General features: G+C 61.9%; 1 protein-coding gene and 3 long non-coding RNA genes across 5 annotated transcripts; 2 read left to right on the top strand and 2 right to left on the bottom strand.

Annotated features, from left to right (window-relative positions):
* Positions 1–10,872: 10,872 nt before the first annotated feature.
* LOC123592913 lies at positions 10,873–12,083 on the top strand. Its single transcript, XR_006710001.1, has 2 exons — positions 10,873–12,000; positions 12,038–12,083. It is a non-coding gene; the product is annotated as an uncharacterized LOC123592913 (long non-coding RNA).
* A 4,080-nt stretch (positions 12,084–16,163) lies between these two features.
* LOC123592915 lies at positions 16,164–24,315 on the bottom strand. Its single transcript, XR_006710004.1, has 3 exons — positions 23,984–24,315; positions 17,031–17,149; positions 16,164–16,481 (listed from the first exon to the last, which is right to left on the bottom strand). It is a non-coding gene; the product is annotated as an uncharacterized LOC123592915 (long non-coding RNA).
* LOC123592914 lies at positions 24,204–35,411 on the top strand. Of its 2 annotated transcripts, none has more exons than XM_045468353.1 (2): positions 24,204–24,317; positions 34,248–35,411. In XM_045468353.1, exons 1-2 carry the CDS (start codon positions 24,236–24,238, stop codon positions 34,817–34,819), a joined length of 654 nt encoding a protein of 217 aa, XP_045324309.1. In that variant the 5' UTR covers positions 24,204–24,235; the 3' UTR covers positions 34,820–35,411. The 2 variants fall into 2 exon arrangements, 1 of the variants encoding a protein (XP_045324309.1); XR_006710003.1 differs by lacking the exon at positions 24,204–24,317 and adding an exon at positions 30,998–32,625.
* On the bottom strand, positions 27,099–29,662 carry LOC123592916. The gene is made up of 2 exons (XR_006710005.1): positions 27,885–29,662; positions 27,099–27,765 (listed from the first exon to the last, which is right to left on the bottom strand). It is a non-coding gene; the product is annotated as an uncharacterized LOC123592916 (long non-coding RNA).
* Positions 35,412–69,091: the final 33,680 nt, after the last annotated feature.

Here is a 69,091-nt window from a genome sequence, read left to right on the forward strand (position 1 = left end):
CCTGGGTGACCGGCTGACCACGGGCTGCTGACAGCTGACAGAAGGAAGATGGGGACCGCCGGGTCAAGGGCACAGGTGGCAAGGGGGCCACCCCGCCCTTTCCACCGGGGCACAGGCTGCTCTGGGGCTGAGGTCCAGGGCGTATGGGAGCCACCCCCCTGCGGGACAAGCCGAGGATGCCACTGCGGTCTGAGTCAGGCGTCGTGTAGGTGACTGCAGAGGGGTCCATCTGAACAGTCTTGAACCCAAGGGCTCCTGGACTGGGGAGGTGGGGGCAGGTCAGGGCTGGCCTCCCGTCCCAGGGTTGAACCCTGGAGGGCCGCTGGGTCCTGGCACCTGGCCTGAAGTCCTCCTGGCCAAAGCTGGCTGAAACTGAACAGAAAACCACTAAGTTCTTCATCGCCGGCGGGCCTGACCTGTGGGGGCTTCCAGATTTGAGGGGGTGGGCGGGCCCGAGACCCCCATCCACCTGCGGCTGCCTGAGAAGCCGCCTCTGTTACGGTCTCCAAGCAAAGAAAAGACGTCAGAGCCCCAAAAATGCGGCTGGGGGCCCTGCAACCAGCCCCCCTCCTGCGGAACAGGGAGGCGCCCCAGCGGCCGAAACACAATCATCGTGAGCACCAGACACCCCTCATCTTAATGGATGGGAGGCATTTTTGTAGCAATAAAAATAGATTTAATAACCCGACAGCGAAATTACTTTTTTTTTTTTTGGGAAAAAAAAAAGAAACCGAGGTAGTAAATATTCATTGATGCTCCCTGTGAGATGGCTGGGGTCGTGTTTTAGAACTAGATTAGAACACGCACGTGTGCGTGCATACATGCACATGGATGTGCACACACACACACACACGCACACCCCCTCAACAGATGTCCAGAGGCAAGATCGACCCTCCTTTGATGGGGAGCAGGAGGGGTGCTCGCTCTTCCTGACTCAAATTCCTTCTCACTAAATCACATCAGGGTAACAGTACGAGGCTCCTCCGCGGCCAACAGGAAGCCCGGGGCACCTCCAAGTGGCTTCATAAGCCCTTCCTGCCGGATTTCTCACCTCCCAGGAACCCAGTGGAGCCTCTGTAATTTGCATTTTCAGCCATTCAGCAGATCTGCTCAGAGCAGAGGCTGCGCTCCCTGGGTGCAGGGAGAGAAGGCTCCCACCCCGGCGGGGAGGGAGGGCCAGCAGCCCCCCACCCGGCTCCAGGGGACAGGACCTCGGGGGATGGGGTCCAGGCCGATCCACCGGTGGGAGGATACGGTGGGGGGGAGGGCCCCCCCCAGATCTGACCCCTAGGGGTCAGATCGCGGCCCCCGCCTAGATCTGACATCGCCGGCCTCAGGACGCGCTGTCACCTCCGGGAAAGGTGACCAGGTCCTCACTCGGCAGGTGGGTTCTCGTGGGGCCACCAGATCACGTGGCTGAAAAGCGTAACCCAGTCCCGCTGCACGACCTGCTCTTCCCAGCCACTCGGCTGTTTGATGGCCTGCTGTAAGGCCACGGAGAACGGCCCAGTGGCGTGGACTCTGCCACCAGCCTGCTCGGTGGCCGTGGACGAGCGCCCCTCCTGCCTGCCGCTGGTGCCCACCTGCCCGATGAGGCCGAGGCCAGCCTCCCTCTGGACGTGAGAGCAAAGCCCCAAGTGCCTTCATGTCCCCCAGGCCCACAGAGCGACGGTCTCGAGGGAGGTCAGGGGTGGCCCGTGAGTCCTCGAAGGAGCCCCTGCAGTCACGGATGTGATGGCAGCCACATTGTCACAGGAGGGCTCATTGTCGCTGCCGTGGAGAAGGGCAGTGAATGACACACGGGGGGCCCTGCAGGCATGACGGGCTGGGCGACCCTTCGGCCCGGGAGCTGTTGCGTGAGCAGCACGTAAGAAGGTCAAGTCCCTGACGCCCCCAGTGCCTCAAATCCCTGCAAGGTGCAATTCTCGTCCGACCGCCGGAGGCGGACAAACGGGGTCAGACAGGGCAGGTGGGGCCCTCAGTCCCGAGGAGGGGGGCACAGACTCAGGTCTGGGTCCTTCTGACCTCCCATGCCTCTGACTGCGGCTGAGCCCGGAGACCTGAGTGCCGGGTTTTTAAGTCACCCCGCTTTCGGTCTGGCCCTTCTCCCCAGGTCCCCTCAGTTAAACCAGGAGCAAAAAGAGAGTTGCTTACAAGGGTCCCCTCGCTGCCTGGTTTTTGTTCCTGTCCCCAAGTCCCTTCCCTGGAGAACCCGCAGGGAGCCTCCAGGGTGGTCCTCCTCGCAAGCCATTCGTGTCCCTGTGTTCCTGAGCTGTGTCCTGCCTGCAGGGCTCTGATGGGCCTGAGGACGGCCGAGCGGCGTAGTGCGTGGGAGAGATGTTGCTGGAACCCACCGGCAGGCAGCCCACTTCGACTTCGCTAATTCACGCACAGGCGTGTCTGCAGGTGTGGGGGCAGGCCAGGTGGCAGACCCACAGCCCCGGGCCCGCCTCCATCGGTGGCAAGGTCCAGGGCACCTCCTAGCGCGAGATGGAGACACCCTCTTGTCTCCCACACCTCAAGGCACTCTGGGGGACACGGCATCCAGAGTGAGCCCTTGTACAGATCATCTTGGACCTGCTCTAAGTTTCAGATGAAAATTCAGAAGTTTTCATCGAGATGATGGGCCAAAGCGGATGAATGTACCTCCGTTCCTTCCCAGATCCCTTTAGAGAGAAACTTCCAGCAGTAAATAAATAAACAAGAAATCCCAGCCTCCTTCCGCTCCGGCCACAATGTGTAACCGGGGACTGGATTCAGATCTTGCCTCGAGCTGCTGGAACAAGCAGGACAGACAGAGGAAGGGATGGTTTTCAGACAACGTCTGATGAGCAGCAGGAAACAGGGGCCCCAGAGAGAAGGAGAGCGAGAGCGGGAGCCCGGCACGTGCCCCCGGCCGGGCCCGGGAGGGACCCCACACTGCAGCCCCGACCTCCTGGCACACAGGGCGTGAGGGATGGGTCTGGCCTCGCGGTGGGGCAAAGGGTACCAGACGCCTTCACTGCTGAATTCTACTAAGGATGTGCAACAGAATCACCACCAGCTCCCACACTAACTCATCCAGAATGTTCAGGAGGAGGGAGAACTTCCCAACTCCTTCTGTGAAGCCGGCATGAGTCTGATTCCAGACAAAACCAGACAAAGACGTCGCGGGAAAAGAAACGGCAGGCCAGTCGCCCCGACAGCAGAGCCACAAAGATCCTCAACGAAGTATCAGCAAGCAGGAAGCCACAACACCTAGCAAGGACAAGAACACCGTAGCCATGTAGGTTTTACCCCAGGAATGCAGGGTTGGTACTCCACTGGCGAGTCAGTCAATTTGCTCCATTAATACGCTGAGTTACGGATACTGATAACGACTCACGAGCGTCTCAACAGATGCAGAAGAATCGTCGGGCAAAACCCAACAGCCATTCGTGATGTGAAATCTTGGGCTACTAGGAACAGAAGGGTGACGGGTGTGGACGCGGAACCTAGAGCTGTCACCAGCCTCGGTGCTGACGGACCGCGTGCGTGTGACCAGAGATGGGGAAGGAGGCACGGTGGCCCCTCGTCCCTTCTGCCTTGTCCTGGAGATCACGGTCAGTGCAACCAGGCAGGCAGATTAGAAAGAATTTCTGCAGCCAGAAACGCACCCGGATTAGCAAGGAGACAGCAAACGGTCCCTACTCGCCAACAACAAGGTCGTCTAGGGAGGAGATCCCAAGAAATACGCACAAAGCCACCAGATTTAACAAGTCGGTGTATAAATTCCACAGGACACAAGGGGATGCTGTTACCTTTATGTCTATACGCCAGCAACAAACAATCAGAAATTGACATTTCTTTTTAAACGCCAAGTAAAATGGCATGAATGGGGTACTTGGGAACAAATTTAACAGAGCGGGTTCTAGATCTGTATGCTGAAAATGACAAAATTTTGCTGAAAGACACTGCAGAGATCCTAAGCCAATGGAGGGAGACCGTGGTGATGAACCGGCAGAGTCAATATTGTTAAGGTATCCATTTTCCCCAAACTGACCTATAGAGTCACCACAATCCCAATCGAAATCCCAGAAATTGACAAGTCAAACAACTGGAATATTTCAGATAAAAAATTTCAGAAATTTCAGGTAAAAAAAAAAAAAGAGAGAGAGAGAGAGAGAAGATCAAAGATAGAGGACTTACATGACTTGGCTCAAGACTTAGTATTGGGTTATAAGTAGTTGAGACAAAGAGGTTTTAATGTACAGACAGATGTATAGATTAACGGGACAGAATAGAAATTCCAGACACAGACCCAAATATACATGGCATTGGTTTGAGGAAAGAATGCAGCAAACACAAGGGGAAGAATATTCTTTTCAACAAATGACATTGACACAATTAGCTACCCATCTGAAGAAAAAAAATTGGATCCCGAGCTCATACCCTTCACAAAAATTAAGAATAATTAACAATTTGGGGCGCCTGGGTGGCGCAATCGGTTAAGCGTCCGACTTCAGCCAGGTCACGATCTCGCGGTCCAGTGAGTTCGAGCCCCGCGTCGGGCTCTGGGCTGATGGCTCAGAGCCTGGAGCCTGTTTCCGATTCTGTGTCTCCCTCTCTCTCTGCCCCTCCCCTGTTCATGCTCTGTCTCTCTCGGTCTCAAAAATAAATAAAAACATTAAAAAAAATAAGATTCAGGGGCGCCTGGGTGGCGCAGTCGGTTAAGCGTCCGACTTCAGCCAGGTCACGATCTCGCGGTCCGTGAGTTCGAGCCCCGCGTCGGGCTCTGGGCTGATGGCTCAGAGCCTGGAGCCTGTTTCCGATTCTGTGTCTCCCTCTCTCTCTGCCCCTCCCCCGTTCATGCTCTGTCTCTCTCTGTCTCAAAAATGAATAAAACATTAAAAAAAAAAAAAAGAATAATTAACAATTTAAACACTTTAACAGACTATAAAAGTTTTAGAAAATACAGAGGAGTACGTTTTTCTATTCTTTGGGAAAGAAAAACGGTTGTAAAGGAAACAAAAAACCTGGAAGCCATAGGAAAATGATGTAAATATTTTACTTGTAAAACCTTTTTATATCTTCTACTTGACCAAAGATGCTGTTTTTAAAAAGTTCAAAAGACAAAAAAAAAAAAAAAAAAAAATTCAAAGACAAGTAACTGACTGCGAGAACATTTGCCACCTCTAAGATAAATAAAGGATTACTCTTTAGAAAATCTCAAGAGTCCTTACAAGTTAATAAGGATATCATGACAAACAAAGCGAAAGAAAAATTGTAAACAGGCGAGTTCCAGAGGGGGGAACAATGTGATTAGCATCATTCAAAGAAATTAAAATTAAACTTTAGTGAGATAACATTTGGTCTCTAAACTGACGAAAAGTTTAAAATAGTGAAAATATCCAAATCTGGTTCCCGCGTGACGAAGCAAACAGTCAGACCAGATGTGTAATTGCGTGCACATCTGTGAACTCTGTTTATCGGGCCATTTGGCAACGTTAAGAAAACTCGTAAGTGTGCATATCCTTTATACAAATTCATTTCTAGGAATCTAGCCTACAGAAATTCACACACGTCCCCAAAGACGGATGTATTGGTTTCCAGTTGCTTCTGTAACAAATTTCTACAAACCTGATAGCTTAAAAAAGAACGAATTTATTCTCTTACAGTATGAAGCTCAGCAGCCTACAATCAAGGTGTCGACAGGACTCTTGTGGGGACCCTCGTGACTACATTGGGCCCAGCAGATAATCCAGGGTAACCTCTTTGTCTCAAGATCCTTAATCTCATCACGTCTGCAAAATGCCTTTTGCCACGTAAGGTGACAATTCTCAGGTTTTGGAGATTAGGAGGTGGACATCTTTGGGGGGGGGGGGGCGGTAATCTGTCTACCACACAGGTCGTTCAAGGATGTAAATTGCAGCATTATTTGCAAAAGTAGAAAGCCAAACAACCCAATGTCCATCACTACGGGAATGGATCCATAAAAAGGCAAAAGCCAGGGCACCTGGCTGGCTCAGTCGGCTAAGCATCTGACTTTGGTTCAGGTCGTGATCTGGTGGTTCATGAGTTCGAGCCCCGCGTCGGGCTCTGTGCTGACGCCTCGGAGCCCGGAGCCTGCTTCCGATTCCGTGTCTCCCTCTCTCTCTGCCCCTCCCCTGCTCATGCTCTCTCTCTCTCTCAAAAATAAATAAACATTAAAAATTAAAAAAAAAAAAAGACAAAAGCTGCTCTAAGCCAATGACATGCTACTCAGCCATCAAGAATAAACTTGCCTCTTCATACTGTCAGAAAGACCTCATTTATAAATGCATAGAAACAGGACTGGAAGGAGAAACACCACCGAGTACGCAGTTAATGGTTTAGTTGGAGCGAGTGGCAGAAAAAGAAACGTCCAGCTACACGCATCTTTACTTGTATGATCCAAAATCAAATCGTGTTTACCATTTATGTAACAACAGCACTGACAGCAAGTAAAGAACACCGTTTGCCCGCTTCCCACGCATTTGCACGTCCACGGGGCTGGAATTCTCGTCCCCGCTTTACAGACGCAGGGCTCGAGGTCAGAGAGAAGTGACCCATGTCCCTGTGCGACCGGCAGCTGTGGGCTCTGCCCAGATCTCTCGTCTCCCGCGCCCTGTGTCTGTGAGCATCGGGCCTCACGACTGGTGACTCGCGACCTGGCTCACCTCCCCGGTCCGCTCACCACGACGGGCTGACGAGGGCTCCCTCCCTGACCCGATGTCCGACGGGCTGCTGAGCCCTCTGTTCGGCGGGGCTCACCCCGAGGCCTCTCTTTGTCTTCCAAAGCCCAGTTTCAGGAGGCATTCTGCTAAGTAGGGAGGTGAGAATCCTTCCCCCTGAGATCCACTGGGTCCCTCATCCCCCCGCCCTGCACAGCCGAGTCCTGGGTTGCCCTCGGGAAGAGCCCTGTGGGCCAGGTTAGCAGAACACCCACCCCGACGACACCTGAGCAGGGTCCCCTTAGGGATTTTTCCGCCCACTGACCCCCGCCCTCTGCACCTGGCTGTCCTCGGGGTTGAGGCCAACCCCCACCTACGGCGGCAGCCGTGACCGACCGTGGCAGGGCAGAGCAAAGGCCACCTTGCCGTCGCTAACAAGGGTCCGGATGTGCAGAGGCCACCGCAGGAAGGACCCAGGTGCCAGTCGGCTCTGAGCCCCACACCCCCAGCTGGTCACACCTTCACCGACCGCGTGAGCGCCTCGGGAGAGGGCTCCAACCCGGCAACGAGAACATTTCCGCAGAACCTTACACCGAAAGGTTAGCAGGTGGGGTAAGCAGCTGGTCCGGGCGTTCGCGAAAGCTAAAAATTGCCAGTGTTTTACATCGTAAACTGGTTTAGCAAGCCAGGTGCTCAGAGCTTTCGTATTCCACGTTCCCAAATAACTGGATGTGAATTCGTGAATTTTCACTCTGCTTGGAACATTTTTGTCCTAATGATCTGAAGCTTTTTATTGTCAGAGGAGGTGACAGGAGTGAAGGTGAAGGAAGCCGGGCGCACGTCGCCTTTCTCGGGCTGATCCCGTTGTCTCTGCACAGAGGCCCTGTCCTCTGTCCCGCCTGGAGCGGCGCATCTCAGACGCGAACGTGTACGTGATTACCTGCGGATCAGCTGGAGACGGGACGCTGGAGCGGGCCGGGCAGCAGGTCCCCGTCAGGTGCCCGGGCCTTGGCTGTGATGCTGCTGTGCACGGACCGACGGAGGGTCTAGGGCTCCCTGCTCCCCTCTCAGCTTCATGCCTCCGACTTTGCCTTCCCTCGATGGGCCCCTTGGCTTCCGTGGGGTTCTTTATCCTGCCAGCTTCTTCCTGCCTTGAACTGTCCCGTGTGCCTGGAACCTTCGTCCCAATTCATTGCCTAGAGAACTCCTATTCACCCACAGAGCCTCAGCTAAAACGCCCTTCTGGAGCCACCACAGAAAACTGGGATGCCCTGTCACGTGCCTTGTGGCACATGGTACTTTTCTTTCTTCGCATGTCACGATGAGAAGTGATTTAGGGGTGAGGCTGTCACTTTCAGCGGTCTCTCCCTCCGGACAGCAGCACCCTTCCAGGCGGGGACGTGCGGAGTCTGCCCGGAGCATCCCCGGCATCTGGCAGAGAGCCCGGCTCGGGGCAGAGCTCAGCGTCCGCTAAGTCGCAACTGCCTTTAGCCCCTACTGTTCCCGCAGGAGACACGGAGTCCGAGGAGGGGAATCTGCACCGTCGCCCCGGACAGGACTTGAGCGCCCCTCCCCGCCTAAAAGTCGGGACTTGAGGGCCTGATGGAAAGCGGCCTTGAGGTCAACGTCAGCCCTGACGGCTTTCTCTCTAACCCAGGGACAGAAAGCCATCCTTATCGGAGAGAGTGCCTGCCGGCACCGAGAGGCAGGTGCAGGAGGTATTTTGGGGCTTGGAAGGGGCCCCCGGAGCCTGTGAAATCACACTGAGGAGGCAGCAACCCACCCCACCTAAATATAAAGCCGGTCTCAGCTGCCGGAGCCGCCTCCCGGCCGACACCGCCCCCTCGCAATGTGGCTCCAGAAGGGGAGAGCCTTCCAAGCCACCCTTCTGCTGAAAGCCACTCCCCACTGCCCCGTCCTACTTTCCGACTGTCTCCAGGATCTGATCCTCGCGGGGGGGGGGAACTCGGCTATTTGGAGAACTGGCGGTGTCTTTGTGAGACACGTGAAGGAGCCACGCCTCTGACACCCATTTTAAAGGCTCCGGGGCCTTCCAGGTTCACTGGATCCTCCCCTTCCTTTCAAGGCCACCCCCCCGGCCCCCCAGGATGTTCAAGGTCATCTCTACCACAGCTCCGGCAGCCTATATTGGAAGGAGCACAGACATCAGGGCCGGGGCTCCAGGCTGGCCCTTCTTTTTCTAACGTGCGACCGCAGACCAGCGGCTTCATCTCGGTGTCCTTCCTGCCGAACCAGGGGCAGTCGCCCCCACGCCAAGGAGAGCCGTGTGCGGGAACACGGCCCGGCACGCGGGAGGCGCCCGTAAACCACCGCGGGAGAGCGCGGGACCCAGCAGGCTGTCACCCCAGCACAAATCGGTGTGGAGTCTCTGTTTCAGAGCCACCCAAAAGGGACGCTCCGGTCTCTAGGGAGCTCCGTCTAGGGACGCTCTGCGTGGACGTTTGAAGCTTGGCCCAAGGGAGCCACGCCGGCTGCGGGGTAGCACAGCCCACACCGCAGGCGGGAGGAAGGGGCCAGCAGGCTGGGAGAGGCGAGGGCGAGGCGGCCTCTGGGCCCCGGTGGGTTCTTCCCAAGTAGGACAGGGCTTCCCTCGGGGATCCGGAGACCCACCCAAACCAGAATGGGGCGGATAGGTCTGCCCCTACCAAAGCGGCCCCAGCCCCGGGCCCCCTGCGTGTTGATTCTCCGGGAAAGCCCTGTCTGGTGGCCAAGGTGCCCAGAGCGTGGCAGGGGCGCCGGCCACGGCCAGCGGCGGCTCCGCTCCTGATGTGGGAGCCGGCCGAGGGCCCGCCATCCCTGGGGATCTGGGCGGGAGGGTTCTCAAGGACAAATCTAATCTCGCTCTGCTTCCCATGGAGCAAACAGCCTGTCACCGTCTGCGGAAGGCGTGGCCGCTGTCCCCTGTGCCTTTACTGGACACACCGTGTACGTGGAGGGCTTCACGCCTGGCCTGCCTCTCCGCTTCTCCTGGGGCTCTGAGATGAGCCAACTGTGCACTTCACCTAGCACCCCCAAGCCGAGCATGTCTGGGACGGTTGCCCCGCATGGCTGCTCCCCGGGCGGGGTATGTCAGCCTGCGGGGGGTACAGGAGTGGCCACAATGGGGGCGGAGGGGAGAAGCCACCAGCACTCTTGGGCCTTGGCCAGGGAAGTTTGGTGCTTGAGGAAGAAATCTGGAGGTTTATGCGTGTTTGGGGGGCGGTCATTGTAAAACTCCTAGGAGGACAGGTAGCCCATGGTGTCTCTCTCCCGAGTGTGCGTCCTGGTCCCGATGCCCTGTAGGCGTCCTGGCCAATCTGCTTCCACTCTCGGCCGCCCCCATCCCCCCCCTTGAGCCCCCAGTTCTGTCCTCGTGCTGTCTCCCTGCCCCCACCAGCGGCTCAGACCCCAGCCCAGCTTCCTATGGTGGCCTTTCTTCCTCCTTCTCCTTGCGGTCCCACCCCTAGGCCACCCAGCCCGGCCTGGGAACTTGGCACTCTCTCCCAGTCCCCACCCCTCCTGCTGCCCCTCCTTGGACTTCCAGCACAAGGTCACCCTCCCTCCCTGCTCAGGGCACCTCCCCTTCCTCACCCCTCCCTGGGGGCGGCCAGACCCCACCTTTCACCTCCTGTGGACGGTTGGCTCTGGGTTCCTGGCCTGGACTTTCATATCCTCCTGAAATCAAGAGAACCGAGGCCCGAACCTAGGGGCTCATGATGAAGGTGGGGACACTCCAGCTGTTGTCAGGCAATGGCCTGCTCCCAGGGCTGTGCAGGGATGATGGGAGCCTGGGGCAGGGTTGGGGCGGGGGTGGGGGGGAGCGGCACTTCATTTGCAGATGCGGGCCTCCTGCATCAGGACAAGGGCGCCTCTAGAAGGGCCCCCAGGCCCGTATTTGCCACTGTCCTGCCAGAGGCCAATACCTTGACTTTCCCCAACGCGGTTCCTCTTCAGGGAAATCACGGAGTGAGACAAATGATCCCTGAGGTCCCTTGCAGCTCTCCTCTCCAACGACTCGTCCACAGTTCCTTCATGACTACCGTGCTCACCTGAATACCTCAAGTGACGGGGTGCTTACTCCTTACCAGGGCAGCGGGTGAATCTTGCCAGGTGACTTATTTCTAGCCAGCTCTACATCGTCTGTGGCCCATGTCTGGCAGGTGATGCCCCCTCCGCCCCGTGTACTCAGCACTGCGTTCCATGCCCACAAACTGTCCTCTCTGGGGTCCCAAATGCTGACCTTGACCTCAGTAGGACCCTGCCTGCCAGGACAGCTCGAAAACCTGAGAGCCCCGAACTCATGCATCCAGAGCCCATGGGCACGGCTTCCGGGGAGGCCCCTGTTCGCTCCCTTTGGCTCAGCGAAACCAGGCACGTCATTTCTCAGAGCCGAAGCCTGAAGAGGGACCCACACCCGCTACACCTGTGGGTCCCCCTTCATGTCACCTCCGTGGCTTGGCACGAGGGTAGCACGGTGAAGGACCTGTGGCAGGCAGCAGCCTGGCTCCACAGTGCCTCTCCAGATCGGCAGCAGCAGCTGGATGGAGCCCTCGGGCCCCCTCCCCAGCTTGGTCTTTGGGACTGACTCCAGGCCCGGTGACCTAGCCTACCCACTTCTTGCTTCGGCTGAAATGGACTCCAGGACAGCTGACGGCTGGCCACCCTCTGCCGGGTCCGGACCTCTGCCTTCGTGGCGGCTCTGCTCAGGACAGCCCCAGCGCGCAGCAGGCCCGGGGCGGGTGCGGGCTCACACTTCCCCAGCCAGGACTCCAGCAACGTTTCAGGCGGCACATGCTTTCCTTTCTGGGGATGGGGCTTTTTCCCCGTCTGTGATCTAGAAAGTTCCCATAATTCAGCTAGTGTGTCTCATGACGTCTCATGTGGGCTAAGGGGAGGCACTCTTCTGGTCTCAAAGAGTTATTAGCTTTTAGAAAACGATCTTCTCCTTCACTGCTTCACTCCAAAGAGAAGGCTCTTTTCACTCAGTTTCTTGACTTGAACCCTGTTTTGCCCTCTGGCCTCGTAGCCGGCAGGCGGCCGTCACACCAGGGCTCTGCAGGTCTCCCGCGCCGGTGATGGATGGTTCTCCTGCAGCTTTGGAGACATCCTCCACCCCAGACCCATCAGGCCAGGCGCCGCCGCTGTCCCTGCTCACCAACACGTTGCATGAAGGGCCCTCACGTCTCTGACGGAGCTGAAATGAAAAGTATCTGCAGAGCCCAAGAGTGCCAGGGAGCCGCAGTGGCAGTACCTTGGGGCGGGGTAGAGTCTAGGGAGCAGGAAGGTGTCTAGGGGGTGGGGCGGAGTCTAGGGGGCGGGGCGGAGTCTAGGGAGCTGGAAAAAGTCTAGGGTGTGGGGAGGACTCTAGGGCGTGGGGTGGAGTCTAGGGGCCAGGGCGGAGTCTAAGGAGTGGGGCGGAGTCTAGGGGGCAGGGAGGAGTCTAGAAGGTGGGGCAGAGTCTAGGGGATAGGAAGGAATCTAGGGAGGTGGAGCAGAGTCTAGGGGGTAGGAAGGAATCTAGGGGGGTGGGGCAGAGTCTAGGGGGCGGGGCAACTCTACTTGGGGGGGGAAGGGCGGAGTTTAGGGGACAGCTGCAGTTTCCAGGCCACACAGATCAGAGTGTGGAACCCAGCTCTGCCCACAGACCCGAGTGACGTAGGCAAACAGCCCGGCTTCCTGATCTGAGTAGCAGGGTGGCCCTCGGGGTGCTTCTGAGAATAACTTGAGCTGCAGCCCATTTGACATTATCAATATTAATGACTGGTATTAATATTAATGATCGCTAGACCGCAGCTGGCCATGCAGAACCGGCACTGAGCTACATTTGGGGGCATTTCTGGAAGGTAGCAATCGCTGGAACAGAGGCAGTCACCCGCCGCCAGGGAGGCCCGTTGCTTTAGTGACTTTGGCCGCCTTGGCTGCAGAACGCCCCCTCCGCACAGGCAGACCCCATGATGCCAACACCCAGCAGCCTTGCAGCCCAAGGGTGGTGCCCGGATCTGTCTTGGCCACAGTGATGCCAAGCACTCGGTGCGGGCTCGGGGCTGTGGGGGCACAGGAGGGCACCCCAGCAGGACTCGGGGAGGCACCATCTCCCCCACACCCCTCCCAGGTGCTCTCGCCTGCTCGCCACCCGCCAAGCCGCTCCACCCCACGCTGCCGTCTCCAAGCTCTGGTGCTCAGTGGTCACTCCGCTGTCTCATCCCTTGTCCCTTTTCTGCCTGGAGGACACCAGTGATGCCTGCCTCGTCACCATACCTCAGTCTTGCCCCACTCTGTCCCCACGGGGCAATCAAACACACTCCTAGGGGAGCCTCTCTTGTCTGCGGCCCCTCATCTGCTCAGGACTGAACGGGCCCCTGAGCTCCACCTCCAGGGACACCAGCCGCGTGGGGCTCACGGCCTGACGTCCCCTCCCTCCTGCTGCTGCACACACACCACCGCATGGCTCAGCGCATGTGCCTCTGGGTCTCTGCACGCCTCCTGCCCTCTACCACCCATCCCTCCCCCTCAGCCCACAAGGTCTGTCCCGGACACGAGGGTGGAGGCGACACCCCTCCCCCCACCACGTTCGGCCTTTCACGGGTCTGGATAGATGTCCCTTGGCCCAGGGCAGGGGCCGTGTCCCAGGATTCAGCACAAACCCATCAAGGGCCCCTACCAAGTGTTTGATGAAGGAGTGAATAAATGATCTGTGAGTCCTGGGGGTCTGCTGTCCCTTATTCACCTCACCCTGGCTGGCTGCCCTTTCCACTGGAGCCGTGGCCCTCCCATTTCTCCTGTCCTCACCCCTGTCTGGCACGGAGTCACTGCTCAGCGGACCCACAGACAGAGAAGGAAGGTGTTTGGACGCAGCCCGAGGCGAGCCCAGGCAGGAGGGCTCAAAGCCACTTGCCGGGAGGCGTGAATTAGCCGAGGACTGTCTCCCTGTCTCCTCGAAGGCCCTACACAGGCGCCAGGGCCAGAACAAGTGACCTTCCCCTTCAGGGGATGACGAAACACACTCATGGCGTGGGACTGAGCAGCTGTGACAAAGTGGCCTCCTCGAGGGAGCCTGTCCCGACACCCAGCGGGGGGCGGGCGCCTCCTGCTCACTGGCCATCTGCAGCGGGGCCCCTCTTTGCACAGGTGGGGGACACGGTGGCTCTCCCGGTGGCAGTCTTTCTGGGTTTCCCTTCGCACCCGTGATGGGGGGTGGCTCCCCCATTCTGGAGATCACGGTGTCCCCTCCGGAGGTTCCCGGGGAGGAGTCTTCCTGTCTCTTCCTGGGCCTGTGGCCGCCTGCCTTCCTTCTCTGCCTCTGTCATCACATGGCCTGTCGCTCTGTGTCTGCGTCCCCTACCTTCTCGTAAGGACACCAGTCTTCGGATGCAGGGCCTGCCCCGATCTGGGATGGATAAGGTCACTCTCTAGACTCCAGATGGACATGAATTTGGGGGGCACTATCAGCTGGCACAGGGCTCACACCCTGAACGCCTGAAGGGATGGGCACAGAGCCAGCTGCTGACCAAACTGCCAGAATCAGGATCGGGGGAGGAGGTCTGATGAGTTCAGTTAGCCCCACCCCCTCAGCTTACAGCAGGGGAAACCGAGGACCGACAGGGGGCGGGGCTTGCCCACATCCACAGCCAGGCGGGGCTTTGCTGGGTCTGTGGAGGAGGGACAGAGCATCTGTCCTCACGTTCTGTGGGCAGCCGCGAGGGGCCAAGAAGCCCCCGCCGCCGTTGTGTCTTCCCGGATAAATAAATAAGCAGATAAGTAAACACGCCTTGGGTGAGATCATCGCAGCGGTGACAACAGCAGACGGGGCTGGGATGTATGTTTCAAAAGCTGTGCTTTGGGGACGACAGACCCAGGGGACCATCTGGAGGCGAGGGCGCAGCAGGGGCGGTTGGTGATGGGGGGGAGAGCCGCAGGTGGTGGGAGGCTGGGGGTGAGGGGCACAGGGACAGGCTGGGGCTGGGTCCTCTCCATGTGGGTGGGCACAGGGTGGCCCCCCAGTGGCTCGGCCCAGCGGTGTGTGGACGGCATCTTTTGCAGGTGCGGAGCTGGGTTGCTTAGATCTTGGGGGGCACCTCTAGAGAGACCGGGTGGGGGCGGGCTGGCCTGGCTGCAAGCCTCCCCCTCTCTCTCCTCCCTTCTGCTCATCCTCCATGGACAGATGGTGAGGCCGGGAATGGGACCCCTGGACTGCCTGACTTAATCCCCTCCATCGCTAGTAGGGCCGGGCGGCACCCACCGTTGGCCCGGGAGTAGCGGCCTGGCCCCTGGACCTGAGAGGCTACAAGAAAGGAGAGGGGCAGGCCTGGGAGTGGCCTTGTCTGCAGGGGCAAGAGGAGAGAGAGGGGAAGGGAGGGGGGCCCTGGTAGCAGAGGGCGGGGGGCCCACAGTTCCTGCCCGGAGCCCTGCTGTGACCTGTCCGCCCAATACCACCGGCTGCTGCCCACCCCCCCCACCCCACCCCCCTTCCCGCCGCCCCAGCTTCTCAGGAGGCTCCATCAGCCGGCCTGCCCGCTGGCTCTTCCTCCCGCGCCCTCCCAGGAGGCTGCTGAGGCTGGCGGGCCTATTTGTGTTGTTTCGTGAAACAGACTTAGCACAAGGGGAAGAATATTAACAAGGACAGGAACGCCAGGGCTCGGGACCAGGGAGAAGTTGTCTTGTTTGTTTGGGTTTCAAGGCATCCTGGAGGGAGAGCACGGGTCTGTAGGGATGCAGACACCGGAAAGCGGGACGTGGACGAGGGGTTCAGGAAGCGGAGAGGCCTCCAGGATTCCGAAAGGCTTTGTGTCCTGGCCCCAGTTTCTCTGGGGGAGCTCGGAGACTGAACCCCAGGGGCTCCGACGGCACCAGCACCTCCCGCCACTCCCGGGGCGTGCCTGGGCCCAGGGCCCGCGGGGTGCCGGCCGTGACCGCTGCCCAGCGCTGCAGCCCTGTTTCCACGGTGGGCAGCCTGTCCCCACACCTCCTGGCGGTCCAGCCAGGCCGCACTGGGGTCAGCTCCCCGGGCTCCTGGGACGTGGATTCGGGATGGACACTGACACAAAGGATGACCTTGCTCAGTGCGCCCATCCTGGAATTCGGGGGTCAGCGTCCCGGGGGGGGTCAGGTGGAGATGAAGGCTGACGGAGTGAGGATGAAGAACGGAGGAGAGACAGCTCTGCAAAGGCCATCCCAGCCACGTCCCAGCCACGTCCCAGCCACGCCCCAACCACGCCCCCACCACGCCCCCAGCCACGCCCCAGCCACATCCCAGACCTTCCCAACGATGTTCCAGCCACGCCCAGCCATGCCCCCAGCCACGTGCCAGCCACGGCCCAGCGATGTTCCAGCCACATCCCCAGCTACATCCCTAGCCACGTCTCACCCACGTCCCAGACACGCCCCAGCCACGCCCCCAGCTACGTCCAACCACGCCCCAGCCATGCCCCTAGCCACATCCCAGCCACATCCCAGCCGCGTCCCAGCCACAGCTGCAGTGAAAACAAAGAGGAACACATCAATCACCTCGCCTCCTTTCAAGCTCTCCTAGCTCCACTCGGGGTTGGCGTCCTGGAAATTTATCAAACTGGGCTTTTAGGCGTGTTTCTGATCCGGCTCTTTGGGAATTAACCCCCAAGACTTGGGATGTGCACAGCCGCTCATTAGCCGCCTCTCTCCCTCTCCCTCCACAGAAGCCACGCGTTCGATTTCAGTCCTCCGGGGCCCGCATCGCAACAAAAGGCGGGTAACTTAGCTTTGCAGAGGCTCCCAGCCGGCGCAGGCCGGGACGACCGAGGCAGGAGGCAGAGCAACTCCCCAGGAGCAGCCAGCGACTCCGAAAGCCGTCGAGACCTGCGGACGGAGAAGGGGACACGGCCGAGCCCCGGCCCATGAACGGGGACTTCGGGGAGAGCAGAGGGGCCAGCGCCAGGGGACAAAGGCAGAGCGACTGCCTGCAGGTAGGAATGACCAGGCAGCCCCAGGCGGCAGCCCGGGACAGCAGGGCAGGCGCTCGTGAGAATGTCTGCAGCGCTGAGGTCAGCCACACAGCCCTGCCCCTGGAGGCGAAGCTCTGTGCTGCGGGACACCGTCCCCTTGCTTCACCTGGCCCCGGTCCCGGGCACTGCCCTGGGCAGTTTCTGAAGCGACACGCCTCCCGGCTCTCTCCGCCCCACACCGCAGAAGCAAAGCGTGACCAGTGGCCTCGGCGTCTGCCAGTGGCTGCGTCCAGGCACCCAGCACAGCACCGTGGGCTGAACTGCCCTGAGACCCGTGGGGACTGTGGGTCCCAGAGGCAAAGTGGGCGATTATCAGGTCCTGGCCCTCGTTGCTTGCTGAACCTCAAGAAAGCCCATCCCCCACCCTCCCTGCTGACGCCCGGCGCCCCCGCCTCAGACCCACCTGAAATGGACTGTTCACACCCGCAGGTGTCCCTGGGGGAGAAGTCTCCAGCCGTCTGGAAGGAGCCGCAGGTCAGAGGCGCCAGGGAGACCCAGGGCATGTGTGGGGCACGGTCCAGGCTGCAGGGAGAGGAGAGAGATTTACGGGCGCTGTAAGTGCCCCAGGCAAGCTGCTTCGGCCCCCCGCTGCCCTGCGGAAGCCCCACATGTTTGCTGCGAGGTCCCATCGGGACAGGGGATGCGAGAGAGAGTTTCGTGTGCAGCCTTGCGAGGTGGGTCACCAAGGGCTTATCGATGACAGACAATTATTTCTTGAGTCCTGGACGCCGGAGGTCTGAGACCAAGGTGCCGGAACCGTCAGGCTCGGGGCTGCAGGTGGCCGACTCCTCGTGACCTCACGTGGCGGCTGAGGAGGGAGCAAGCTCTCTGGCCAATTCTTTTAAGGGCACTGATCTCGTTTGTGGGGGCCCCACCCTCATGGCCCGGATCACATCCCAAAGGTCCCACCTCGTGACTCCATCTGTTAGGGATTTGGTGTTAGCATAGGGATTTGGGGGGAACGGGCTGGGGCAGACGGGGCTTCTGGGCAGTCCGGGCCCCAGTCAGCCCTTCTGGTTACATGCCCTGAAGCCCGTGCGATTCTGCAGAAGGAGGTGCGACAAAGCCTTGGGGCCCCGGGAGCTCCAAGACAGTCCACCCTGCAGCCTTTGGGGGTCCTGCAGCCACCCTCCAAGCTCAACTCCAGGAAGCAGGGTGGGCTGGAGAGAGGCAACCCCATTTCCAGGCAGGGCCATGCACCCCCCCCCCCCCACAACTCCCCCCGCCCCGGCCGCAACCAGTCCCAAGTCGGCAGGAAGGGGGAGCTTTCAGCTGAGAAGCCAAAGGCTAGCTGAATGTTCTAGAATGTTCTAGCTCTTCCTCGACCAGGCAACGCAGCACGGCAGCAAGCAGACAGCGGGGGCCGGCTCAGATCTTCCCCCACCTCCTACCGGCAGCCTGACAGACGCCCTGAAACACAGCCTCCCTGGTGGAGGGGGACGCGGGACCATGTGCTCAGAGAGCCCTTACTGAGCGCCCCGCACACGCTTCATGAACTCCCATTTGGAGCCCGGGGCCCCATGGGTCAAAGGAGAAGCTGTCCGCAGCGTCACGGCTCTTCAGACGGGGCCCCCGGGAGTTAAGGAGGACCCCCCACACCCCAGGGTAGGAGCCAGCCTATGGTCCAGGCCCAGGAAGCAGGGCAGCGGCCTGGGGGTGGGGGGTGCTGGAGGGGCTCTGCGGCAGGCCTGGCCAACGCAGGTCCGCAGATGCCCCCAGAAACCTCCCCCCAGCTTCCTCTGCCTGGTCGCAGGTTTACCGAGGGTTCCCTGATTCCTAATTGCTGGGAGGAGGGCGATGGCCCCCCTGCTTTGCTGATGGAGCAGAACTAGATTCACTCAGGGACTTCACGGGGACTGTCCCCGCCCCGGTCTCTGCCACACCCCGGCAGTAAACGGCCACCCACCTTGCTGGCACCCAGCCCAGGGGCGTCTGGCAACACCTGGCCGTGAGCCCCGACCCGCCGTGGGACGGGCTTGCCCAGCCTCACAGGTAGAGCCGCCGGTGGAGGTGAGCAGCCGGTCTCCCCGAAGGAACCAAGAGCCTCGAGCAGCACCCGGGCCGCAGCCAGGTGGCCAGGGACTCTCGGACACAGTTACGCGGGAAGCGATTGGGGCTCTGTTCTCAGCGGTGGGACAGCCCTTGGGGGCCGGTGTTGGCACCACGGATGGGATTCGGGAAGGTGGGACGATCGGGGGGGATGCCGCCACCAGGAACACACGGCCGGAGCCACGTCCACCCACGCGCTGGCCGGTCCAGCAGAGACAGCACTGCCCCAGCCTCCCACTGCTCCCCGCTCATCAGGCTGGGACCCGGTGTCGGGAGCCCCACAACGCTGCCCCCGCACTCTGAAGACACCGTCACCAGCGCCTGCCTCCCAGAGCCTCCCGGGCTCTCCGCTGCACCGGCTTTTATGCGTGCCGCTGACTGGCCAAGTCAGGTCACACGGCCACACCTGAGCCACAGGGGAGTCTGGGATTTCACCTGGGGAGGAGGGGGATCAGCGTGGGGAGCACCGGCTCATGGGAGCTGACACGGGACTCCTAACCCCCACCCCACGGCTTGCACCTTCCGGGCTTCCGCTCCTCGGGTAGATGGCTCCACCATCCACGCGGCTGGGGGCTCTCCGTCCCCCCACTCGCTGCACCCCGTCCCAGCCTCGGGAGCCCCGCCCGCTCCAACATATAGCCCAGATCTGTCCCCTGCTTCCCCACCGCCTCTCCCGCCCTGGTGCCGCCACCTCCTTCCCTCCAGGACTGGCCGCCCTGAGCTTCTCTCTGTCCCTCCAGGGCCAGGCGGCCACCCCCCCCCGCCCCCCCGGAGGCTCTGCACACCCAGCACACTCCTGCCCCGGTCCTGAGCTGTCTTCTCCGTGACGGTCCTGTCCCTGTTCCAGTCACACCTCCTCTGAGAGCCCTTCTCCCACGGCCAGGCTAAACTCGCTGCCTGCACGGAATTGGGGACAGAACCCTGGTGGAGGCAGGTTTTTTGCAAAGCGTCCGCCCCCTCGCGGCCTGGATGGCTTCCAGGGAAAGCTCTGAGCTAGTCGGGGTGAGGAATCTCGCCAAGTTACAGTCCAGGAAACTGAGGCCCAGAGGAACGGAGCTGAGAAGGAGGGCTCGGGCTTATCCAAGCGGCTAAAATAAAAGCCGTGGCGGCAACGAACGCTGGGGAGGCTGAGGAGACACCGGGTCACGCAGACCTTGCTGGAGGGCGTGGGAAACGTCGTGGCCGCTCCGGACAACGGGCCGGCGGTTTCTCTAGAATCGGTCCCGCGCGATTGCGCGTTTACGGCAGACAAATGGAAATGAGGGTGTAGGCAAAACCCTGTGCGTGAGTGTTCACCGCCCCCCAAACCTTCCACAGCCCGACTGTCCCACCTCACCGGGCCTCCGGGGCACCGAGGGTGGGCGGCCACATGGTCCCTTCTAAGCGGGGAGGAGGGGGCTTGACACGCAGAGATCCTGAGGAAAGACAGAGCAGACGGATCGGGAGAGGCTGCCCTTGACGTCTGGAGTGAGGAGGCCGCAGGCCAGGGGACCCCGGGCCACCAGGAGCCGGGAGAGGACAGACAGACCCTGCCCAGATCTCCACCAGGGAGATCTCCACCAGGGACTTCACCCTCCAGCACTGGGAGGGGGCACATCTCTGTCGTTTTGTGCCACCAAAACATCTCTGGGGTCCTTTGTCACAGACCCCCCCGCCCCCCGAAACTCATTCCCTTCCGACAGGCCTGCTGTGTGTCCTGCACCCCGGGGGGCGGACATTCCTTTCCTGGGCCGCAGGCCACCTTGCTGGCCACGGCAAGGGGAAACAGGAAAAGCCCTCAAAGTGCCCGAAAGCAGGTGCCTCCAGGGCGTCCAAACGTGCACAGACCTGCTGAATAATTAAGCGACTAAGTCGCACCCATCAGCTAGGACGGGACGTGGCATGTCCAGGCGGACAAGCCTCACCCTCCGGGAGGTCGCCGGCGGGCGGTGGGGCTGGGGTTCAGCTGCTCGCGCCGGCAGGAAAAGCACCCAGTTCAGCTCACGGACGCTCATCCAGCACCAGATGGGCTCCTCCCTGGGGCCGCCTCCCACCCCTGAATCCAGGGGGCTGCCGGTGAGGCACCCGGGATGGCGAGGTAGGTGCCTGCACACACACGTGCACAAATGCACGCCGTGCACACGTACGTACGTACCTCCTGATCCCAGGGTCCCCAGGAGGGACCTGCCTGGAGAGGAGGCGTTTCCTGCCGAGACCCCAACATGAAGCACAAGGCCGGGGAGAGCGTCCCCTTGCTCAGAGCCGGGACCCTAGGGCCGCCCGGCCAGAGCAGAGGTCCAGCTGTGCTCGGGAGCTGCAACCGTCCACACCCCACACGTCCCCAGGACACGTGGAGAGCCTCAGGTCTCCCTTCTTTCCCCATTGGTGCACCTCCCAATCCCACCCCCCATCCGGGCCGCCTCCTCCGGGAAGCCTCTCCTGGCTGGAATTCTCTCTCCTTCTCTGAGCCAGCTCTATTCCTACCCTATCCCAGGCACGGCATCTTGTATACAGTCGGAAGTTAATAAACACTTGTTGCACGATGGCTCCAGCTTACCGAGATCGGAACTGTCTGAAGGGTGACCCTGGCCCCTCATAAACCCGGAGTCCACCCGGCCGGGGAGGGGTGTGGTCTGAGTGAGGGCTTCCTGTGGGAAGGCGACCGTGACCTTGGAAGACAGAGTCAGCGTTGGCTTTGGGCGGCCCCCTTTCCCGCTGACGGCCGGTGGCCCTCCCGCCCGCCTGGCCTGGGGAGCCTCAGGACCCACCCACTCTGCGGACACAGCGACCAGGGTCCCACAAGCCTCACACGCGTCCCCAGCCTCACAGTGGAGGGTGACACGGTCTCTGGCCTCTTCCGCTGCCCCCTACCACCACCTGCTGGGCTCAGACTTCAGCAAACGGAGGAGCTGACATTTTGCCCGCACGTTACAGCTCTCCAAGCTCGGTCCCTTGTGTTGTCTGTTGTGGCCTCCCCAACTCGGCGAGGTGGCATTTATAACAGAGAGGCCAGCTGTTCAGAGACGCGCAGACAGGAAGCAGCGGAACCCACTGGAGGGGTCCCAGCCTGGGGCCTTCAGATGTCCCCGAACAGTTGACAGCCCCAGAAGCCGCACTTACCTGCGGAGGCGGCATGTGAATTATTCACATCCCCCCCGCAGGTGGAGGGCTCTGTTTCCACGGCTCCTTCCTCCCGCCCCCCACCACCCCCCACCCCCCACCCCCCAGGCTCAGCCCACCCCATCCGCAGGGACCATTGTGATGGTTAATTAGACACAGTTGGCAAGGCCCCCCCCCCCCCCCCGAGCCCCAGGCATGACAGCGGTCCAAGGAGACGCAGCATAATCACAGCTCAGCCTAATTCAGGAAAAATGGATTTGACTTTGGGTGATAGCAGGCCAATTCCAAGATGGTTCTTCTGCGTGTGGCCCGATCACGGCCCGGATTCCTCCCATTACCCCTTCGGAATTTTCTTAGCCGGACTCAGAGCTGGGTGGCCAGACGAGGGAGTCCGAGCCCTGAGTTAGGAGCTGGTCCCTGAGCGACGCCGTGAGGTGTATCTTCCCCCCCCCCCTCCCCAGAGATGTGTCAGATCTTTGGGACCTGATTAGCACAGGCTCAGAGGGCCCAGCATCGGTGGAGGACTGGGTAAGAACGGTCTGAGCTAAGGCCTTGCTGTCCTCTCCTCCCCACGTTAAGGACCCAGACACCACGGCCCGGAAATAAATTCTTCACTGAAGCCTCCATCCAATCCGGACTCGGCAGCCGGGAGAGACCGAGTCTTCTACGGATGAAGCAATGCTTGCTTTTTATTATTGAATTAACTTTGCTCAGCTCGCCCACACTCTGGGGAGAGTTAGTGCTGGAGCAAATTGTTAGGACTCGGGGCCGGCGTCTCTCCTGGTGAACGCCTTGCTGGGCGGTGTGGCCTGACCTTCCCCTAAAGCAGACTCAGGGGGCTGCCCGATGAGCGCCGGGGCTCCGTACCCGCCCCCCAGAGCTCGGTGGGGTCAGGGAGATTTCTCCGGGAGGCCAAGGGGAGCCAGGCTCCTGTCGGCCCAGCAGAGGCAGACCCTGGGCGCCCCGACCGCACAACCACAGCGACACTCGAGCCCTGGGTAGCTCTGGCTGAGACCCCGGGAAACGGCTGGGTGTCCAGCTTCCCTACGAGCAGACAGATGACCAGACCGGACAGATTCTGGGGACGGCGGTCCGTGTGGTCCCACGATCACTGGCCCCAAAAGGGGCAGCCCCCCCCCGGGGGCAGAGGACCCAAATCCAAAGCTACAGAGGCCCTGAGAGGGGTTCGGAGTAAGCAAACGCACCCCCCAGATCCCAGCCTCGGGGCTGGCTGGCCTGGCCCAAGGACAGGGACGACGGACACAAACACCGGCCTCTGGGAGTAGGAGGGGACGGTATTGGCGTCCAGACAACGAAGGGGGAGGGGCAAACTTGTCCTGCCCTGTCCTGAGCCCCAAAGGCAGGGCCTGGCCTTGCTGGCTGTCAGAGTACCCAAAGCCTCAACGCCGAGCCGGGCACAGAGCTGAGCTGTTCCGTGGTCTGTGTTTCCCTGTCTGATTAACGACCGACCCCACGAGAGCCCGGGGCCTGAAGCTGAACAGGTGAACGTCCAGACCGGAGGGCACTTGGCAACGGCCGTAACACTGGGAGAGGCGCCACCAACGTTGTAGCTCATGGAGCCGGGGATGCTCGAAACATCCCGCGATACACAGCTGGCCCCACGACGGAGGATTTCCCAACCCAAATGTCAACAGTGCGGAGGCGGGAAGCCTCTGGCCTGGGGGAGGGCTGGATGCCCCGGAGTGACTCCCCAAGGCTGGGACGCCCACAAGGGGGCGGCCCCCGGCCTGGGACGGGGCGTAGACTGCCGGGCACACCTCCCCTGGGAAGTACCCTCCTGGCTGCATTTCCCCGAGGAAGCCAGAGTCCGCCTATCACCGGAGGCCACTGGCCAACCCGGCTGACAGTTTAGGTGCCTGGTAGGTTGTGACACCCTCTTGGTGCTCCCGTGGGACCGGGCCCCAGGACGTCTTCGATATCTCACCATCGACCACATGCAAGCCATGCGCGCGTGCTCCTACACACACGGGCATGCACCCACGGCCACGCGTGCAAATGCACCACACCCACCCCTGTGCGCACAGGCACGCATACAGGGCACACGTGCTTGCACAAATAGGACACACACGTGCTCGCACACAGGCACAGACCTGCGCACACACGCACACAAATGCCCGCACGGCACAGGCACACACACGCCCTCCTTAAAGAGCTATTCCCATTTCCTGCGGCCCCACCACCACCTACCTCTAGTCCGCAGGAGAGAAATGAGCTCGGATTAAGATGTCTCGGTGCAATTGGATGTGGTCTCTCCCATCACACGTCTGCGTCTGGCCCCGAGCTCTGCTGACGCTTTTGTATTCCAGGCATTCGGTTCCCTGCCCACCCCGGTCCCTCACAGACCGGGACTGTATCTTTTTCATCCCTAATATCATTGCTCACATCCTCACCGAGCTATTGTGGTTCCCGCTGTCCTTCTGAGGCTGAGGTTTTACAAGAATGAATGCAAACGACAGAAGCCGGGATTTACGGCCCAGACCCGAGGTGCTGGCTGGGGCCCCGGCCGCTTTCATCATCGGAGGTAAGCCGCCCGCCGCCCGCCACTAGAAAACCTCCCAAACTGAGTTCGCTTGATCTCTTGGTAGCAATTTTGTTCAAAGCCTCCTTTCTTATTACGTTTGCTCTCCGGGGCATTTTGGCCACAGTGATCGCTTTAGAATCAAGGGATTAGGAGACACGCCGGGTCTGTAAGGCCCAGCCTTCCAGCAGAAAGCTGGCCCCGGGCAGAGCTAGTCCAGAGCGGGGGACATCTCCAATAATCAGAGGTCACAACCCGTCCTGACTTCCTCTCCGAGCGCTGGCGGCGATCCCCGAATCTCACCCCTGGCTCTCCTGCCCTCTGTTGAGAACCACCCCGCCGTCCAGGCCTGGCTTGTCTGCTCACGGAGGGCCGCCTCGAGAGCAGCCTCCGAATTGGAGGAGGAGGAGGAGGAAGCTTACTCCTGGGGACCCGAGTCTCTCTTCTAAGAGACCGAGGCTGGGGCATGAAGCTCCAGAAGGCTCCCCCGGGTCCTCTGGGCTCCCCGGCCAGCACCCCATCCCGTCTGGCAGTAGACGGCCCGCATCCCCAGCCAAGGCCTCGTTCTCCCCGCGCTGGGGACGCTCACACGTGGCCTTGACTCGAGGCTTCGTGTTCCTCCCAGCTCTGAGCTCAGGAAAAAAAGAATTCTCCAAAATATGAATTATGTATTGAAAACCCGGGCAGAGCCATCACAGGCAATAAATAATTCTCAGCTACAGACACATTAGTTAGCTGTACAATCTGCTTCCAGGCCAAACCGACTATCTCATTAATAACAGGCAGAAGCAGGGGCATCGCGAGTGCGGAGCCGGAGCAGGGGTCCCCTCTCAGGGCCGCCGTGGCCCTGGCCGGACGTCTCCTCGTCCCCGGGGGTGCCGGCTCAGGATGAAGGGACCAGCAGGGACTCTGTGGTGTCCAGACTCTTCTAGAAGGGAGGACACCTAATGGAAACACTGCTCTGCCCCACGGCCAGTGCACCTGGCTTTGTGGCCCAGCCTGGTGATGTGTCCCCTGTCCCCTGCGTGGGCTGCAGAGGGCTCCGTGTAGCTCCAGAACTTGCTTAATGAACAGACAAGAATTTATCGAAGTTAGCACTCAAGTAACCTGCGGTTCGATTGGACATTCGTAAGTGCTTCTAGAGATGTTTGCTCCGTAAGCTATTTTGCCATCACCCTGGAAAACTCGTTGGCGTAATGGCTTTGCGATGTCTCGGAAAAGCATTTGCTAAGCAAAGGTCAGCCCTGACCCGCAGCCTACTCACAGAATCCTCAATCAGCAGCCGTGTCCTTGCTGGGGCGGAACTCGGCTGCTGGTCGGGAAGGGCCTCGGTCTCTGGCTCTGGTCCCAGCGGGCTCGGAGAGCGTTGTGGGCCCTCCCACCACTTGCTGGTGCCTGCTGTGGAGCGCCAGTCATGGGCAGGAGGGCGTCCCCATTCTGGAGGGCCGTCTTCACGCGAGGGCCGCGTGGCTTCACATGAGGCATGTCCCTGGATCTCGGTGGTGTTACAAGGGGACCCCTGTAAGCATCCCCCCACCACGCTCCGTACCCATGGGACAAGTGAGGCTCGGGTCCCCGGGGCCACGAAAGGAAGCAGACCCAGGACGCAGCGTCGCGTCCACCAGCCTTAAGGTCTGAACTGTCCGGACCCCCTCACCCTGCAGGGGGGCCGGCCGGCCGGACACGGATCGCCTGGTCTACAGATAAGGAAACCGAGTTGCAGGGGATGATGTCGTTTATCATATTTATAAGCAACGGGCCAAGGTGTGTCCAGGCACCTGACCCCGGGCCAAAAGCTGTCTCTGGTCTCCTGTCTCCTTTTGTGGGCAGGAGACTGTCCTCTGAGCCGGGCCCTGTCCCCCAGAGAGCCCAGCCCCAGCTCTCCTGGCCCCGCAGAGCAGAGTCACCTCAGAACACCCCTGCCTCACCGCCCCCTCCCCCCCCAGCCCAGGCCGCAGCAGGAAATCTCAAGCCGTCGGCAGCCCCCGCTGACGACCCGGGGTGTGGAACCTCCCTCCAGTCCAGGGCTTCGTCCACCCGAGACGGCCCTCATTTGTCATGAAATCACAGGCCTCCCCGTCTCCCCCGACCCTGCTGCAGAGGCCCAGGGGGTACAGGCCCAGGGGAAGGCTCGCAGAGCTGGCCCCTTTTCCTCTTAAGTGAAGTTCCTGCCGGGTCTTAAAAGCTTCTGCTCTCTCTCTGGGTCAATTTTCTTCCAACAAAATATCAAAATGAAGCTTGAAAGGCTGCCACCGGGGCCTGAGTGCCAGACCGGGCCGTCAGCGCCCGGCCATCAGCGCCCGGCCTTGCATCACGCCCGCGTAAATATTTAAAGAGATGACGGGGGAGTGGGTTGCTCTCGGGGAGCATGGGGCCGGCGGGGCTGCAGAGAAGGAGAAGGCCATCCGAAGGTCCATCTGGCCGTGACAGGAGCCATCTGGTGGGGAATCATCTGAGCCCCAGGTCGCTCATCACAACGGCCGTAAGTACCAGCCGTGGGGTTTTTAGCGATGCCAGGTGCCAGGGAGCGGCGCCTGGCTTGGTCTTCTCAGAGCCCAGGTCGTGAGGACAGAGCGTGACTGAGGCACAGAGCGGTTGATCAGCCCGCCTAAAGCATACACCAAAACCGTCCGGAACCCCTTGAATTTTGCCACGTTTGGGCAGTCATAGAATGGCCCCGCAGGGAGGAACGCAGAGGTCACCAAACCCCTTATTTCACAGGAGGGAAACTGAGGCCCAGACATAGCCAGATAGGTGGGGGCGGAGGGGACAACGGAGCCAGACTTTGCATCGCAAGCATTTATTCGTTCCTTCAGGTTCATTCACAGACGTGCGTGGCACACGGTGGGCCCTCAAATGAGCGGGCGAATGAATGACTATCTAGGTGGTGCCGAGCGCAGTGCTGGACCTGAGACCCTACGGTGGGAAGCCCGAACCTGAGCCACAGAGAGAAGACAGACAGCCAGGCAGCCCGGCCAGCGTCCGGGGAGGGAGAGGGGTGGTGGGAACGGACGGCAGGGCCGCTGTCCAGCTGAAACTCGTGATGCATTCCTCCCTGTGCCCAAGCTGCCTGGGCGGGACTCCCGCGGAGGGTCGCGGTGGGGACCCGGTTCCTACGATCCACCCTGGCATGACCGAAAGGGGCCGGTCCACGTAAATACACACAGGCATGTGGGCCTCCCTCAGAAGAGACCCCCGTCTGTGGAATCTCCCCTCTTTGGGGAGCCTCTAGAGACAGGGTCTCCGGAGCCCCGTGCCCAGTAGGTGCTGGCAGGTGCCGTGGGTGCAGCGAATGCTAGCGGAGAACATTCCCGGCTCTTTTTCCTCTGTCCGGACACTCTGCCTCCCTCACGTTCTTGCCTTCGGGGGGCAGCCTCAGGGGGGCGTGGACGGGGCAGCCGACGTCTGGTCTTGGCCGATGACGTCTTCCTCTAAGGTCTGGTTTCCTCGCCTGCAAAGTGGGGACGGTGACAAGGGTTCGTCCTCCCGAGTCGTCCTGAGGACAAAGGATCACAGTGCTCGGGGAATGTCCATCGGGGGCCCGTACACGGAAGAGACAAAACAAAGTACCTCTGTTCCCTCGTTGCGTTGTCTTTCTTCGACGGCCCAGGGCAGAGGGGCCGACCAGGACCGGCGGGGCTCCGGCAGGCTCTCGGGGGGCTGGGGGGCGGTGCATCTGTTTGTGAAAGTTCAGGTTCGCTAGTCCACAGCCCCTCGTGTTCCTCCTGGACACCAGCGCCCCCAGACCCGATCGGTACCCTCCCCAGCCAACAGGGACAAACAGACCCCTGACCGCTCCCCCCACCCCATCTCGCCACAGCCCTGCAGCATCACCTTCAGGGGCGACCCCTTACCACCCGAGTTCAACCTCCCAACTCAGCCGTAAAATCCCATAAGCTAGTGCAAGGCCTTCTCTACAGCCGGCCGTGGACCCTGCTCCCTGCACCAGCCTCTCTCCCGGGATGGGGCTGGGGCCCTACCGCCCCCTTGTTCCCTTGCTGTCCTTGCCCCTTTGCACCTCGACCTGTACCCGGTCACCGGCTGCTCGGACGCATCCGTGACTGCCCCGCGCCCTGCGGCTAAGTCCGGGGCCCCCTCTGGCCTGTCCTTCAGCTCGTGGTCCTGCTTTTCCTCCCCCTCCTTGGCCGGCTTTGCTGCGGCCACAACACGCGGCCACAGACACGGCGCTCATCACCACGCACCTTAACTACCTGTGGCTCTGAAATGGGTCTCGCCGGGCTGAACTCCAGGTGTGGGCGCGGCCAGGCTCCCGTGGAGAATCCCCTCCTTTGCCCCTCCCTGTTCTAGAAGCTCCCGCCTCCTTGGCTCCTGGCCCCTCCCCTCAAGGCGGCAGATCTCTCCCACCTGCCTGCTGCAGAGAGCACACTTTCCTTGAAATGACAGCTGGGGAAACAGAGGCCAGAGAAACACCAGAAGCAGACCTTTGTGGGAGGTTACAGGCAGATGGTCCAGGAATTAGCATCACGGCCTGGAGGCTGCGTCGGGGCAGAGGCCTCAGCCAGGAGAGGATCTGCCCCTCACGGCAGGAAAACGGGGCTCTGGGAGCCAGACACGACCCCCTTGGGCACCCAAACACATCTGCCTTGACACCCCCCCACCCCCAACCCGCGGCCGGACCCCAGATGTCAGTAGGGTGGGGCCCCTACCCCTGTGAACACGCTAAGGAGCCGGGCCCAAGCAGAGCGACCGTTGCAGGCGGAGTCGGGTGCTGGCAGGGTCCCATCCCCAGTAAAACAAACAGCCGGGTGCTAAGCAGCCCCAGGGTGGCCTCCCGCTCAGGCCCAGAAGGTGGGGGATGGTGGCAGGCGTGACAGCAACCGCTGACCCTCTGCCACACAGGTCCCCTGTCCTGCTCGATTCCACCTCCAGGGGACTACGAGGTCTCCTGCACCCCAATGATCAAGCGGAGGCCCGCTCCCGCCTCTGGGGGCCCCCAGGCGGACGTCCGTGCAGGAAGCCGCTCGGTCAGAAGGACCAGGACGAGTGTCGACCCGGCAAAAGCGATCTCAGCGCTGATCACTTCGAAGAAGGTTTTCCAATCGTGCTATTGGCTTAAAGACGGTCTCTCACGCTTCTGGGGCGAAGGGGCCCCCACGGCCACGTCGCGTTGCACCCAAACTCCGTCCAGATGCCGTGCCGAAAGCCCACTCGTCCTCCTGGCCACAGCTCCACATTTCAAAGTGGAAAGAAATTGTTTCCATCACAAGACAGGTCACTGTTGCACACATTTCAACAGCTGGTTGAACTTCTCTGCCCAGTTTCATCATGGCTGTGACCACCCGGCCTGGTGCTCGCTGGGCGGTGTGCCGTGGGCCTGGAGGGGACACAGGGACGTAAGGGAGGGGACCGTCACAGAGAGGCTCTCTGAGCCTCTGAGCTCTCTGAGCACAACATCCCAACAGAGACAGGTCCGCGGACAAGACGGCGGGGTGAGGGGTGAGGGGTGAGGGGCTGGGGGTGGGGGAAGGGCCTTCATTCCTACAGGTGCACCAGCCAGTGAACCCTCAACCACCCAAGGGGACCGACGCGTGGGGTCCCGCTGCCTCATATCCCTGGGCTCTCTGGACCCCCCCTATAGACCCCCCATCACTGCCACGATTTCCTCCTCCAGTCTCTGTTGGCGGAAAACACCTCTCAGTAGTGACAGGTCCCACCAAGCGGCCTGTTCTCCGCCTTCCCTCCCTCCCTCCTTCCCTCCTTCCCTCCTTTCCATCCTCTCTCTTCCCACCCTCCCTCCTTCCCTCCCTCCCTCCTTCCCTCCTTTCCATCCTCTCTCTTCCCACCCTCCCTCCTTCCCTCCTTCCCTCCTTTCCATCCTCTCTCTTCCCACCCTCCCTCCTTCCCTCCTTCCCTCCGTCCCTCCTTTCCATTCTCTCTCCTTCCCTCCCTCCCTCCTTCCCTCCTTTTCTTTTTTCCTGTAAAATCCAATGAATGCAGCAGCTGGCTTTGGACACCGGTCTCCAGAAACGCAGTGGGCCCACCACATCACCAAGGGCAGCTGACCCACATTTCAAGGTCAGCCAAAATCATTAGAACCAACCCGACTTTTGCATAACACACCAGCTACCGGCCCGACAAAGGACACTCGTGAGCACCACAAGACTCACTGGAAAGCCGCCAGGAGTCCGGAGCACGTGTGAAAAACGGGGCCTCGTCCGCTCACGGGGGCATGAAGTAACTAGCAGGGAAGACGTCTTCAAAAGACCACCGCCCGGCACAGGCAACCCCGCGGCCTCCGTACTCCGCACGTGTGTCCTTGAAGGAGGGGTACAGGGAGCGCCCAGGGGACCATCCGCTACGACCCTGACGACGGTGCTCAAGGTCACAGCCACCCTCGGGCCCATTCTTCCCATGAGGAGGCTCAGGCTCAGAGAGACGGGGAGGCGAGGCAAAGGACAGCTTGTGAGCGACAAGAAGCCCCAGTACAGGTGCCCAGGAGCCCCCGTCGTACAGACAGCAAGCGGACAAAGCCAGCGCGATCGGCGTCTGCTGCTTCCTCCGGGCCAGAGCTGTCCTGTGGGCGGGCGGGGGGGGGGCCCACGGTAGTGACGGGCAAGCCGCTCAGGGCAGTCTCCACGCGCACTGCCCCGGGATATTGCCTCCTGCAGGGACAAGTGCCACTTTCTGTCCCTCGTCCGAACCGTGGCGGTGGCCACGCCGGGGCTACACCGTCTTCGCCGGGAGGCCGATGTTTCCAGAGCCGAGAAGTTGCCAACGCCGTGGGCTCCTTGCACCTCCCCCGCTAACCTAAGCCGACGGCCCACGAAGCAAACCACCACCTCGGAGACAAATACCAAAACCCCTCTTGAGGACCCGGGATGGACAGCAGCCAGCAAGATGTGGCTTACTCCCGGCCCGGCGTGTGCTCAGACCCCACGAACCCCGAATTCAGACAGGCTCGGGCTGGCACGTCTGCTCGCCGAGACTAGCTGCGTGCCGTTGAGCAAGGGCCTCGACCTCTCTGGGCCTCGGGTTCGTCACCTGCGGGGGGGGGGGGGGGGACGGCTGCCAGGGTGGGAGGCAACGTGTCCCCTGGAAGGTGACTAGGAAGGTGTCGGGGCCAGTGGCGGCAGCTCGGGACTCCTGAGAGCTCGCTCTGCCCACGACTATCCGGGACCGATCCTCGTTACTCCCCCTACTCTACAGCTGAAGGAGCCAGGGCTCAGAGAGGTCGAGTGACTTCCCTGAGGTCACACAGCTGAAGGCGGGGGATCGCCAGACCCACCCACCCGAGGGTCATCTGTCTCCGGTCGAAGCTGGCCGGGCCTGGTCCTCTCCGGGAGACCTCCGTGGCGGGACTCAGGCACGAACAGAACCGTGCAGGTGTCTGAAGCCTAGGGTCAGAGGGGTCGGGCCGATCCCCCCGGGCCACTCGGCGATGGCCGCTCACCGCACGAAGCAAGATAGCAACGGCAGCAGCGGCGGCTTCCCAAATCCTCGGAAACAAGGTGGCGGGCAGGCTCGGGCCGGGCAGCCCCCGCTTCCTCCGAAACAGCACCCTGGTGCCAGACTTCCAGGAAGATTAAGCTGAAAACTGGCTTTTCCAGCATCGCTGCTGCGGGAGGAGAGAGGGTTGCCATGGAAACAGCATCTGGCCGAGTTTTAGAGGCAAGGAGACAGGGGAGGGAGGCTCGGAGAGCCCCCAGGCACGACGCCCCCTTCCCCTGCCCTGACACGCGTGTGTGTGGGGTCAAGTGGGAGCAAAGGGGGTGCTTTACAGCTCGCGGACACAAGCCATTTAGGATTTGTTCACGGCCCTTGAGGACCCAGCGCCCCGAGCCTGGCTTTGACTGTTTTGTGGCCAAAAGGGCACGTCAGATGTTTGGCACTGGGACAGGCAGAGCGGCAAGGAGAGGCACAGAAGCTTCCCTGCGGGCGCGCTTCCTGGGAAACCGACTCCTCCGAGGCCGCGGGCAGAGCTGACGCCCTGTGCCCGTCGCTCACGTGCCCAGAGTGAGGCTGAGACACGCGGGGCCCCGTGGAACTGCCACCGGTGGGGGGAACCGAGAATCTCCCGCGGGGCCGGGGGGGCAGCAAGTCCCGAACCCGGGGAGCGGCGGGCTGGCCGGGCAGCCCCAGGGAAGATGCCAGGGAGGCTTCCTGGGGGAGGTGGCGTCCGAGCTGAATTCTGCAGAATGGCTCAGCTACAGGAAGAAGGAGCCGGTGAAAAAGCCAGCAGCACAAAGTCCCTTCCGTGAGGACCCCAGTGATGTGCGGCCTGGCCAGAGCCGGGTGACCGGGACTGCGCGGGGACCGTCCTCGGGGCATCTTTAGGAGGACGCAGTGGAAGGTAAGCCCGCCCCAGCCAAAGCCCCCTGCCCCTCCGGGAAGGTGAGCTGTCCCCGCTCACCAGGTGGGGACCGGTGCTCCAGGGCTGGGATGGGAGCAGAGGCCAGGAAACCTGCAGCCGACCCCCAGGAGGACCTCGGCTCTGCTGGCCTGGGCCCATGACAGCCAGCGGGCTGAAGGGCCGGGGGCCCGGGTGGGGGTCCAGAGAGCCAGGGGAGGGCTCTGCTCCCCAGGAGGGTCGGGGGCACAGGCTGACACTCAGACAGATGGAACAATGTCCTGGGGCCTTGGGGAGCGGGGGCTGGGGGAGCCGGGCATGCGTGCCGGGAACCCATTGCAGGGTCGGCAGGGAGAGGCCTGGAGACAGGACCCGATGACTTACGAGGGGCCTCCTGCCGCACACCCTTGTTTATATGCAAATGGAGCCTTCTGAAATCGCATTTATTTCCAAATCTAATTTCGTGAGCCACACACATTCATCACGGAACATAGTGGGACGCACCGGGAAGCCGAGGGAAGACACAAAGCCCGCCCCCTGCCCCCCACCCGCGCAAGGGCCCGGCAGTGCCCGGGGCACCCGTGTCTCCCTGCACACCTTAGGGCCGCCGGGCGCCCGGAGGCTGCCATCTCCAGTAAACACGTCCGTCTCCCGGGCACCTGCCAGGCACCTCGCAGGTTGTCAGTAAACACTCGTCACACAAACGCACGGAAGGAGGAACACCTCCTCCTTTGCGATCTTGTGCCGACAACGCTTCCGACGGCTACCCGGGGACCCACCGTGTGAAGGAGCCGCTGCGTTTTGGGGGGGCCCACGCCCCGGGTCTGCAGGACCCCAGAGGGTGGGCGCTGGGCGTCCCCGCGGTCGCTCCTTCGACGTCACCTCGGCAGGCCCTTGACACGGACTCACCCGACGTCTGTCGAGAAGGCAGGTGGACCCCCGCCGACGCCCGCTGGGGCCCACGCTGCGCTCGGCGACAGTCGCTGCCATGCTGCTTTCAAAAAAAAATTTCTTTCAATGTTTATTTATTTTTGACAGAGAGAGACAGAGAGACAGAGCACGAGCAGGGGAGGGGCAGAGAGAGAGGGAGACACAGAACCCCAAGCGGGCTCCAGGCTCCGAGCCGTCAGCACAGAGCCCGACACGGGGCTCGAACCCACGAACCGCGAGATCGTGACCCGAGCCGAAGCTGGACGAGTAACCGACGGAGCCCCCCAGGCGCCCCCATGCTGCTTTTTGTAAAGAGAAAAGTTTATTATTCGCAGTTTTCATCTGTGTTTCCCAAACCCACCATGGCAAAGACTAGGGGTAGTGTTTTCCGATCAGCACAGACCAATCCCAGAAAAATGAAGCCCCCCCAAACACTCATTAACAAAAACTCACAGATTGGGGCGCCTGGGTGGCTCCGTCGGTCGAGCGTCCGACTTCGGCTCAGGTCGTGATCTCGCGGTTTGCGGGTTCGAGCCCCGTGTCGGGCTCTGTGCTGGCAACACAAAGCCCGCTTTGGGTCCTCTGTCCCCCTCTCTCTGCCCTTCCCCTGCTCACGCTCTCTCTCTCTCTCTCTCTCAAAAATAAACATTTTTTTAGAAACTCACAAATCATAAGCCCCAATGTTCTGTTCTTAGATTCAACAGACAAAATTATCCCGTCAAGTGTCTCTGAGACATTCTCGGTTTCTGTGGCTTTCTGGCCTAAACGCTTAGCACTTAGCGGCTGGCTCACAGACCACCCCTGGGTAGCGCTGGCTGAAAGGATTCCCTGCGGAAGAGCCACCATTCTGTCAACAGGACGACCTCCCCGGGGGAACAGCAACCTCATTTACATCTCCAACCTCCAGAGGTATTCCCATTTTAAGGAAGGGCAAAGCAAGGCCCCAGAGGCCCTCACCTTCACCCACCCAGGGGCTCGTTCAGGCCAGGGCTTGGATGGAGAAATTGATCGGCCTCCCAGTGGGTGCCCTGCGTCCAGAGCCGGGGGCCCCTCCGAGTCCCAGGATGCCCCTCCGCAGCCGCAGGCACCCCCCACGCCCCCGTCGGACACGATGCCCCACGCGCCCAGAGCGGTGAGACGGAAGCCTGAGGAGCGCCTGGGCTGGAACCAGGCGACGGACAGCACACAGAGCAGGTGGCTGGGCACCTGTCACAGCCAGGTCCCCACGGCCCGCCTGCCCACCCTCATCGTCAGCTCCCACTGCTGAGCGGGGAGCACGCGGAGACGCCGGGCCACACCCGCGGAACGATTGTCCGCACCACGCACGCGAGGGAAGATGCCGGAACTCTCTCGATCGCTGCGAGCACTCTGGGAAACCGTTGGCGGTTTCTAATCAAGTTACGTGCAGAGTTACCACCGGACCCAGCGGTTCCGCTCCGAGGGGACTTACGGACGACGGATGAGCGTGCGTCCACACCACGGTCTGTCCGTGAGCGCTCAACCCAGCTTCGCTCATCACGGCCCCAAACTGGAAGGAAACAAAAGTGCCCCAGCAGGAGTGGGAGCCAAGCGTGGGCGGTGTCACGCCCTGGGGAATGGCGGGGAGCCTGGCGGGGCCAGAGAGGCCCAGGCATCACCTGCCCACCTGTCAGTCCGTGGCCGCACCCGGCTGGGTGGTGGGACAGACGCGGTCTGGCTGGCCTGCCCGCGGCCGTGCCGGAAGCTTCCAAGCACAGGGCGGGCGGCGGGGGGTGACCAGTGACCCGCGAGCCCCGGGCTTCCTCCACTCCGGATCTGTCAGGCCGCTCCCCGCTCGCTGGGCATGTCATCGCGTCCAGTAAACAGCCACTGAGCACTGAGGAATCCATCAGTGGCCGTCCCTCTTTCCCCCACCCTTGTTCCGTGGCTTACAACCACACCCACCGTCCAGTTTGCCCAGAGCTGGATCCCGCCCTCACGGGCTGTGTGAGCTGGGCCTTCCTGGGCCCGGCTTTCCCATCTGTAACATGGGCGGAATGAGCTCCCCTCCACCTCCACCACGCAGGACCCCAGCCCCCCTAGACTTTGGGGAGCACATCCAGAGACCAACCCCAGACGCGGAAGGCGGCCACGGGGTCTCCACCTGGCCTGTTTGCCTCCCTTGGATGCGGACAAATGCACCGTGCTCTCCAAGGGATCAGACACAACTGGTTTTGAACGAATGGGCTCATTGAAACCTTGTGGCCGTATTGAATCCGGAACTAAACTCCTGGATCTTTGAGGTCTGGGGTGGACGCTCCATCGAAGATTGATTGTGTTCCTTCGGAGGCCACGGTGACTCCTTGTCGAGTGTGGTCTGACAGATGGGGCAGGAGAAGAAGCTTGTTGAGGGAAGAGCCCAGTCCTGCCACCCCCACCCCGGGCATTGACGACCTGGAATCTATACAGCCGGAGACGGACGGGGTAGCTCAGTCTCGAATCCTGGGCTCCTCCCGAGGCTCCAGAGGGCATCCTCCGGGCCAGTGCCCGGGGAAGGTGCGGTCCCACCCGTCACCTGCCTGCAGGTGTAGATCACGCCTTAGGGGCCCGCAGGCGGGGGGCAGAAGCCACACTCAGAGCCCCGGGAAGCTCAGGGCTCCGAGGTGGAGCCCCAGACAGGTCCCCTTGGGTTTTGGCTGCCGCGCCCGCCAGGGACGGGACCTTCACCTTCAGTCGGGGACCTCCAGGTACACGCACACCCACGCTGCCTCCAGGGCTCCAACAGGAAACGCCCAAGGGTCTGGGGGACGCCCTCCCTCCTCCCTGCTTCATCAGGCTCCCCGGGGCCCTCTTCTCTTCTCCACCAGGCCCGGACTCTGGGCTTTGCTTCTCTTCTCACTGCCTGGCTGGCCTCACATAAATAAAGGGGATGTGCTTCCCTCCTGTTCATCCAGGACCGACTAGTCTGCAGGGCCATCCCAGGGAGACCCCAGGCCTCCACCCCAACGGCAGGACCTATGACTGGAACACACAGGCGGGGCCAGACCCTGGAGGGCACTGGGGCTGGGCCTCCAGACGTGGGGGAGGCCCCGTAGGGCGGGTGGGGTGGGGGAGGCAAGGCCGCAGGCCTGGAACCTGCACCCTCTGTCCCGTGGGCAGACCCCTGACCTGGGCTCCCTCCCCGGGGGGGCGGGGGGCACATCCCAGCCTCTGTCTGCAGGGTATCTCTCACCCACCCGCCAGAGGTCTAGTAGGAGCAGAGAGAGGTCCCTCTCTCTAGGGAGAAGGGACACAGGGACAGGGAAGGGCTAGCCTGGGGCCCAGCCTCAGTAGCAGACAGTTGGCTGTCAAAGGGGAGGCTCTGCCTGAAGGCAAGAGACCCAGACGAGCCTCTCTCCACCTGAGCTGGCAGCTAAAAACTAAAATCCAGAAGCCTGGGTCCCTTTGGGAGGCAAGAGAGGAACGTGCTGTCACCGGGAACTTCACACCGGAGGCCGCAGACGGAAGAGGCGGCAGGGCGGGCGGGCCCCCCTGGCTACAAGCTTTGTCCTGTCTGGGGACCATTATTTTGCCTGGAAACTGGTCTCCCAACGCTCAGAGAAACCAACAGGCAATGGTGATTCTTTTGCAAACATTTATATGTGGAGTTTTTTTGTTTTTTGAGCCCCTCGAGAAACAGACCTCTTCCTTTCAAAGCAGCAGAGTGCCTTTTCTGCAGCCGGCTGGGCAGCCGCCCCCCTCCCCCCACCCAACCCCGTCAAGGCTGGAGCCCGAGGGGGCGGGAGGGCCAGAGGGTGTGTGCCGCAGGACAAACAGACAGACGTACCGGCCGGCCCAGCACCCAGGTCTGCCATTTGACCCCCACCCCAGCCCTGCGAGTCTCCCATTTCTATTGTTATCTGTTCTTTCTTTGATAACTTTTATGTTACTCATTCGGGATTTGTATTTGATATAATTCTGGGCAAGAATAACGTGAAGAAGCCTGCGAGCGAGCCCGCCCCTCACGGTTAGGGTCTCGCCGTCTGTGCATGGGACCCTTCTGAGCCACAAGGGCGCTGTTGGGTCGAGGCCTCCTCACGCCCCGATCCCCACCCCCCGCGTGCGTTTCTTAGAACCAGACGTTTCCATTCTCGTGCAGCCATCACTTGCGCGTGCGGTCCCCACAAACGTCAGCCGCCGCCCGCGGTCACGGCCCCGCGGCCCCAGTCACCGGCACGGCCCTCGGGCGCCTCTGTCCTTCCCGCCTGACGTTTGAAGGAGCGAGGGGTGCAGTCCCCACGACCGCTCCTGCTCGGGCTTGTCCCCTGGCGGTCACGACTGCTCACTGCGCGTCTGGGGCAGGAGACCCCCAGCGGTGACGTCGTGTGTTCTCGGGGCCTCCCACCCCGGTGACCGCGGCTCTGACCTGCCCTGAGAGTGGACAGCAGGTGAACGAACCTTCACCCCCAGCGTCGGGAGGATGGACGGCATCGCGGACCCGTGGTTCCCGTGACCGTGGCTCGGACAGCTCCGTCGCAGAAGACGCTGTGACCTCGGGGAAACGCCCAGAAGGGGCGGCGCGGGGTCGGGGGGAGGGCACGCGGCAGCCGCTCCCTCCGCGGGGACCGAGCCCGCCGGCCTCCCCACCAGCCGCGCGATGCCAGCCCCGTGACCCGCGCCAGCCAGACAGGCGACAGGGGTGATGATCGTACGTCTTTCAGACGTCTTTCTGGTTCGTTTTGCCCTTTCTGGGGAGGTAACACGGCTTGTGTGGGAAATTGCACGCGTGTCTCACGCGGGCGGCAACGTTGTGCACCCTGAGCGGCAGGCCGTGTGCCCGGCGCTCCACAGACACCGCCCCAGGTGCTCCCGCAGGCCGGCCCCCACCTACAGACCCGGACACTGAGGCTCAGAGCCAAGGGCCCTGCCCAGGGTGCCCGGGACTGGGGACAGAGCCGGGATCAGAAAGCCGGGCCCCCCCCACCGCCATGCAGCCCACAGGGGTGTGCAGGCCGTCCCCGCACCCAGCCCTGCCGGGTGCATCACAGTGATGCCCCAGGGGGGCTGTCCAGCGGGCCCCATCCCTCCGCCCTCCCCGCCAAGCCTCTAAAATGCTTCTGATTATGAAATATTCCAAGGGCTCGAGAATTCACGTGAAAAACACCTCGGTACCCACCACCCAGATGGAACAGATGTTAACATTTTGCCATCTGTTCCAAACCATCCCTCTTTGGGAGGAGACGGAGCCTTCGAGACGGCACCTGTCCCTTCCCCGTCCCCTCCCCCCCCCCCAGCCCTGCTGGCGTCACCGTCTCTCGTCCTGTGGGCTCCGTGCTCTCACCACACGCGTGCGTGTCCACGAACACCGTGTCTCGCTGCCTTGGGAGCTTTGCTGTTGGCACAGAAGTCCTCACGCCGAGCGTGTCTCTGCATCTCCGCTTGCTGGGTCACCTGGCCACGTGGACGCCCGTGGCTGCGGCCCTCGCGCCTTCCCTGCTGCCGCCCTCCTCTGCCAGCGGACCTCACCTCGGCTTCCTCGTCATCCTCCTCCTGGGGCATGCGGGTCCTGCCTGGCATTTCAGGTTCCAACAGTGCGGCACGGGGAGAACGTTCCGGAACATCCCCGGTATGCATGGAGCCAGGGTGGGTCAGCAGCGAAAGACGGGCCGGGGACCCCTCACCTCCACGTCGCTCGCCTTGCCAGAGGCCGCCCACGGAGTGCCGTGTGCACGCGCCCTGCCTCGCCCGCCACCCGGCCCATCCCCCCGTCCCGCCTGCAGGCGTCCTCGCCGCTGCGACCCCCACCCGTGCGGTTCTCCGGCCGCGCATCTTGTCGCAGTGCTGTGGTCGCTCCCGCCTCCTCCCCAGCACGTGCACTGTCCCTCGTGCGCTCCGGCAGGAAGCAGACACGTGGTCAAACAGGGAAACTGAGGCCGATTTACGGAGCGTGAGGGGCGAGCGGCGGCTGCCCTGACCCCAGCCTGGAGGGTGGTCTGGGAAGAGGGAAGAGGGATGAAGGTGACTTCATCCCCACACGTGCACCCGTCTGGCCTTGGGCTTAAGCCCCCCGAGCCTCAGTTTCCTCGTCTCTGAATGGGGAAAAGCCCCAGGGCTCCCAGCCCAGCTTGGGGGTGGAGGGGCCGGTGAGCTGGCTCAGAAGATCCTCTGTCCATCAGCTGGGAGCACCAGAAAACCCTCAGAAGGCGGGTGGCAGGCAGGCGGAGCCTCTCCTGGGACGGGAGGCAGGACCCAGCCGGGGCCGGGGGAGGACCTGAAGGCCTGGTCCTGAGCCACACCGGCCACCGGGACAATTGGTCTGGACCTATAGGGCTGTGGGGGAGTTGTGCGTGGGTGAGGAAACCCCCTTCCCACAGAAGCTTCCAGAATAGTGGGGTTTCCTCCTCAACTTCCTCGTCTGAGAGCCCTGGGTTCAAGGAAAGTTTTGACGCCTTTTGCCCTGGTCTGGCTGTCTCTAGAAGACAGATGTGACGCCTCACTTCCCACCCTGAAAGGAGGTGATCCCAGGGGGACGCGTGAGCCCCCAGAGGCCAGATCCGAGGGGACCCGAATGCGTCTGGGTTCTCTCCGACACCACAGCCAGACGGGAGCCACGGCACAGACAGGACAGGAGGGCACGTGGGCACTGAGGCCTCTGCGGTGCTGGAAAGGCCACATGGGCTGGCCTACCTTGTCCTTGGGGAGTTACAGCCACCAGTGTCCAAGCCCCAACATCCGAGGACCAGAAATACAAGCCACGGCAGCCAGACTAACAGGAAATCCGAAGTGGGGGAACCAGAGGAGGAGGAAACGAGAAGAGGAAAGGCGGGGGGAGTGCAGAGCTCTCAAAGAGCACAGCGCATCGGTGGGCTATGGGAGAGGGTCGGTGGGCGCGGGGCTGGCGCGCCGTGTGGAGAAGACACTGTGGGACGCGGGACCCAGCGAGACACAGACGGAGGAAGGAGGAGCCTGGAGAAAGGGGGTGCCCGACCACCTGCCAGCAAACAGCGTCGAGACGGCCGCTCCAGACCGTGGGGATAGTCCTTCCCGCCACGGGCGCCACTGGACACAGGAAAGCCTTTCATCCAGAGGCTGTGACCGCCCCGGACCGGTGTTATCATGCCTCCGTCCGCGACGTGGACTCAGGCAGACCAGGAGCCACGGACAGCCACCGGGGCGCAGGGGATTCGAAAGTCGCGGTTAACGCACAAGAACCTGTAGAGGCCGAAACGGACGCCCCAGAGCTGGGAGTTGGCGATCTTTCCAGCGCGAAGGGAAACATTTCTGAGAACCGGTGACCTGCCGGTTTGGGAGCAAGCCTCGCCAACACACGAGGCCCCATGCTCTGGGCACAAAGCGGTTAAGTCAGCAACCGGGGAAAACTCCACGCCGGGAAATCAAGGCCAACGATCGAGAAAATCTGAGTCACGCGTGCTCAACGGAGGAGTCGGAACAGACATTGGAACATAGTGAAAGGTAATAAAAGACTGCAGGTCAAAACTTGAGAAGCACAGCTAACACATAAGTACAAGGAAATGCACGGTGCCCAGAGACTGTTTTAGGCAAGAGGGAAGGCCAAGGTGCGTCCGCCTGAAATACTATCAAAAGGACGATAGACTAAAACAAAGAAAGTAGCTCGAATTGAATCACGAAGGAAGCAGAAAAACACGCCACTAAGAGCATTAAAAAGATTGAAACCAGTTCACGGGGGGAAATTAATAGTAAAATAGACAAATCTTTGGAAACATCAATCGAGAATAAAAGATGGGAAACAGATTTAAAATACTTGAGACGATGGGGTGCCTGGGGGGCTCGGTCGGTTGAGCGTCCGACTTCGGCTCAGGTCATGATCTCGCGGTCTGTGAGTTCGAGCCCCGCGTCGGGCTCTGTGGTGACGGCTCGGAGCCTGGAGCCTGCTTCGGAATCTGTGTCTCCCTCTCTCTCGCCCCTCCCCCACTTGTGCTCTGTCTCTCTCTCTCTCTCTCTCTGTCTCAGAAATAAATAAATATTTTAGGAGGCCAATGCCTTATCCATTAGGCAACCGGGGCAAATAAATATTTTTAAAAATTTAAAAAAAAATACTCGAGACGAACACATAATCACGTACGTGTCTGACCGTGGTTGCAGAGGTAAGAAGATAGCGTGTCAATAAACAGGAGTTTTATGCCAATATATTCGAAAGGGTGGGTGCAATTGACAAATTCGTAGATTAAAAATTACCTTCTGAATCCTGACTCCACCATAAATAGAAAACCCAAATCATCTCATAACCATTGAAGACGCCGGATTCATAATTCAACGTCTCCCCCCGGAGACAACAGCAGGCCCAGACAATTTTATCCAGAGCCTCGACGAGTTTTCATACAAAATGTCTGGTACTGAATCGAAAAATGCCAATCAGTCTGAGAGACAGGCTGAGAGAGGAAAAGACAGGGGCGGGCAGGAGCGGGCGGGCCTGGCAGGCGACCCCTCACCCTGTCCCCGCCCTCCCCATGGAGGTGACGCGGGACACAGGCGGGCGTCCCTTGGGGCCGTCTGGGAGACCGCCGTTTCTCCCCCACCCCGCCCACGTCACCTGCAGGTAAGGAGGATGTTGGGGTCCCACAACCAGGCAGGGGCAAGGGCTGGGCGCTGGGAGTCAGGGGCCTGGGTTCCCATATCATCTTCTGTTCTTTTCGGTGGTCCATCCAGGGACCCCACCTTCCCGGTGACCTGCTGATGCCTTCACCCGCCACAGATGCCTGCCTCCGCCCGTGTGAAAAATGCCCGGGGCCACCGCATGGGAAGGGGGGACCTCCAAGGGTGGGAACACTGAGCCTGCGCCCCACAGCCCCTCACAGGGCATCTCCAGCGAGGGCACAGCCACAAGCCCGCGCTCGGTCCTCCCCCAGCCCCACCGCCCTGGCCGTCCCCCAAGTGCACAGGACTCTCTCCTCTCCCCCGACCTCACACGAGGAGGCAGGTGCCCGCCTGCCGTGAGGCTCTCACCCAGCCCCAGGCCGGGACACCTGCTGCCCCACGAGGCTGGGCCACCAATGCTGGGGACGTTTGGGAGACCCAGCTAACCTCCTGCTCCAGGAGGCTTGGAGCCCGGAGGCCTGGGGCACCCTGCCGTCCCCCCAGGGCCCTTGGGAGTGGATGCCGACTTGGCCAAGCTCCCAAAGGGTTCCTCCTCCCTGTAGGATGGCCTTGAGATGGGAAAGGCGCCACAGTCTCGTGCTTCCTTCCGGATGCTCTCAAGTCTGGGAGTCCCTGCTGGGCTCCAGCTAGGGTGCAGTGGGCTAGGATTCCAGCCCTCTGAGGACCCACGGGAACCAACTGGGCCGGCCTCAGAGCCCTCGGGGGGCCGGGATTGAGGGTCACAGGATTCAGGCGGTCCACAGCTCTCCTCCCAGCTCCCCACTGGGCGACAAGTCTCTGAGGGTGACAACCTCCTTCTGATAGGAGGGGAGGGTGCCGCCTCTGGCACGGAGGTTTGGAAATCAGAGGTGCGGCTGATGGCAGACTGTGGCCGGCTCTAATGCCGGAGTTGGGACACCCCCGCTGGCCTCCACACGCACACCTGAAGGAGAGCACGGGAGGGCAGGTGCACAGGTTCCACTGCAGGCAGACCCCGCTGTCAGGCACGGGGGCGGCTGGGGCGCGTGGACCCCCGGCATTCATTCCCACCGTTTTCTGGGGCCACTCTGGCCCGAGGCTTCCTGTCTCGCCAGCCCCAGTCTGCTGTTGCAAGGGCTAGAGATAAAGGCGTAGGGAGCATGTCCCATGTCACCAGGCCATTGGCCGCGTGGGGCGAGCAGAGATGAGAGGCATTGCTTCTGGAAGCTTCCAACCGCACTGAAGGGTGACCGCGAGGCAGGGCTCGCCTGAGCGAGGGCCACCTGCCAGGTAGGGGGCCGGGTGCTACGTGCACGGCCTCGCTCAGCCCTCACAGCCACAGAGATGGGTCCCCAGGAGGGCGGAGGCGGGTGGAGGGGAAGATGCTCCAAATACACCTTTCTTACATGGATCTGACACATCTCTGTCCTTGTGCCTTCCCCCAAACAAAATCGAATCCCACAGAAAAAAGGATCCCCCCACAGATGACTCGCTAAGGCATAAGGAAGTCACATCTTTGCAAGGACCAAGTGACAGCAGCGTGTGGACGCCCTGATGCGCGTGGCACTGCCAGCAGCCAGTCCTGCCCGGTCCTCTTGCCGGAAACCTGCAACCCGACTCCGGGGGAGACTTTACAGGCGACTCCGTGACTCAGGAAGCAAAGGGATGAGAAATGGACCGAGCCCCCCCCCCCCCCCCCGGGGAGCGTGGGACGTGCGGCGGGGACCCAGCCCGAGCCCTCGGCCGAGAAGTCACACGTGACATCACAGTGTTATTTCGTGCCCCCGTTTCGTCAACAACGGTTTTAGGCTTTTGGAAAATAAAAATCATTTTTATAAACAAAAAAGCGAATGTTACCCCGAAAAGTGAGCCAGCGTGTCTAGCCCTAAAAGCCATCGAAGAGGCATAAGCAAACCAATGCACGAACGATGACTAAATTTTCGTTCAAAAAAATCACCATGAAGGACATTCGGGGACGGCTTGCACGTCTACGGACCGGCTTCCGGCTGCGAACTAATAATTTTTGGGTGACACAATATATCGTGATTGTGTGAGGGAACGTTTCCATTAGGGGATGGGCCCCTCACACTCTGAGATTTGCAGCCTGGTTTCGGACGGTTTGGGAACGAGAGAGAGACAGACAGACAGAGACAGGGCCGGAGAGCAGGAGAGGGGCCAAAGCTCTTACACCATCTTCGTAAGCCACGTTTGGCGGGTGGGACGATGGGGGGTCACGCGCACAGGCCGGGAGGGGGCCCAGCTGGAGCCCCGGCTCCTACGGGTGAGTCAGGGAGGCCACCGGCAGGGTAGAGGGTCCCTCACTGCAGGCGGCCAGCAGCTTGGGAAGGGGCGGGGGAGAACGGGTTCACCCGGCCAGCGGTCGGCCTGCGAGCAGCCTGTGTGTCCCGTGAGCAGGTGGCCGCCGCCTCGCAGAGAGCGAGGCTGCCACCGTGGAGGGACGGGCGTGATGGGGTGGGAGCCCCCCGACCCCCCGCGACCCGACGGTCATGGCTGTGGTTCCCCCCCGCCGATGGCGCTGTGCCCGCTCAGCGCTCCTGGCCACGTTCCGTCCCCCCGAGCTCCAGCCTGGCCCGGCCCACGCCAGCGGGGCCGCAGCGAGACGTCTTGAGCGCGACCCCCCGGAAGCCCGTGCGCAGACAGACCCGTCCCCGTGCCCCACTGCCGCCAGGCTCTCCTCTCTCCTGCCCCCGCTCCTGGGCCACGGTGAGCTTCCCTCCGCGGGCGGGCAGCGGCCTTCCCTGCGGGACCCTTCTGGGGCGCCCCCGCCTCCCCGGACAACCGCGGGCCCTGGACGCACAGCGCCGGGCACACACCTGGGGCACAAAACTGAAGGGAGAGCCGAGGCACCAATCATCACAAGAGACGCTATTTTAACACACTGCATCTCAAGTCAAAATTAATACCGAAAAGAAAAAAAAAAAAAACCCACGATGAATAAACATCAAAAGCTTCAAATAAAGACAGGATCAGTGGCGGTCAGGACTGTGGCTGGCACAAGCCACGTGGGACCCGGGGCCAAAGGCAACATCCGACCACGGGCACAGGTGAGCCGCCCGACACCCACGACGGCCCCATCCCGGTCACCGAGCCCGAATCCCTCCCGTGGGGCCTCCGGGGCCCCACGTACAGCCCTAAACGCCGGCCGGGTGGCCGGCCCCCACCCGCCCACGGTGCCCGCGCCCTGCGGCCATGAGGCTGGCGGTGCTTCTAATGAGGAGGGCAGAGGGGAGGCTGGCGGCTGCCGGGTGGATTGATGGGCTTAATTTAATTTATTAATCAGCGGAAAGCGCACGAGAAGGGGCTCCAAGGAGGCAGCGTGGGGTCTGACAGTTGAGCTGCTAATATAAATTTGCTCAGCTGTGACAGACACGGGGCTGCTCTGGCTGAGAGAAGAAATAAATGCCTGGCCTGTCATTTTCTCGCCAACAGGGCTAAACGCTCTCTGGGGCCTGCCTGAGGCCGATCCGCGGCTCGAGGTCCAACGTGGATTTGGATCCAGCTCCGTCACGGGGCCACGCGACCTTGGGCTGTGGCCCAGGGCTGCCGCTCCCTCACCTCGGGGTGGTGGTGGGGGGGGGGACCCCTGCCCGCCTGTGGGTGCTGGAGATCGAGGAAAGGGTTTGGGGGTAGGGGGTCAGCGTGGCCAGAGCGCGTGGAAAGACGCTCCGCGTCCGTAGCCGTCAGGAAAATGCGAATCGAATCCAAATGAGAGACCGCCCGGACGGCAGCGCCAGAAGCAGGTAACACGCGTTGGCAAGGCTGTGGGGACGGGAGGGCCCCCACTCGCCGCAGGTGCGCCAAAGTCAGGCGCGGAGCCACCCTCTGCCCCCGCAACTCTGCTCCGAGAGAAGCGAAAGCATCCGTCCACACGAAAACTCGAGCACGCGCGCGCACGGCAGCATTGTTCGCAGGAAGCAGGGCGCGGGGCCGACCCAAATGCCTGCCGTGAGGCCATCGCGCAAGCAACACGCGGCGCATCCGTCGGATGGAACGTCATTCGGCCTTAAATGGGAGGGGAGGACAGCCACACGCGGCCGCGCGCACGGACCCGGGACACGTGACGCTGTGTCAGCGACGCCAGACTGCAGGGACCACGGCGCCCGTGATTCCCGTCGTGGGAAACGTCCAGGACTGGCAGATGCCCGGGGACGGAGAGGACGCCCGTGGTTGCTCGGGGCCGAGGGAGCAGGAAGGAGGCTCCTTTCTGCATAATAAAAACGGCCCAGCATTGATTCCGGGGGTGCACAACTGCAGACACACCAAGAGCCACCGAATTGTGCACTTCCGGTGGATGGATTGTGCGCAAGGTGAATTAGATCTCAAAAACGCTGTTAGCAGAAAACAAGAAAAAAGAACCGTCCGTCCTGCACTTGTTACCGGTATCCTGGTGTTAATAGAATTTCACGAGCAACTAAGTGTGAAAACAGAAGGCATGCTTTGAGGGGTGGATGAATCTGTAGATCGATTCCTAATTCATTAGTAGTCACCTCCGTCTCCCCGGGGAGCCGGTGGACGGACTCAGGACTCCCGGCTTGGCGCCCAGCTCCGACCCCGCCCGCCCGGCCGGTCCCAGAGCCGCAGTCGTGGCCCCCCAGGCCCCTGTGGGTTCAGCGGCCATGAGGCAGGCGACGGCCACGCGGCGGATGCTGGGAGAATCCTGGTGTCGGTGGGGATGGCTCCTGCCCTCTCGAGCGTCCGCTCAGACGGCCGAGACGCCGAGGCGCGGTCAGGCTGGCGACACCGCGAGGACACCCGCGAAACCGACATCCTTAACAACGAGCACAACGGTCATGGCCCTAGGAGGGGCTTGGCCTCAGCCCCCACCCTCGAGACCGCAGCCCCTGACTCACCCAGCCCCGGGCCCCCACCGGCTCCCACAAGGAGCTCACCCACATAGACACCCCTGCTACCCTTTCACCTCTAGGCCCCTCGTCCTCTGCACCCGCCCCCTGGTCTGGGACCGTACTGGAGCCTTATCAAATGGAGGCTGGGATGCAGCTTTCTTCTGAGACAAGGGGCTGGGGGGGGAGGGGACGGAAGCTGGGAGGCAGCTCCATCGGTCACTTGCTCCCGGCCCCCAGCTGGGGGCGTGTCCAGGGGGGGTTGCTCGTCCGCCCTCGGCTCTGGAGGCAGGGAGACCCCAGCGAGGTGCTGGTGGGCAGGAGGCGGGGGCCGGTGGACGGCTCCTAGCCTGGGCCGCCTCCTCTCCGCTCTGGGGGCCAGAGACCACAGGCGCACTCAGCGTCGGCGTCGGTGTCGAGAGCCCCCAGGGACCCCTCGGCGGCCTCCGACAAACCCCGGGTGAACAAAGCTTATTTATGTTTGTTTTTCTCTTTCCGGTGGCTTCTGTCAGCAGCGGTGATAGATGGGAACTTCCTGATGGATTTTCAATCTGCTACCCGTAAAAAGATTGTGTTCTGACGACTTCGGTGCTTTGGGTCGAGTGTGCGGTCCTGGTGTGATAATTACGGAATATATATCTACAGCCCTGCAAGGTTGCTGTCTGCTGTGCCCGGGAGGCCCTGGCTGCAGGGCCCCGTCTTCCGGGGGACAGACGGCGGCGGGAGTGAGATTCGGGGGGCCGGGCCGGGGGAGGAGTGGCCTCTCCGGGTTATGGGAGCTTGTGCTGTCTTCCCACGGGACGGATTCCCTGTCCCGCATCAGGGAGCCGTGTGCCCTGCCCAGGATCCAGCGCCCACCTGCCCTTTTCTGGGCTTTCTGGCCTGGGACTAAGATGAGACCCGGGCAGGAGGGGCAGCCCTGGGACGTGCCGGCAGAGGCGCTGCCAGCCGTGTCCTCAGATCCGCCCGGTGGAGCCCGGGACTCTCACCAGCCGGGAGGGGGGCCCCGTTTCTCTGCACGGAGACACGCAGCCAGCTCTGCTCTGACCACAAAGCCCCGAATGATGCCCAGCGCGGCCCGCACTCGGCCCCAGGGGCCCATGCCCCTCGCCAGGCCTGGCTGGATCGGAACGACCAGGAGAGACGGTGCACACGCACGCACGCACCTGGGCGGCCTCCACGCAGGCACGCACGCACAGACATACGCGCACCCAGACGCCCACGCACAGTAGGTGACACCTCAGCTGGGGTCCCTGGATGCCAGGTGACCTCGCCCGCCGGGCACAGGCAGGCCCGGATGGGTTCCCCCGGGGGCCGAGCCCTGAGGGGACCGAGCAGGGAGTGGGCTGGTGGCTCCAGCTGCGTGGCGGGGTCACGCCGTGGTGCCAGAGGGTGGCCAGGGGACACAACCCCCAGGACACGGACCAGCATATCCTGGAGCAGCACATCGTCTCCGAGCCTCGACCCCTCGCCGGGAAGCACGGAGCACACGCGGGGGGGGAGAGGGATGACGGTGGAGAGGTGCCGACTCCTTGCCTGGCCCCGGGCTAAGCACAAAGCGTGTTTCTTGATCCCCTCCATGTGCTGAGAGGTAGGAGGGCCTTACGATTATCCTCAGCATCCAGAGGAGACAACTGAGGCCCAGAGAGGTTAAGGAACTTTCCCAAGACCACACACCCATTCCGTGCCAGCCCGGGGCTCAATCCCGGCCATAGGATCCCGTCATTTGTAAATTTACAAAGTTGCAGGGTCCAGCAAATGTGCAAACAGTGACAGAAGGGCTTTGCAAACACGACACTGCCCTCGAGAGGTGAAGGTGGTCATCTCTCCGCTCACTCGCTCAGAGCCCCCCCCCCCCCGCCCCCGGAGTCCCCTGAGGCCCCGCTTCCTCCAAGCCAAGAAAAGGCCCGAGTGACGGATGACTGAGCTCAGGGACTGTGGGTAGAGCCCGCTGGGGACTCCCCCCGGCCACATCTACACCCCCAGCCGCGTCCACACCCACAGCTATGTCTACACCCCAGCCATGTCTGTACCATCACCCTGGCACCTCAACCCCAACCCCCTTCCCCGCACCGGCCCCCACCAGCAGCCGGTAAGCCTCTCTCGCTGCCGACAAGCCCACCCACAGGCTCTGGGTTTCAGCTGTGCAACTGGTGAGTATTAACCATCCACTTCGGAGCAAGAGGGAGGGTATTTAAATACTCGTATATATGGGCATGATGAACACACTTGGCTGCGTGCGAGTGCCCGTGTCTGGCTCTAAACCTTACAAATCGTTCCTCTGATCGAATCCAGAAAAAATGACCCGTGATGAAGGCGGTACGTTTGCTCGCAGACAACGCTTTAAATCCTACCGCCTCCAGTAACGGCAAGACTGCTCGTGCACAGGCCTCACCCGTTATCGTTGTGAGCAAGCTGCTCGTGTTTATGATGCCAAGGCGGGGGAGACCCATTTCTAAAAGACACAGTGTGGGAGCGACGCTCTGGCATCCTGGGGCCGTGGATTGACCCCTGCAGCTCTCTAAACCGCAGGCCTGGGGCGAGCCCTTCTCCCCAGGGTGGCCGGGCCGGGGCAGCCCTTGGCCTCCGTGGATCCTTCCGGTGACTGCTCCTGACCGCTGGCCCCGAACACTCACACCGATACTTGGGGTCCCCCCAGGAACCCCGACTCTCACATCACGGATGGAAGCTCCCCTGCCCTGGGGCCTGGCTCCCGGACTCCTGGGCTAAGAGGGTCCGTGCTGTGCCGGCTTCACCAGAAGCATCAGAAGACACGATGCCTCGTCCTGGCAGAGGGTCCGTGGCCCAACCCAGGAGATTCATCGGGACGGGGCGGGGGGGTAGGGGGGGCTTCTGCCAAAGTAACAAGCAATCCTGGGGATCTCGTGGCTTGCTACCCAAGTTGCCTTCCTGCAACAACGTCCGCGGTGGCCGGTGGCGGTCGGGGCAGCTCCTCCCAGGCTGAGACCCGGAGGCTTGGCCTGTGGCCCTCTGTGGCCCCGGCCCTGGCCTTCAAGGTGGCTGCGGCGGGGAAGAGACAGCAAGGCCACCACTTAAAATCCCCAGCAGTGCCACGCAAAGGCAGGGCCACCACACCCTCCCCCACATCCTAAGAGCAGCCGGGAGCAGTGGGTGCGACCCCGGTGGCAGGAGGTGTGGCCGTGGGCCCGGGAGGCTCTCGGTGCCTCTGTTTCCTCATCAGTAAAACAGGGCAAGTGGTCGCAACTAGTTCAGGCTTGTGCTGAGGATTCGGACAAGTTAACAATACGGCACGGCCCTCGTCTTACGATGGCATTACCATTATTCCCGCCCACCCAGCTGCTCCCGCAAGAGGAGGCTCACGCTCAACGCACTTTCTGAGCAAAAATAGCACGTTTTTTTCCTCCAAGGTCCCCACCACGTGGAAGGGTCGGAGCTGTGCTCCCACACTGAGCTGCGCGTGGCTCTGGGCTGGCGGGAGCTTCTGGAATTACAACGGAGCCTCCTCAGGCCGGCCTTGGGGGCACCGGGCTGCAAGGCAGCACTGAGGATGTGGACGTCCCGTCGGCCAGCGTGCAGGTGGCTTGGCAGGTGCTCCTGAAGCTGCTCCGGGTGGCACCTCGGCCCCTGTGGTCAGATGGCGACCTCAGGCTGGGGGGACACCTGCCCCCGGGGCCACCAGCAAGGGAACGGTGGAGCCAGATGGCAGCGCGCCCCCTCCCGTTGAGCACGGTCACGAGTGACCCCCGTCAGACTTCGTCCCTCCAAGTCGCTGTGGCAGTTTGTTAAAACTCATGGCAGGTGCCGCCTCTGGAGCCCGGAGTGCTCGGGGAGAGCAGTGCTGGGATGATCTGTACACGACCCTCCTTCTTCCATGAAGAGAAGCCCCCTCCCCGGGGGCGGGGAAGGATCCTCCAGGACGTGGGTGTCCTTAGCCAAGCCAGGGCACCGGAACCTCCCACCCTGAGGGGGGAGGGGTGGGTCTCCCCCACGGCCGCAGGCCATCGCCTGGGCCGCTGGAGGTCCAAGATCAAGGTATGTGTCGGCAGGGCGATTGTTTCTGAGTCCTCTCTCTTCTCTCCTGGGTTGTGGACAGCGTCTTCTGCCTGTGTCCCCCCATGGTCTTTCCCATGCCATGTCTGTGTCCTACTCTCCTCTCCTTGTAAGGACACCAGGCCCGTGGTATCAGGACTCATACCGATGACCTCCTTTTAAACTAATCTGCTCTTTAGAGACCCCCATCTCCAAACACAGTCACACTGCGAGGTTCTGGGGGCTAGGACTGCAACGTACGAATTTTAGAGGGCACGTAATTCAGCAGTTCGGCCCATCATGGCACTCGATAAATTCCTGTTAAATTGATGACCATGACAATGACGATGAACAATCTGCATTTACCTGACCCGGGAATAAGCACCTTACATACCTCATTTAATTGACTCAGTAAGTCTTGAGGAGATGTCACTGGCCCTCTTTTCCAGGTGGAGAAACCAAAGCTCAGAGAGGATCGAGGACTTAGCAAGGTCACCGGCCAGGAGCCAAAGCGAAGACAATTTCCATTTCCTGGCTCCTACTGACCATGCTGGATGCTAACATGTGGGGACGCCTCCAAAAATAAGTGCCCTGCCTGCTACCACGGCCAAGCCCCGTTCCAACAGCCTCTACACCCTTTGACCTACCTTCGTAACAGTTGTGTAAGCCGGGCATCTTTATTCCTTTTTCACAACTGACACAATAAAGGCCAGAGACGAAGCACTTTGACTAACTGCTTATAAGACAGATAGATGGATGGATGGATGGACAGATGGGTAGATAGATGGGTGAATGGACAGATGGTGATGGGTGGACGGATGGATGGATGATAGATGGATAGATGGGTGGATGGACAGATGGACAGATGTTTGGTATTTAGATGGATGGATGGATGGGTGGATGGATGGACAGATAGACAGATGGATGGATGAACGGATGGACAGATGTTTGGTATTTAGATGGATGGATGGATGGATGGACAGATGGGTGGATGGACAGGTGGATGATGGGCGCATGGATGGACAGATGGACGTTAGACCGATGGACAGTGGGTGGATGGGTGAATGGAAAGATGACTGGGTGGGTGGGCAAGTGCTTTATCAGGATCCATATTCTCACCACAGAGAAGGGAGGGAAGCCGCGTGAGGTGAGGGCGGCCACGCCACCGACCAGCCTGTAAATGCTCCTGGATCAAGGGTTCTGGTTCTGCCCTGACAGAGCAGCCCCATTAACAACGATGCAACTGTGAAGCAGCCAAAGATCAATCATTTCCGTGAAACATATAAATACCTGGGCAAGTGCCAAGCTGCGATTGAAGTGTCCTGGAAGAAAGAGCTCTTCCACGGTCACCAGGGAGTCCGGCTGGCCAGCCAGACAAATGGCAGTGATAAGACCGCCGTGGGTGGCACTCACCCGCCCAAGAGCCTGGTGCAGCCGCTTACTGCGCTCGAGTCACAAGGTCGTTTCCATAGAAGCAGAAGACATTTCTGAGCCCAGGGGTCTGAGTCGCCAACTACCGGTCCGTCTGTCTGATAAAGGAGGCCTTCTGGAAGCTTCGGAGAGCCGCGAGTAGCCAGGCTGAGACACGCACCAGGTTGTTGGTATGATGGCGGGGGGAGGCAGATTGTCTGCGTTCCCGGGACGCCCTGTGTCTGGGGCAGGGGGGGAGGCCCGGGACCCGGAGGAGCTGGAGGTCCAGCAGACCCTGAGTTCCCACAGCTCAGCCGTGAGAGCTCCGAGGGCGTCCCGGGCCCGCCTGGGAGGGCTGTGGCTTGGGTCTGGAGGACGAGCCAGAGCCGGACGAGAGGCAAAAGCGGGGAGTGTCCAGGAGAGAGAGTCCGCAGCAAAAGCCAAGAGAGGGGAAGGGCCGTGTGGAAGCCAGAGGACCCTCGTTCCTCCTCCAGAACTTTCTACACCTGTAGGGCCAACAACGTCCAGACACATGTTCACCCCACCCAGGTAGGGAAACAGCCATCCGGACTTGGGGCAGAAGCATGTATGATCAGCCCAGCCGGCACCTGGCCTCCCTGGGCTCACGATCCCATCAGCAGAGGCCATAGGAATGTTCAGTTTCCCCCTGCCCGGCCTCTCCCAGCTGGACCATCACCACACACAGCTCTAGGCCTCGCCCGTGACGCTGTGTCTCAACAAGACTGCGGTCCCTAGAGAAGTGCAGTGTGCAACCTGCACAGCTGTACGCGGAAGCCCTGAGATCGGCTCTGTGCCAGCTCCTGCAGCAAACCCGGCTGAGAAGCCGCTCGCCGGGCCCCTCACCCACTCCAGCTCTGGGCTGTTCTGGGCGCCGTCCTCAACTTCCAAAGACGCTCTGGACACTGGCAAGTGCACAAACATCCGGGCACACGGCTCGTCCACTCCAGTGTTGTCTCGGAAAGTCAAGACTGGAAGCAGCCTAACTTTCGACCGCAGGAGACTATTTATGCGAACGACGGCACGGACTTATGGCAGATTTTCACGGCACCGCTAATAAAGCGCGTGTCCGACCTGGACGGGGCCAGATGCTCCCTGGGGACCAGAGGAGAGAGAGCAGGCCGTGGAATTGTGCAGAGCGCGATCCCCCTAAAAATGCCCTGGAGTTTGCAAAGTGCGGAGACAGAGCCCAGTGGGCTCTACACCAAGCCGCCCTCGCCCTCTCCTGATTCTGGGACGAGCGTGGCTTGCTTGGAGGTGCTCTTCACAAGCTCAGCAGTAACCACCAATCTGGAAAGAGATTACCCGGGAACGTCTGAGGAGCACAGGCCCCCGAGGCCCAGGCATCGAGGGGGCACTTTCTTGCAAGGGGCCGGGGGCGAGAAGCCCTTCCCACAGGCTTTCCTCCCCCGGCGGGGTGGGGACGGTCACGCCGCCACGGGGAAGTCAAAGCAGAAGCACCAGGAGGCTGGCCGGAGGCAGGAGGTGGACCGGCCCGGGGAGCTGCCGGGGCAGGTGCCGGGGAGGGGGTCCAGCCCAGCGCTGCCCCAGACACGCTCGCCTAAAGCAGAGGTGGACAGGGACCCTCAGAACAAAGCTGGCCGAGCTTGGATGCCCACCTGCTGTGGGTGAGGTCCCGGGATCCCCGATGGGCACGCTCACACCGCAAGGCTGCAGGGGTGCCGAGAGTGGGACCCCACAGCAGGAGCTCCCGAGGTGGACACGGGCCCTGGAGGAGAGCCGATCTTTAGGGTTTCCACATACAGCTGTGCACCCTGCACTTCTCCCAACCAGAAGAGGCCTGGACGGTCTCACTGACGGGGATCCAGGGTCCTCCCGAGGGTAGGCACCTTTTGAGGGACGAGCGGCCCGGTGGTGAATGAAGGACTCAGAAGGGCAGCCGTCCCGGTCCTGCCGAAGGAGCGGACGACCAGTCCCCCACAGGCTCCCAGCTCTGGTTTTCTTCGTTATCTCCAGAAAGTTCCTTCCACGCCCCCTCCTCCCACAGCCCGGCCCCTTCTGCCCCTGGTGGCCCAAACAAAGCAAACGGTAGGTAGGGGCGTCTCAGGGGCGTCGGTGGGAGTCGGGGGGGATTTCATATCTGCAGAAACCTTTGCCTCCGTTCTCGTCAAAAATAAAGATAAAAAGCCTGCTCCCAGGGGCTGCGTGATCCAAACGCCAAAAATTCCAAAGACTAAAGAGGACAGGGCCGGGCGGGGACCCCCTTCCCTGGTGCGGCTAGGGGTCGGGCTCCCGATGACACGTCCTGTTAGCAGCCGGTGGATAAAATATTTAGACAGCCCACGCCGAGGGTTCCAGGCAAAGCCCGCCCCACAGCCGCGCCGGCCCCAAACAGGAAGGCGCGAAGACGAAAATTAAAATAAAACAAAGGCCAGGTAAATGCAGACGTGTCGTCGTAAAAATTCATGAACACCAACCTCCCTTGCAATGTGTTTTGGTTGAACGAGTGGACAGCCCCGTCTCACCTCCAGGAGACACGCCATCTAAGTATGATTTGGGGAATTCCCGGCCAGTGGTCTCCCAGTGCGTGTGGTGGGGCCCAGCCGGCCGCAGCAGGGGAGCCCCAAGGCCCCCTTGGGACCTGGAAAAGCCAACCCGGTCCGGGCTCCCGCTCCGCCAGGGACCCGGGCCTCGGCCCCTCCCTCCGCGGCTTGGGGGTGTCGGCAGGAAGCAGCCGCGGGCCCGGGGGGTGGCCGGTGCCCACTCGGCGCCCGGGCCGGGCGTCCCGCAGCATAATCGCGGGAGACGGGCACCGTGCACTTGACGGGGCGAAGGACCGTCCGTCGTAGGAGCCGAGCGGCTGCAACTGGACGGCTTTTTCCTGCCACGCGGAGGGGGGCTGGCCAGGCGCCAGAGGGTGGCCGCAGGACCCGCGGCCGCCCCGTGGGAGAGGGTGGAGGGGCCGACCCGGGGCTGCAGCGGTGGCCGTGGCGGGCACTCTGTACATGGCGATGGGCCCCGTTCCCCGGGGGACGCCGGCCCGGCGGGAGAGGCGCCACCCGCGCTCAGCAGGGAGAGGCTGTTCCTCTGCAGTCGCTAATGGAGGCCTGTTTGTACAGAAGGCCGCTGGCAGAGACAGGCTTTTACAAAACCTAATTGGGGCCGGAAGGCTCCGGAAGGCTCCGGAAGGCACCGCTGGCTGCTGGCAGGTGTAGCAGCGGCGAGGGGAGCGGCGGACGGACACAGAGGGGCCCGGGCCCGTGGGGCCCACGTGACAAAGGACCCGAGATGAAGCGCGGACGGGTGAGTGGCACGGGAGGTGCTCGGGGGCCTGGCGGGGACGCCCGGCCAGGGTCCGGCAAGAAGCCCCTCATCCGTGCAGCCTGTTCCGGGCGCCCACCAGCCAGGGTCAGGGGGCGAGTGACAGGCGGGGCTGCAGGGGTGGGACCGAGGCTGCTCTCTGGGCTGATGGGCCGGTGCCCTCAAGCCTCGAGCAGCCAGGGCCTCAGACAAGTGCCACAGGCTGTGCTCTGTACCCCCTGCCCGACCCCCACACCTCCACTTATCTTCCGCAAAACGGGATAATCACAGATCATCCTACCCACAGCCCCGAGGGGCCGCCTCGTGGCTCGAGGACACTCGAGGACACTGCCCTGGCTGGGCCTGGTGGTGACAGGCGTCCTGATGTTCCTGTTAGTATTACTTCCCCTCTCTACCATCGCAGCCCAGCGAGACCGACCCGAGGGGCCTTTGGCCGCAGGCCAGGGGATGACCCTGTGCCCGAGGGAGCTGAGGACAGCGTGGGACTCCCCATCCCCCATGCTCCGGGGGACTGAGGACACACTGTGTTGGGGACAGCATCTCCGTGTCATGCTCTCTGGATAAGGGCCACTGGGGGTCCTTGTAGTGCCTTTGTGCCCCCCCCGCCCCCTCCCTGCCCCCCCTCCAGGGCTCCCAAGCTCCTCAGAAGCATCCCGTAAGACCACACCGCGACATTCATGAGCCCTGGGCACCGCCTCCACTGTGCCTAGTGGGTCTGTCCATCCTGCCCCTGCCCAGGGACAGCTGCCCAGCTTTGGCTCTGGGAGGACCACCAGCGTGAGGACGCCACTGGCCAAACAGCCTGGGCCGCGTCCACTCACAGACGGGTTTCCCGACACCCGGGCCGATGGGCAGACAGGAGAGAAGGCTCCTCTTGTCAAGAAATCTTCGCATCTGTACCTCCCTGGGGCCCCTCCCCAAGACAGCCAAGCCTGATGTCAGGGCTGCCCAGGACTGAAGCCACAGAGGGCACTCTGTCTGCTCCCCCCCAGCCCCACCCCTCCAGAGCCACCCCTCCAGAGCCACGGCTGTGCAATCAGTTCGGGGACCCTGGCGGACATCAGAAGCAGTGCGTGCAGGAGAACCAGGGTGCTGGCTGAGCCCAGGCTCTGGCGGTCACCTCCATGCACAAAGCAGGCTCGGTCACGGGGTCCCCGCATTCGGGCCGGGACAAGTTGACCTCTAGCCAGATGCCCAGTCTCAGGGTGACACGTGCCGACCTCCTCGGGGGTCTGTGGCCTTTCCAGGAGGTTGTGCGGCTGAGCAGGTCCCTGAGGGGGGGGGGTCGTGGAGGCAGGTGGGTACAGGGGTAACGAGTCCCCCAAAGGCCAGTGCCAGCCTGGGTCACGTGCTCTCTGGACCCCCAAGTTGCCGACAGCTTCCTGCACGCCGACCGGCCTCCTATGTGCCTCTTCCGTTTCCCAACCTCCGAGCAAGGGCCCCAGGCGCAAGCTTGGGCTCTCTCCAGCCTCAGTCCGCTCCCCTGTGAGGTGGCCGTCTGGCCCCCTAAAACAGTGGGACACCGTGGGCCCTCTGAAAACCCAGGACTGGCATCAGACCCCTGCCAGGGGCACCATGGTCATTGTAGAGAAGACGTCCCTTTGTGTCCCTTAGTTTACATCACGCAACGGTTTACGGGGAGGACCCGTCCCCCCACCCATGGCGTCCGTGGGGCCTCACCGCAGGTGGGGAGCAGGCTGGGCAGGTCCACGGCACCTCCATTTTGCAGATGAGTAAGACTGAGGCTCAGGAAGGGTGAGGCAGGTCTGGACGAGTCCGGCCCACGTCACAGGGCCTGGCCTGGCCTGGAGAGCACTGCTTCCCACCTCTACAGCCCATCCCCCCCCACAGGCACACGCACACTCACGCACACACAGGCAGGGGCAGGCCCATGTGCACGCGTCCTAGCCCCACCGACAGGGAGGGGTGTTTCCTGGTCAGAACTGGGCTTCTCCGGGCAGGATTGAACAAAACCTGTGCTCCGGGCTCCCGGAACCCAGCAATGAGGGCTTCAAGCCCCCTGGGAGGCAGGGAGGCTCTGTCCCCATCTCGGTGCTGAGGCCCTGGGCCGGCAGGTGGCCGTCCTCCTCAAGCCTCCCGGGAGCTGTGACAGCAGGACACAGACGTGCGGCAGCGCCACCTAGCGGGAGAGGCGGGGCCTGCAGGCGGGCGTCCACAGCCTGGCCCCTGCACCTGCTCAGCCCAGCGCCCAGGGGAGGGAAGCAGCCGCGCAGAAGCCAGGGCACCAGACAGCCCGACGCCCACCTGTCTCTGGCACGCGACCCTCAGCAAAACACAAAAGAACGTAAGGCTCAAGTTCCACGGAGTCCCAGAAAGGCCCGTCCACGCGGCAGCCACTGACTACTTGAAAAGACAGGTTTGGGCTTTTTCTCCTGAAGACCTGATCTCTTCAAAATCCCTGGTCCCCACGCCTGGGAGCCAGGGCTGGACGGAGGAAGCCTTAGGCGCGTCGAAGTCCGTCCCCTCCCTCGGTCCCGGCCCATCCGTGGCGCCGTGGACACCGAGGAGGGCGAATGGGGAGGACCCAGTCTCAGATGAGAAGCTGTTTCTGCGTTGGTGTTGGGTCCCGTCCCCCCACCTGCGGAGCTCCGGCTGCAATCACGGCGGCACTCCCCGAGTCCTCTAGGCAGGGCAGCAGGCAGCGGGGGGCCTCTGAGCCGGCCAAGACCCCAGGCCCGCCTTCCCAGGACCTTCCTCACCCCAATGAGGACGGATGCATGGGGTGGCACGGGGGCGCCCCCTGCTGGCACGGCCCCTCGCAGGGGTGGGACAGTCGCCACCCGCTGGGACCCTCACTCCTTATGTCAATGTGAATGTGCCCTTCAGATACCGCTGCTTTAATCCCAAATTTACCCTGCCCAGCAGTTAGTGGGGACCTCAGAGCTGTGAGGGGAAGGCGACGTCAGTGGGCTTCATAGGCAAGACGCGAGGGGGACGGGCCGGCTGTCTCGATGTCGGAGGTGAGAGCCCGAGGTGGAGACATGGGTGTAAGGCCGCCGGCCCGAGAGACGGCTCTCTGTGGGGCGCCGCCCGGACCCCAGACTCCCCCCCCGCCCCGGTCTGGCACCAGCAAGGGGCCGGGGGGACGAGGGGGTGTCCTACAGGCGGGGACAATTGAAATCCGCCCCCTCCCTTTTTGTGTCTCGTCTTCCGTCAGGGCCACACCGCCAGACAGGCTAGCGGGGCGCTTGCTGGGTTCCGAACAAACGGGTCTGGGCCGGGCCTTCCGCTCTGAACCAGCGCCTCTCAGCCCTGGTTCTGGGAAAGAGGAACTTGGTGTGGGCTCCTCTGTCCCTCTGGGAGACGTGGGTCCGAGAGCTCAGCCGTGCATGTGGGTGGGCACGCGTGTGCCCCCGTGCGCGTGGGCGGGCACGGCCGTGTGTGCGCGTGCAGGTGCGTGTGAACCTCCGAGCAGCTCCACGCGGGGGTGGGGGCGGGAGTTCGTGAGGACCAGAGTGCTCCCCGGCCCCCGGCCCCTCGACTGCAGCCACGGCCCAGCCCCAGTCCTGAGCGGGGCCTCCCGCCCCCGGAGCCTGCCCCGCCCCTCAGCCCCACGGCCCACCCTCCCCTCGGCGCGATCAAGGAACCCGGTGCCTCGGAGACGCCACGGGATCTGTTTCGTGGGCCGTGTTTGCTGCGTCCGTGGGCTGCCTTGTTCCTCGCTGAGCTGCAGCGAGAGGCGGGCCCGATCGTGCCGAGCCCGCTGCCAACGCCCCCGCGGACGCGGGCTCCGTCCAGCTTCTGCCGGCGGCCGGCTCCGGTTCAGACGCCCCCCCCCCCCCCCCCCCCCCGGGCGCAGGCCACATGGGAGGTGGACTTTGTCACCTGAGTCGGCACCAGGGGCCGGGCCACGTTACACTACGGTTTGACTTCTTGTGCTGACGGTGGGCTTGAGAGGGACTAAAGCTGGTGTTCCAGAACGTTCCCGTTGCTGATGGTGTACATAAAACAGTGGAATGACAAAAAAAAATCAGAATTGGAGGCACCCACTGTCTCATCCCCCACCGCCCCCTCGCTCCCCGGCCTACTCCAATCTGGCTTCCGGATTCCAAGGACTCCCCGCCTCTCTGGACCTCCTCGGCCACGCCTCCGAAGTCCCGGGGTGACCAGTGGCCTCCCCTGCAGGAGATGCCCAGGTAGGACTTGCACGCCGCTGCCCCTCCCCCCGTGTCAGCCTCACCGCCCCCCTCGGCCACACGTCCCACTGGCATTAGTCCCCCCCCCCCCCCCCCCGTCCTCTGCAGAGGGCTCAGCTCAGTCCGCGTCAACTTTCCCAGCTCTGATGCCAACTCTGCTCCCAGGCGTCTGTCCAGTGTCCACTGTCGGGCAATTCCCCAGCACCCCGGGCCCCACGGACCTCTCAATTCTTTCAACAGAAACGAGACAGGTGGCCCCGGGCCTGCCTCGACCTCCCCTTGGATGCGTGTGCCCCAGCCTGGGTGTGTGGGGGCACCTTCTTCCGCTCGGGCTTCGGCTCAGACATCATGCCTCGGTGAAGGCCCCGGGGCCCCACACTCAGACCCAGGCCGGGTATTATGGTCTCGTCCCCTACACTAGAGTTCTCTGCTCCTGGCCATCAGGCACCCGGTAGGCCCTCACTGGATCTTTGCCCTTTGCTCCGCCCAGAAGGCAGGGTGGCCAGGCAGCACTTGTGCAGGTCCCCACTTCCGGGGACACTTCTTCCCGTGTCCCACCCACCACGTCCCTGGCAGGGCTCCCTTAGCAAGTTGTTAAACCTCCCGGTTTCACCTGAGAACATCCCAGGTGCCGGCTGAGTCTCTGGTTCTCTGTAGCCCAGATCTTTGTGGCCAAAGTCAGGAACCAGCAGGGGGAGGCAGGGAGAGATAGGGAGAGGCAGGGGGAGGAAGGGGAGGCAGGGGGAGGCAGGAGAGGCAGGGGGAGTGAGAGGACAAGGGAAGCAGGGGAGACATGGGAAGCAGAGGGAGACAAGGGGAGGCAGGGGGAGGTGGGAGGAGGCAGGGGAAGGTGGGAGGAGGCAGGGGAAGGTGGGAGGAGGCAAGGGAGTCAGGGGGAGATAGGGGGAGACAGGGGGAGGCAGGGAGAGGCAGGGGGAGATAAGGGGAGACAAGGGGAGGCAGGGGGAGATGGGGGAGGCAGGGGGAGTGAGGGGACAGGGGAAGCAGGGGAGACATGGGAAGCAGAGGGAGACAAGGGGAGGCAGGGGGAGGTGGGAGGAGGCAGGGGAGTCAGGGGGAGATAAGGGGAGACAGGGGGAGGCTGGGGAAGGCAGGGGGAGGCAGGGGGAGGCGGGAGGAGGCAGGGGAGGCAGGGGGAGGGGACTGTCTGGTTAAAACGCGCTCTGCCTCGCTCCGGGGGATGCCAGGGCCCCCACCCTTCTCCCACCAGCAGGGACTCGACTGTGCGGGGACACTGTTAGTAGGTGAGGGGGCAGCACACCCAAGGCTCGCGGCCTCTGAGCGGCCTCCTGCGGTCTACACTCATCCTTCCCGGTGTTCACCTCTGCCCCTGTTTGGTCGTGTACTGAGCTGAATCTGGAGCTGGCGAGAGAAAAGACACGGGAGCTCAGAGCGCTCGGGGCAAATGGGTTCGTAACAGCCCCCAGCCCGGGTACGCGCTGGGCAGCCCAGGGTCAGGGACCTGCAGGGAGGGCGCCTCACCCGACCCGGCACAGGCTTGGATCCGGGGCAGAAAACACTGACCCTGCCCCGTGCTGGCCCCACTTTACGGATGGAGACACCGAGGCACGGGCAGCTGAAGCAGCCTGGGGTCTGGTGCCAGGGGGCCGAGGAGAATCCAGGCCTCCTGGGCCAGCGTGTGTCCTACCCCGGCCCCACCTCCCCCTAAGTAGACCTTTCCCAGATGCTGGGGTAAGAGCTTCTGCTCCAGCGCCCTGGACGAGCCCAAGGTCACCCATCCCTTGGGACACCAGGCCCCGGGCTCCTCCTCCCCGCAGGCGCCGGCCGGACTCCAGCAGCCCCCTTCACGGGGTTCAGGAAGCGCCCCTCCACGCGTGATCCACCCGCAAGCCGGCTCTGCAGGGGTGCAGTCAGAGCCCCGTGTCAGCCAGGCCTCCTGGGGCTCCCGTGGCCACGCTCCACGCGTGAGGAAGGGAGGTCAGAAGCAGCCAACCGTTCGCAGCCTCATCAGCTCACGGCGTGTGGGCGGGTGTTCCTCCGGCTGTGGAGAGTGGCTGCCCAGAGCCCGGTGCGGTTAAGCCGTGCCTCTGCGTAGTAGGTCGGTGCAAAGATGTTTACGGAGGCGCGTGAGTTCCAAACGACGCTACTGCCCTGGTAAGCAATCGCATGACCTCATAAAAGAGTTAATGTGGTCCAGGTCAGCGCTATATCTGGGGCTGGGATCAGAGCTCAACCTGGTGCTGGGGATCAGGGCTGAGTCTAGGACTAGGATCAGGGCTCAGCCTGGGGGCTGGGATCAGGGCTGAGTCTGGGGCTGGAATCAGAGCTCAACCTGGGGCTGGGGATCAGGGCTCAGCCTGGGGCTGGGATCAGGACTGAGTCTGGGGCTGGAATCAGAGCTCAACCTGGGGCTGGGGATCAGGGCTGAGTCTGGGGCTGGAATCAGGGCTCAGTCTGAGGCTGGGATCAAGGCTGAGTCTGGGGCTGAGGTCAGGGCTCAGCCTGGGGGTAAGGATCAGGGCTGAGTCTGGGACTAGGATCAGGGCTCAGCCTGGGGCTGGGATCAGGACTGAGTCTGGGGCTGGAATCAGAGCTCAACCTGGGGCTGGGGATCAGGGCTGAGTCTGGGGCTGGAATCAGGGCTCAGTCTGAGGCTGGGATCAAGGCTGAGTCTGGGGCTGAGGTCAGGGCTCAGCCTGGGGGTAAGGATCAGGGCTGAGTCTGGGACTAGGATCAGGGCTCAGCCTGGGGCTGGGATCAGGGCTCAGCCTGGGGCTGGGGATCAGGGCTGAGTCTGGGACTAGGATCAGGGCTGAGTCTGGGACTAGGATCAGGGCTCAGCCTGGGGCTGGGATCAGGGCTGAGTCTGGGGCTGGAATCAGAGCTCAACCTGGGGCTGGGGATCAGGGCTCAGCCTGGGGCTGGGATCAGGGCTGAGTCTGGGGCTGGAATCAGAGCTCAACCTGGGGCTGGGGGTCAGGGCTGAGTCTGGGACTAGGATCAGGGCTCAGCCTGAGGCTGGGATCAGGTCTCAGCCTGAGGGAGGAACAGGGCTCAGTCTGGAGCAGGGGTACAAAGCACGAGCTCCCCGGTCGGGAGGTGGAATCTCTTCGCGGGAACAGCGCGAGCCTGTGCAGCCCACGTGATCCTCTGCCGTGCTGGGAGCAGCAAGATATTTCCAACAGCTGCCTGATGTGATCCCCCGCAAAGCCATAAAGCAGAAACTGACTTTGAAATGGCCCTTTCTCCGCCTGTATCCTCGGACATAAATTTAAATAAAACGGCAATTTAAATGCCTGCAACACCGAGGAGGCGGCATGGGGCTGTCTCTCCGGGCTGCGCAGGGAGACGGAGAGCGGCCCTAAGCCCATCATCCCGAGCCACGCGGGTGAAGGTCGGCGCTGGGGCAGCGGGGAGGGTGACCAGGCCTCGGCAGATGGGGCAAACAGCGGGCACCTGCACCTTCCCCTCTAGGCCCGCGTCCCCAGGCGGACGGGAGGAGCGCCGGGTCACCTCTGGGAGGGCGCTGACCCTCCCCGACCCTCGGTTTCCACCTCTGGACGACAGGGAAATATACAGCGTGTGTGTGTACCGTCCGTGAGACTCACGGGGACGCAGCAGATCCCCAGCCCGCGGAAAGCGCTCGTTAATCCCCTGCCGTGTTTCTGCTGTGATGGGGACCCACGGCGGCTCCGGTGGGGACTGAGCCGACCTGACCTGTGCCATGGCAGCGCCCCTCACTCCCGAGTGTGCGGCGGGGGTCCCCAGAGCGCCGGCCCACCTCAGGGCCTCTGAAGCAGCAGATCTGGGGTGGGGTCTGAGAGTGCACGTGTCTGACGCACTCCCGGCTCGTGCTGCCAGGCGGGGACCCTGCTGAGACCCGCTGTGCGACAGGGGGTCCCTGGGGCAGGACGGAAGGAGGAGTCTCACTGGGGTCTGGACGAGAGAGGACCAGAGCGGTCTCCAGGGGAGAGGGAGGAGCTTCCGAGCCTCTGGGGACCCGCCCCAGCCGGACCCCTATGGAGCCCCCCTCAGCGGTGGGTCCCTGGGCAGAGCACCCCATCAACGGCCGCTGGACCTTGGGCCCCTGCCCGCCCTCATCCATGGTTCATCACCCCTTCACAGCAGCAAACCTCTCTGCCTACTCCTTCCCCCTGCGAACTCGGAGGCCCGGTTTCTGGCCAGGCGGCAAGTCCCAGGATGGGCGGGTGGGGGCACCAAACCCAGGGTGCCCTTAATGCCATCCCGAGACAAACCTGGACTGGGGCCCCTTCCCTCCCCTCCCTGCAGCCTCTATCCTCTGGACAGCCAGGCCTCCCTGTTCCCTGCCTCTGCAGCAAAGCCCGGAGGAGGAAGGCTGTCAGCAATATCGGTGGCTTTTACGGGTGGCCTTTGCCAGGATTTGCAGCCCGGCACTAAAAGTCAGACACAAGCCCACAGCAGGGAGGAAGGAAATCGGTTACAGAGATGAGCCCCCGGGGCCCATGTGGCCCCAGCCTGTCCAGGGGTGGCAGGTGGGGTGGGGTGGGGGTCCAGTGACATGGCTGAGAGGGAAGGGCAGGAAGCAGGTGTCGGGAGGGGTCTTCAGGGCTGGCATGGTCAGGAAAACCCAATAGGCCAGGAAGGGGTAAAATGGCTCGGGGGTCCCTCCGGGGACAGTGAGCAGACATGAGCTCACAGGTGTGTGCTCACAGGTATACTAGGAAACGGCATAGGCCCTACAAGGACTTTACAAGTGACAGGGACTTATTGGCCACCAAGAAAAGCACCAGAAAGGTGAAGAGCTCAGGCTTCAGGCAGAGGCAAGGTCAGAGACTAGCTATGGTCAAGGGGCAGGGGCTCCGTCTGGATCGGGGAGCGGCGATGGGTGGGGGCATCTTAGGAGGCTGGGATCAGAGTCAAGGTCATTCCCCAGGCCAGATGCAGAGTTCTCGGTAGCTGAGGTCCAAGGTTGAGCTCAGGTCATGGCAGAGCCAGCTCTGGGGGCGGCTGGACGCTGAGGAGTGGGGAGAACTCAGCAGGGAGTGTCCACGCAGGGCACAGACATGGCTGCAGGTGGATGTGGAACGGTGCTCACAGGCAGCGTGGGAGAAGATTCGTCCTTTTTGTCAGCCAGGGTCCCTTGCTTGTAGTATAACCAGGGTCACTCACTACCCCCCACAGCCCAGGATCAGTCCGGTGCCCTCTCAGACAGGCTCAGCCATGAGCCAGTCTTCTCTGCCTCAGTTTCCTGCTTCCACCAGCCCCTGCTACCCTCAACATCCCCCCCAACCCCCACTGGCCCCCACCACCCTCCACCTCCCCCCCAACCCCCACTGGCCCCCACCGGCCTCCACCACCCTCCACCTCCCCCCCCAACCCCCACAGGCCCCCATTGGCTCCCACTACCCTCCACCACCCCTGCTGGCCCCCACTGGCCCCCACCACCCTCCACCTCCCCCCCAACCCCCACCAGCCCCCACCACCCTCCACCCCTCCCACCGGCCATCAGTTTCTAGATCCATTCTCTGTCTTCACCTACTTCCTTCTCTCCAGTCTTCTGCCAACACAAATGAAGGGCGCACCCCCCGATCCAGCAAAATACCACCCCCTGGGACTGACAGAGAGCAGGGACCTTCTCTGCTGATTCAGTAACACCACCGGCTGGAAGAGAGGGCATTGGAAGCTGTACTGCAGAGGACCCAAAGTGACACATTTGGCCTCCTTTTCTGGAATCCCCTTGGCCTCCTGGGGGAAGAGGCAGGCTCCGGGGCGGAGCTGAGCCCGGAATGTCCTGGGATGTTGCGAAATGATGCACAAACCCACGGAAAGGGCGTGGGAGCCAGACCCAAGGAGCTGCCAGCTTGGCTCCAAAAGCTGGGACAATCTGGGCAAGAGATAAAGAAAAGGAGCGCTGCATTTTAACCCACGACGGAATTAATGTTCACGAGTCCATCCTGGCATAAATAAACGACTGAACGATTACGCGGAGAAGGGACAGCGCTTCCTTCGGGAAGGTCCTAGTTCATAAATGTGGACGGAGTGAGGGAACAGAACGTCATCAGACCCGCTGCCACCAAGATTCACCAATGGGCGCCCAAAATCACAGAAGTTTGAGGGGGAACAGTGTCTCTGCAGAGCCTGAACGTATCTCCCTCAAGACACTTGCTAATTACGAAGAGAAAACAGAGACGGTTTGCAAGAGAAAATATTTTGCAATAACTTTTCAGGAGACGAATTTGCAGTAGAGAACCACAGCAGACGGCAGCTTAACGAAGGGCTCAAGGTTAACAACACGGGGACCTGTGGGCATCCCGTCCCCCCAAGACGGGGCGTGAGAAAGCCGCCTCGGCTCTCCTGTCTTCCTGCCCAGGTGCAACTAATGGTGAAAAAGTACCGGACGGACCCCATTTGGGGGACATTCTGTGAAAAAGCCGATCGGCACAGTCCAAAGGCAGAGAGACAAAGACAGACCTCTCTGCAGACGGCAGAGATTAAGGGGCAAGACGGAACATGGGCGCGACGCAGCTCGGTCCTGGCGGGAAGGGACTCCGCAAAGTGGGTGAGCCCCGGGGGAGGCCTGCGGAGCCCTTCATGGTGTCACAGCCGTCCTTGTGTCTCACTCTTGCTAATTGCATGAGATTTGGCCAGACAGGGGCGTTAGGGGGACTGCACAGAACTCTGCCCTATTTTGCGGCTCTTCCTTTTACTTTAAAATAAATAATAAGGAAAGCACCCTTCCCGGTTTGGATTCCAGCCGGGCCCCAAGTGGCTCAGCCCTCCCTCGGCCTCCCTCCTCCCTTCCCCAGCCCCTGCGCCCCCCGCACCCCTCCACGGAGCTCTCTGACCTTGCTTCATTCAGAGGTGCTCCCAGCTGGAGACAGCTCCCGCCTCCAGGACCTCGGGCACCTCCCCAGTCACCCCACGACTGGCCAAGCAGCCCCCAGGGGGAGCCCCACGTCCACTGCCCCCGGAGGGACTGACTCCTGGCCGTAGCGGCCTGTCTACCAGTGACTGCCTTGGAGTCAGGCGGCCCACAGGATACTGAGTATGCAGCCTCTGAGTAAAAATCCTTTCTGGAACAGGGGCGCCTGGGTGGCTCGGTCAGTTAAGCACCCGACTTCGGCTCAAGTCATGATCTCACAGTGCATGAGTTCGAGCCCCGAGTAGGGCTCTGTGCTGACAGCTCGGAGCCTGGAACCTGCTTTGGATTCTGTGCCTCCCCTCTCTCTGCCCCTCCCTCGCTCATGCTCTGTCTCTCTGTCTCTCTCTCTCAAAAAACAAACAGAACAAACAAACAAAAAACCAACACGTTAAAAAAAAAACCCTTTCTGGAACAAAAAGGTTCCCCACTCAAATTACTGTCTCCCATCTCCCTTTCTCCTTAACGCCTCGTCATGTTTTCCATGTAGAAATTTCTCCCAAAGCCTACTCCCTTGGGTCAAGAGATGGCACCAAGGGACAGAGGCAGAAAAGAGAAAGCCAAACCACCGTGTGTGGGACCTCTCGTCCCTGGGTTGGGTCCAGAAGGGACCTCTCAGCCCCGGGAGCACAGAGAGATGCCAGAGCCACGGGCCTCCGGCCCCAGCCGACTCCCCAGCCCAGCCCTCCAAGAACGGGACCCCCTTCACAAGCAACCTCGGGCCGGAGCCATCTCTGCTCACTCCGGGCAGCAGCAGGAGGGCTCTGTGAAGCACATCGTGACTTCACACTGGGAAACAGATTAATAAACCATTATGATAAGCAAGCTGATTATTAGCGCGAGAACGAGGCTCGGGAGCTAATTGAAGCCATCCAGCAAAATGTCAGCGCCTTCTCGGGGTATGAAATATTAATCGCACGCAGGCCCAGACTGGGGAACAGAGGTCTCGTGAGCACCTTTCCTCATACGGGCCCAGGGTCAGGTGCAGCTCCGTTCCCTGCGACAAGGTCAGGGCCACCTGCTCCTGGGGCACGGGGCGCCCCCCTGGTCCCCCTTTCCTGGTCCGCTTCAAGAGAAGAGATCCCTGTAAGTGTTGGGGAGCCCCGTTCTCATGGGGTCTCAGCTCAGGGAGGGTCCCGTGTCCCAGGAGGTGGGGCTCAGGGCTGCCTTTGCTGCCACGTTCCAGCGGCTTCCTTGAGGCGTTCGCGGGGACTCTGAACCAGCCCGGAGGAAATCTCCCTGTTCCATAGACTGGAACAAGCCATTCCAGACCCCAAAAGCAGCCCTCGGCCACCGGACCCTTCTCTCCCCATTGCTCGGGCGGCAACCCCGGGGCCCCCTCCTCCGGCCAGCTCCAGTCACGGTGGTGGGCAAGACGGGATGGCACCAGGCACACTGGCCGGCCCCCGTGCTGAGGCCTCGCCTCCGGAGAGCCCCAGGCTCATCGGAGGCCAGGAGCCTGTCTTTCTGGGGCGAGGATGAGTCCAGGTAGGTCGGCTCTAGGTGAGGTCAGGGTTCTGGGCTGGGAACGCCCTCCCTCAGGCCTCGCTCCCCGCCCGTGAACTGGGCCGCCTGACAACGGAGGGGCACGGGAGACGTGTGTAAGTAACACGGGTGCAGAGCCGACCGTCCGAGGCGTGGGGCCCGGCCCTGTCTCTTCGGCAGAGCCTGCTGAGCATCAGAGCCAGAGCAGAGCGGGCCTGGCCACGGCAACGCTCGACTCGGGGCACAGGCTGGGGGTGGGGCCCGGGCGCCCGTCCTGGAGCAGCGCGGTGGGCGCCACAGGCCTCCAAGAGGCAGTCCCAACTCCCCTAAACCCGCCGGCTGCCGGACGGCCTCGAAGGCAGGGGGGCGGTCTCTGAGCCCCTCTGACGTGGTAAATATTAATGGCCTCTTCTCTATTGTCATAGCAACCACACTTTCTAAAAGGTATCCCGCCTTCTATTGTGTTAGGTGTTATGAGATCGAGGTCAATTTTTCCAACATCGACAAAAGGAAAGAGGTGGGGGGGCTGCTCTATACCGTGGCAATTTTTTTTTAAGTTAAGGTCCCTTAAACTTTCTCTGGTTTGCCTTCCTGGGGCTCCCTCCCTCCCTAGCTTTGGTCCCGTCTGGATCTGAGACCCCCCACCCCTGCAGAAACCCCAACTGGGACCGAGGCCCAGTGCCCACGCTGAGACGCGGGTGCCCCCATCTCCTGCTGGGCACTGGAGCAGAGGCAGCCTTTGGGGGGCACCGTGAAGCCTGAAATACTTACATGCCGTCTCCAGGGGTGTTACAGGCAACACCAAGGGACGGAGTTCTGATCCGCCCCAGGGCACGGGTGAGAACAGCGTGCTAGGGAGAAGCCCGACACAAGGGACCACGTGTTATAGGACTCCGTTT

Source organism: Leopardus geoffroyi, chromosome D4 (assembly GCF_018350155.1).
Source record: "Leopardus geoffroyi isolate Oge1 chromosome D4, O.geoffroyi_Oge1_pat1.0, whole genome shotgun sequence".
In the NCBI taxonomy this organism is placed as follows: Eukaryota; Metazoa; Chordata; class Mammalia; order Carnivora; family Felidae; genus Leopardus; species Leopardus geoffroyi.

Bases quoted from the DNA above. Each gene is read 5' to 3' on its own strand.
- LOC123592914 (XM_045468353.1), top strand. From the start codon at position 24,236: ATGAATGCAAACGACAGAAGCCGGGATTTACGGCCCAGACCCGAGGTG. The intron at 24,318-34,247 runs GTAAGCCGCCCG...TTCTGTTCTTAG, and splicing joins GGCCGCTTTCATCATCGGAG to ATTCAACAGACAAAATTATC.